General features: G+C 47.9%; 1 protein-coding gene across 3 annotated transcripts; it reads left to right on the forward strand.

Annotated features, from left to right (window-relative positions):
* Positions 1-1,733: 1,733 nt before the first annotated feature.
* On the forward strand, positions 1,734-44,942 carry nudcd3 (NudC domain containing 3). 3 transcript variants are annotated; one of them, XM_072485766.1, is made up of 7 exons: positions 1,734-2,126; positions 13,782-14,095; positions 22,840-22,963; positions 27,044-27,187; positions 35,669-35,857; positions 42,975-43,007; positions 44,790-44,942. In XM_072485766.1, the coding sequence occupies exons 1-6, from the start codon at positions 1,929-1,931 to the stop codon at positions 42,981-42,983; spliced, it is 978 nt and encodes a 325-aa protein (XP_072341867.1). In that variant the 5' UTR covers positions 1,734-1,928; the 3' UTR covers positions 42,984-43,007; positions 44,790-44,942. The 3 variants fall into 3 exon arrangements, with proteins under 3 accessions (XP_072341867.1, XP_072341866.1, XP_072341865.1); XM_072485765.1 differs by lacking the exon at positions 44,790-44,942 and having other exon boundaries at positions 42,975-44,730; XM_072485764.1 differs by lacking the exon at positions 44,790-44,942 and having other exon boundaries at positions 1,736-2,126; positions 41,643-44,730.
* The last annotated feature ends 13,563 nt before the right edge of the window (positions 44,943-58,505 follow it).

The following is a 58,505-nucleotide window of genomic DNA, read 5'->3' on the forward strand; positions in this document are numbered from 1 at the left end:
TGTGGGAGAAAACCGGAGCACCCGGAGGAAACCCACGCAGACATGGGGAGGATGTGCAGACTCCGCACAGACAGTGACCCAAGCCGGGAATCAAACCCGGGTCCCTGGCACTGTGAAGCCTCCGTGCTAACCACTGTGCTACTGTGCCGCCCATACAAAGCTTTATCAGCTGATTTTCACAAGAAAACCAAACACACGGTATTATTCCTTGTGGTTTCCTCAGCAGAAACAGAGGAGAAGCCTGAGAAAGTGTTATCATGACTTTGTCGGAGAAAACATCTGTCCATCGATGTGTTACTTGTTCCACATTTCAGTGCCATTCTCTGTCCAGGAGCCACAGCTGTGCAGGTCCTCCTACATGGCCCAATCTCATTGGAACCAAATCCTGACATCCACATATTCTACTGACGCTCAAGGTGCAGTTGAACATCCTTGACTTCCAGCGTGTTTAATGCGCAATTATGTGCCAGTTACATGCAGCACTCTGTGAGAGCATTTCTTTAACAGCATCATCAGGTGGCCCATTTAGAGCAAGATTACGCATCAAGTCCCAAATCGTCTTCTTGCTTGAAATGCTCCTGCTGGACTCGTACGTTCCCCTGAGCTCAATGTTACATGACCTAGGTCTTAGAAAGAACAGAGCTCTGTGCTGGAAGTGTTTGGCAGGACAGCAGGTGTAGTTGTCCATGTTATGGGTATCCATAATATTTAAAGATGGCTTGAAGGCCAAAGACAAAAAAAACCCTCACTTGCCCCCCCAAGCCAGGGACGACCCCCAACCTGGAACACTTCAACCTCCTGACCAAGCCCAAACCCTTTGAACTTGAGTGTCCTTGAGCTGCAGGCCGAAATGGAAATGGCTACTCACCTTCTCAGTTCCCCTCCGCAGCCATTGTGCCAGTTCTATGTTTTTAAAAAGCAGGACTAAATGAAGCCTGTGTGATTTCTCGCTGGGGAGCTGGTTCATTCTTAGGTGGCTGTTCCATTCAACTTCAATCTCGCTAATGAGATTGAAATGAATGCAAATTGTGTTGTGATATATATGTGCTCACCATATTTGGGCGAGATCTGGAACTTGCCAGTGGGAGGGGGCTTATATTGCCTTTCCTACTATTTAACCAGCACGCCGAGATCCACGCCAGATGCAACATGGTAGTTAAATCACACCCGAGTTTGACCATGTTCTTGTGTGTTTTACTGCCCCTTCCCCATTTATCCAGTATTAAGCCAGTATTTCCATTTCCATGTGAGAAGATATAAACAGGCTCATGCCATGATCTGAAGAAGAGAATATTCTTTCTCTGGTCAGCCAACAGCAACAATCGATTGTTTGGGTCTTTGATCTGAGTGTTGTTTATGGACATGCGTCTCGGATGTGTTTGAAGTGCCAACAAATTAACATTACGTGTGCTTCATTTTGAATTCTTCTTGGCATTGAAGATAACTTTTACTGCAAGGGAAGAGAATAAATGGGACATCGTTCTTGATCTTGCAGACTTCTCTTTTTTTTAAATTGACAAGTGCTTTTAATTTTAAAATATAGGTTGCTGAATCATGAATTTTGTGCCACTGAAAAAAATCGAACTGGTAAAGCTGAGGGAACTGCAACTTTCACTCGACAGCTTGCAATAGAAATGCAAATTTGAGGTGTTGCAAGATTGCAATCAGCAGGAGCTGGTCCTTCGTTCCCTTCTGACTGTTGTCTAGGAACCTTTATTTCGGGACGAGGTGACGGGGGGAATCTTTGTCGCGGTGGACGGAATCTGGCGGAAGTATTTTGGGGAAATCCGCCGAAAAAAAAACCCCGAAGAAAGTTAAAAAGGGAGAGAAGGAGAAGAGTGATACCGTCCTGCAGTCGGGTCAGGGTCCGAATCTGACAGGAGGAAAGGACTGCCCTGTTCGGCGGCAGTTTGTACCCAGCTCTGGAAATGGACGGGCCTCCTGAGAGGACCGAGATGTACGACCAGGCGCTGCTGGGCATCCTACAGCATGTCGGCAAGATCGAGAACTTTCTGGAAGTTTTTTTCGGGTTCCTGTACAGGAAGACCGACTTTTTTCGCCAGATGGTGTTGAGGGAGGACAAGCTGGGGTTCCCGCCTGGGGTGGCCGAGAAACTGGCCTTGAGGGTGAGTGCAGGCTGCGGGCACACACCCACCCACCGCATAGCTTTGTTCTCCAATCGCCTCCAGTTTTATGTCCTTGTCCTCTTCGACTCAGGTAAAGGTCTCATCTCCCCGCATCCCTTCCGCCCTTTCCATGCGTTACAGGGCAGTATCTCTGAAGTTGACAGCTCCAATCCTGCCGCAGCTGCAGCTGTTATCCTCCATTCATGCAGTTGTTGACTCTTTTGACTTGGCTATTCTAGCGCTATTGCTAGCCTCTCGTATTCTTTCCTCAAACTTGAACTCCTTCACATCTCTGCCATATCCTAAATCGTATCACGGTCCATTCACTTATCACTACTGTGCTTGCTGCCCTGTGTTGATCTCTGGTAGATCTATGTCTTATTTTTCACTTTCTTCCTGTCTCTAACAGTCTCTGGCTCCATGAGGTCTAAGTACTGCTCCAATTTTGGTTTCTGCACTTTCCATATTTTCATTGCTCTGCCGTTGAGGATGTGCCTTCAATGTCTGAAGTCGCGAGCACTGGAATTCCCAATCTAGTATCTCTGACTTCCTCCTTTTTATTTTCCTTCTGCACTGTGCTTAAAACCTGCCTCGCGGGACTTCCGGTTGCGGCTATGCCTAGGTAGGTCGCACGTTCGGCAGCTCACGCCGGGAACGGACTTTTGGGCTCTTCAGAGGGGCCACAATGGCAATTGTTTGACGGCTCCCACTGTGGGAAGGTGACAGCAAGGTTCCCCCGACACTATATGGATTTGACCAGAAGTGGAGCGGCTAAAAAAGTGATCCTGGTGCAGTGGAAAGTGCGAGGGAGGAAAAGCAAGATGGCGGCGGGTGGAGACCAAGCAGTGTGGTCGCAGGAGCAGCAGGAGTTCCTTAAACGCTGCTTTGCGGAGCTGAAGATGGAAATGCTGGCGCCAATTAAGGCGGCGATTGAGAAGCTTGTGGAGACCCAGAAGGCACAAGGGGCGGCGATCCGGGAGGTGCGGCAAACAGCCTCGAAGAACGAGGACGAGATCTTGGGCCTGGCGGTGAAGGTGGAGGCGCACGAGGCGGTGAAGGTGGAGGCGCACGAGGCGCTGCACAAGAGGTGGCAGGAAAAATTTGAGGACCTGGAGAATAGGTCGAGGAGGAAGGATCTTTGGATTCTGGGCCTCCCTGAAGGAGTGGAGCGACCCGATGCCGGAGCATATATGAGCACGTGCTCAATTCGCTGATGGGCGCGGGAGCTTTCCCGAGGCCCCTGGAGCTGGATGGGGCTCATAGGGTCCTGGCAAGGAGACCCGCCGCCAAGGGCTGTAGTGGTGAGATTCCACCGCTTTGTGGACAGAGAGTGTGTCCTGAGATGGGCTAAAAAAGAACGGAGCAGCAGGTGGGAGAACACGGAGATCCGAATTTACCAGGACTGGAGTGCGGAGGTGGCTAAGAAGAGGGCTGGTTTTAACCGGGCTAAGGCGGTTCTCCATTGGAAGGCGGTGAAGTTCGGGATGCTGCAGCCAGCGCGATTGCGGGTCACGTTCCAGGATCGGCACCACTATTTTGAAGTGCCTGATGAGGCATGGAACTTTATCCAGTCTGAAAAGTTGGCATCAAACTGAGGGTTTGTCGTTGGGGGGGGGGGGGGGGGGGGGGGGGGGGGTGTTTACTGCGTTTGGGGAATGTTCTTTTTGTTTTGTGCTGGGTGGGGATGGGTGAATGGATTTGATGTGGGAGAGTGTGGCCGTCGGTGTTGGAGGGGCAGGGCCCCGGGGAGGAAAAGGGGGGATGGAGGCCCGGGGATGGGGAGTTGCGGTAAGGCCACAAAAAGGAGCTGCGGCAGAGGGGGCGGGGGCGGCTCAGACGGAAAGCTTGGGCTTTTTCCCGCGTTAGGGAAGGATGGGGCGGGGCCGGGGGGGAGGGCGGTGCTGGAGAGGAGCGCACACTGACTGCCAAGGGAATTATCACACTGGGGGGTCGATGGAACGGCGAGAGAGGCCGAGGTCAGCAGGAGTCAGCTGACTTACGGGAGTGTTATGGGGGGAGCAAAATGGCTAGATGAGGATCTAGCGGGGGGAGGGGGGGGGAAACTGTGTTGCTGCTGCATTGGCCAAAGGGGAGCTGGAAGTAGGAAAGGTAGTCTGGGTGGGGTCCGCGACCTGCGCGACTGGAGGGTGCGGGAGGTGCGGGCACGTGGCTGCCCTAGAAAAGGAGATGGCTAGTGGGGGGGGGGGGGGAGGCGAGGCGAGGGTCGAGTAGCCCCCTGATCCGGCTGATAACTTGGAATATGAGGGGCCTGAACGGGCCAGTCAAGAGGCCCCGGGTGTTCGCGCACTTAAAGGGACTGAAGGCAGATGTGGTTATGCTCCAGGAGACACATCTGAAGGTGGCAGATCAGGTTAGGCTGAGAATTGGATGGGTCGGGCAGGTCTTTCATTCAGGGCTGGATGCGAAGAACAGAGGGGTTGCAATACTGGTGGGGAAGTGGGTGTCGTTCGTGGCACTGAATATTGTAGCGGATAATGGAGGTCGATCTGTGATGGTGAGCGGTAGGTTGCAGGGGGTGCGGGTGGTACTGGTGAGCGTATATGCCTCGAATTGGGATGATGCTGGTTTATGAAACACATGCTGGGTCGGATTCCGGATCTGGAGGTAGGAAGCTTGATAATGGGGGGGGGACTTCAACACGGTGCAGGACCCAGCACTGGACCGTTCTAGGTCCAGGACGGGCAAGAGGCCAGCTGTGGCCAAGGTGCTCAGGGGGTTTATGGACCAGATGGGGGGAGTGGATCCATGGTGGTTTGCCAGACCGCAGGCCAGGGAATTATCCTTCTTTTCCCATAGAGCCTACTCCCAGATAGTTTTTTTTTCATTTTGAGTAGGGCTCTAATCCCGAAAGTGGAGGGAATGGAATATTCGGCCGTAGCCATCTCGGACCACGCCCCGCATTGGGTGGAGCTGGAGTTGGGGGAGGAGAGGGACCAGCGCCCGCTGTGGCGCCTTGATGTGGGACTGTTGGCGAATGAGGGGGTGTGCGGGTAGGTGCGGGGGGGTGTATTGAAAGATACTTGGAGGCCTACGACAACGGGGAGGTGCAGGTGGGGGTAGTCTGGGAGGCGTTGAAGGCGGTGGTCAGGGGAGAGCTAATCTCCATTCGGGCCCACAGGGATAAGAGAGAGAGAGAGGAGGGAGGGGTTGGTGGGGGAGATTTTAAGGGGGGACGGGAGTTATGCAGAGGCCCCCCGAGGAGGGGCTACTTCCGGAGCGACAGAACCTCCAGACGGAATTCGACCTGATGACCACTGGGAAAGCAGAGGCACAGTGGAGGAAAGCGCAAGGGGCGGCGTATGAGTATGGGGAGAAGACGAGTCGGATGCTGGCTTCGTAAGAGCGAGGCAGCGAGGGAGATTTGTGGAATGAGGGATAGAGGGGGGAATACGGTGCGGAGTGCGGTGAGAATAAACAAGGTATTTAGGGACTTCTGTGGGGATCTGTTCAAGTCTGAGCCCCCAGTGGGGGAGGAGGGGATGCGACGATTCCTAGATCAGCTGAGGTTCCCGGTGGTGGAGGAGGAGCAGGTGGCTGTTTAGGGGCGCCGATTGGGCTGGAGGAGCTGGTTAAAGGATTGGGGAACATGCAGGCGAGGAAGGCCCCGGGGCCGGATGGGTTCCCGGTTGAATTTTACAGGAAATAGGTGGACCTGCTGGGCCCGTTGCTAGTGACAACTTTTAATAAGGCGAGGGAGATGGGGACCTTGCCCCCGACAATGTCCAGGGCGCTGATTTCTTTGAACTTGAAGCGGGACAAGGATCCATTGCAATGTGGGTCGTACAGACCGATCTCGCTCCTCAATGTTGACGCTACGTTGCTGTCGAAGGTGCTGCTTACGAGAATTGAGGACTGTGTCCCGGGGGTGATTCGTGAGGACCAGACGGGATTTGTGAAGGGTAGGCAGCTAAATACACATGTGCGGAGGCTCCTCAATGTGATTATCATGCCCTCGGTGGAGGGGGAAGCGGAGGTAGTGGCAGCTATGGACGCGGAGAAGGCCTTTGATCGGGTGGAGTGGGAGTATCTTTGGGAAGTGTTGTGGAGGTTTGGGTTCGGGGAGGGGTTCATCAGTTGGGTCAGGCTGCTATATAGAGCCCCGGTGGCGAGGGGTGGCTACAAACCGGCCGAGGCCGGGGTACTTATGGCTGTACCGGGGGGACGAGGCAGGGATGTCCCTTATCCCCCTTGTTTGCACTGACAATTGAGCCGCTGGCCGTGGCACTGAGGGAGTCCAGGAAATGGAGGGGACTGGTCCGGGGGTGGGGGGGGGGGGGAAGAGAGGAACACCGGGTGTTGTTGTATGCCGATGACCTGTTGTATGTTGCAGATCCAGTGGAGGGGATGGCAGAGGTCATGCGGATCCTTAGGGAGTTTGGGGACTTTTCGGGGTATAAACTCAACGTAGGGAAGAGTGAGCTCTTTGTGGTGCATTCAGGGGACCAGGGAAGGGGGATAGACGAGGGAGGAAAGGAGCTTTCGGTACCTAGGGATCCAAGTAGCTAGGAGTTGGAGGGCCCTGCACAAGCTCAATTTGACGCAGTTGATGGAGCAGATGGAGGAGGATTTTAAAAGATGGGCTATGCTGCCACTCTCACTAGCGGGTAGGGTGCAGCATAGGGACGTTTGCGAGCCTAGGGGCGCTGGAGGAAAAGTTTGGGCTATCCCCAAGAAACGCTTTCAGGTACATGTAAGTGAGGGCGTTTGTGAGGCGGCAGGTGAGGGAATTCCCGCTGCTTCCGGCACGTGGGATTCAGGACCGTGATTTCGGGTGTATGGGTTGGAGAAGGCAAGGTTTCGGCGATTTACCAGGAGCTGCAGGAAGAGGAGGTGGCCTCGGTGGAGGAGTTAAAGGGAAAGTGGGAGGAGGAGCTTGGAGGAGACAGATGAAGGTCTGTGGGCTGATGCCCTGAGTAGGGTTAATTCTTCCTCCTCTTGCGCCAGGCTCAGCCGAATACAGTTCAAAGTTAATCACAAAGGGGCGAGATTGAGTAGGTTCTTTGGGGTGGAGAACAGATGTGGGAGGTGCTCAGGGAGCCCAGCAAATCACGTCCATATGTTCTGGTCGTGCCCGGCGCTGAATGGGTTTTGGAGGGGTTTTGCGAGGACTATGTCCAAGGTGGTGAACGCCCGGGTCAAGCCGAGCTGGGGATTAGCATTATTTGGGGTATTGGACAAGCCGGGAGTGCAGGAGGCGAAAGAGACCGGTATTGTGGCCTTTGTGTCCCTGGTAGCCCGGCGGAGGATTTTGCTACTGTGGAAGGATGCGAAACCCCCTCATGTGGAAGCTTGGATCAATGACCTGGCAGGGTTCATCAAGCTGGAGAGGATAAAGTTTGCCTTGCGAGGGTCTGTGCAAGGGTTCCTCAGGCGGTGGCAACCGTTTCTAGATTGCTCCTTAATTGGCGAAGAAAAATAATTGACTACTCTGAATTATTTTAAAAAGTAATCAATTATATTTTACTGTACGGGCTTCCCAGGTGAGTAGCACAGGAATGTACACAGCCTAACATTGGAGTTGACTATTGAGTGTTCAAAAGCAGTAGAATTTATTTACTGAGCTGTCCAGGGCCCCATTGTGAAGAGAAAAAAAGTGACTGCACAGGAATAATACTGGCCTAAAACGGCAAACTTTGTGAATGGTCGATGGCTAGAATTAACCTTGTAAAACAGTGGAATCAAATCAGCCTTAAACTTGAGCTCCTTCAGATCTCGCTATATCCTTATTAAATTACTGAACCACAACGGGGATAAAACATCTATTATAATAATTAGATCTTTTTAAATGTCTGGACTGTTTTAATTGATCAATATAAGAGTTGTGTCCGTTTGTGGGTTGATTCAATGGGCGGTACCTTGTGCACGCGGAGACGCATGGAGCATTCTCAGGATTGGAATGGGTGAAGCACATGGAGCTGCAAACGACAGGCAGCACTGGGAGGGAGGGAGGTATTTGTGAAGCCCCACAACACACTTACCATGATTGTGGAGATTGTTTCGATGAGGGATGGGGATGGTAAGATATGGATGAGACATAAGATGATTAAAATGGATAAGGGTGGCAAAATGACCATGGCAATTATTTGAATTAACCCTACCTATTATTCAAAAGCTATACTTTGTATTAAAAAGGAAGATTCACTCGATTTGAATCAAAATATCTTAGAAAAGCTGTCGGGTGAATTAAAAGGCTACGTCAAGAGTTGATCCCATTGAGGAACATGATAATGTGCCTTGACCCTCCATAATTTTGATACAGTCAATCTCTGGCCATGCCTTCATACAACCTTAGACTTAAGGCAGGAGCAGTACGGACTTCATAGAGCCATAGATTTTTACAGAATGGAAACAGGCCTTTTGGCCCAGCTTGACCATGCCTCTCATTTTCTAACACTAAGCTAGTCCCACTTGCCCGCATTTGGTCCACCCTGCCCATGTAACTGTCTAACTTTTTTAAAGGAGAAAATTGTACCTGCCTCTACCACTGCCAGCTCGTTCCAGATGCTCACCACCCTTTGTGTGGAAAAAAGTTCCCCTCTGGTCTCTTTTGTATCTCTCCCCTCTCACCGTAAACTTATGCCCTCTATGTGGAGATGCCGGCATTGGACTGGGGTGAGCACAGTAAGAAGTCTTACAACACCAGGTTAAAGTCCAACAGGGTTGTTTCGAATCACTAGTTTTTGGAGCACGGCACCTGATTAAGGAGCAGTGCTCCGAAATCTAGTGATTCGAAACAAACCTGTTGGACTTTAACCTGGTGTTGTAAGACTTCTTACTGTGCTATGCCCTCTAGTTCTAGACTCCTTTACCTTTGGGAAAAGATGGTGACGATCTACCTTATCTATGCTCCTGATTATTTTATAGATCTCGTGAGGGATATGGGCTGGAAGAAGTTACCAAGATAGGAGGGATAAGGCAGTGGTTTTTTTTAAAAACTAGGATAATTTTATAATTGAGTTAGTGTTGCCAGCTTTGCAGTCTATGAAATCGGCATACTGGTGCAATGTGGGTACTTTTCTGGGCTTCTAGATTTAGCCCACACCCAGAAGGTGCTTGAGCAACTCCGGGGTGGATCTCTGATTTTCCCCATTGTTTAATGCCTACCTAAAGTACATCAGTGATGCACTTATTTTAGTGAAGCATTTTGAAGGATCCATTAAATTACAATTCATTCAGTTCCAATGTTGCTGTGAAGCTTGGGTCCGAAGTGAGGACTTGGTCATGAAACAAGATAGGCAGCTCGGAAGCTGTTTTCCTCGATTTATAGATATTGAAATTATGATTGGTAGATTTCAAAGAAGTAGTGTTTGTTTCTCAAATAATATGAAGCATTTTCGATATAAAACCAACTTTCAACTTGGGAGAAAACAATTCTGTGAGGAGGAACGAGTCGCAAGCCTACCTTCTTGAAAGTATTTCTATTTCTCAATCTATTTTAATGTATGGACAATTTTATGTAGCTTTTTCCAGAGGAGACATTTTGATTCTGTTTCAGTCTTTGGTGGAAAGATAACGAGAAATCCTCGGCTGGATTCTCCACTGTCGGGATTCTCCATTGCGCTGGCAACCCGCGGATTTCCCGATGGCGTGTCGCTACCCACAATGGGAAACCTCATTGGCCGGCTGGTGAGACGGAGAATCCCAGGGGCATGCCGCACCAGAAATGTGGTGCGGCGGGTCAGAGAATCCCACCACCTGTATTTTCAAATGTTCTGTAGCAGCAAAGGTACAAATGTGAATGCAAATGTTTTGTGGATCTGTGTGAGGTTGCAAGTATTTACTTTCCACATCCCTGAATCGAGAAGGTTGAGTTGACCGACTTGCCTTGTGTCCTTTGCCCAGGATACACTGTCGAAGTCAACCGGTATTTTTCAAACTTTTTTCCCCGGGACCCATTTTTGCCAACTGAGCGACCTTTGGGACTCACTTGATGGCTGGCACAGACACGATGGGCTGAAGGACCTAGTTCTGTGCTGTAAAACTCGATGAAATAGGGAGATATTCGAAGTGCAGAGGAGTACCTCAAGGTTGATATTAATGTTTGAATTATGGAAAGAACAAGATTTGCATTTAGCTAGCACCTTCACAATTATATGAGCACCAAGTAGTTTGCAGCCAATGAAGTACAGTCACTGTTGTAATACCAACATATGCACTGCAAGCTCATACAAACAGCAATGCGATAAAGACCAGATAATCTGTTTTTGTGATGTTGATTGTCGGACATCAGGAATAGCTCCCTGCTCTTATTGAATGTGTCCCATGGAATCTTTTACATCCACATGAGAGGCAGAGCCTCCATTTGCCATGGTATCTGGAAAAAAACATTTCTAACAACCTAGCATTCCTGCTGTACGACACAGGGGTGTGGCCTAGATGTGGAGGTGAACCCACAACCGTCTGCCTGATATCGATACCAGCACATTATCCACTGAGCCATGACTAACACTGAGGAAAGGCTACAGAAATGTAGGCTTAACAACCCATAATTCTTGAAGGCAATCTTGCAGGGGGAGATGAAGTATGATAATAAATGGTTGTGAAAGATGAATCCAGAACATTACAGAAAATTAAACTGAGAGTAAGACAAAGGGAAACCTATTTAAACTCGAGGGCAGCTTTTCGAATTGATGTCAAGAATTTTTTCACTTAACGATGCAAGATATTTTTGGAGGAGGGTGTGGGGATGACATTGCGCAGACAAAGGCAGCAAGTGTAATTGTTCTGTGTTAGGTTTAATCCAGTAAATGCAATGAGTTTTGCTGCGGGTGATGATCGACACCCAGACCCATAAAGAAAGAAGATGGTTTTCTACAAATCTTATTGTCCCACAACACATTTTGAATGGATGTGCAAGCCTTCAACCTGCCGTTTAGCTTTCCAAATGCTGCTTCCAATGTGCAGACTAAGAAAGAGCGAAAGGGTGTGTCTGTGTGGAGGGCTTGCACGGTGGGGGTCTGTTGTAGCTTCTCTGCAGAAATGGGGACTGAGTCTCTTGGTACATGATCCTGGAAAGCTACTTAGTTGATTGAAAGACTTGAGTTCAGTGAAGAATCTGATGATGATCAGACGTCCCTTACTTGGCTTCAGTCTTGTCTGTGAAGGTTCCAAATTACAGCTAACCATCTGGCTTGCTGTTGGGATGTCTTGTCAGCTGGCAAGTCCAATCTGCTTCTCACTCCTGGGCCATACATTCTCATGTATATCCCATCACAAAAGCCATTTTTGTGGCAGTCTTTCTGTTTGCAACCTCCTGATTTTACCCAGTAGTTGGGATATTTATGTTAATTCCAGGGTGCACGGCGACCCTTTTTACACCTGCCCGCGACCCACCCGTGAGCCCGACCCCCACTTTAAAAAAGCTTGAAATAAATAATAAAATTAACTTTTCTGGGGTCAGACCTGCTTCTCATCATGGCCCCTGAAAACAAGTCAAGTGGATTTAATTTGCCATTATTAATGGTCCTGGATTCTCCAAGATGAGGATGGTAACTTTTTACTTTTAAACCCAGTTCCTACAGTATTTTCTGTTTTTGTCCAACAAAGCACATGTTGACTTTGAGGAGAGTTTAGAAATAAGCACTAATCAGTATGATTAATTTGCTGGGACTGTGATATCAAAAATAATCCTTGAAAACAAAGTATTGCATTTATGTAACTTACACAACCAATGGATATGTATTGAATCACTTTTTATTTATTATTCTGTGACGTCACATTATTTTGGATCCTGTGATCTTGCTCTAGCACTTTGATTCAAAACCTTTGTAAAACACTGATCCCTAATGATTGTTCTGTCACTTTTTTGCCCTCTATACAATCAGCAGTTTCTTTGTCGACTTCAATTTAGTTCATTACTACTTTAACCCTGTTGAAAACCATTATGTTGATTGCAATTCAAATAAAGCATATCTATCATTAGGTTGCAAATGTTCCCACGCGCACTTTTAAAGGTGAGCAAAATCTTGCTAATAACACTTTAATAGCGCACCAAATCCTTGAAACGCCTAAGCACATGGTAGGTTTCTTGAGAGAGAAGCTGGCATGGTTCAAACTAATCATTGAACATGCTTTAATAAAATTTGTGAATGACTGATTCACCATGTACTTAGGTGATGGGGAAGATCAGAGGACCATTCCTGGCCAGCTCAAACAACCTTTGTAAGTGGACTAAAGCCATCAGCCGAGCAAAACACCCTCTGTTGTACCAGTATCGTAATTTCAGGGGGCATAATTTTCTGTTTTTTGACAGACTGACGCATCCATTCAAAATGACCGTTTCTTCCGCTGTATTGTTTGGCTGATGAAGGGGGTGGGGGATCGGGGCGCCGTTTTTAAAGGGTACCCTGATACATAAAATTGAAACCCTCCTGACCACAAGACGCCATTCCACCCTCAACCTTTCACAATGTCAATGCCATAGGAGAGCTCTCGCATGCTGATGTGAAGGGATTATGTAATGGGGTATTATCAGGTGGCGAGGCCTGATATTGATAATTTATTGTAACGGGCGGGGACAGTGGCAAAGGGATATCCCATTGGTGTAAATCGTGTTTTGGGCTCTGTGATATTTTGCGTCCTGGTCGCTATTCACACTTGCTGCAAAAACGGGTCAAAATCCTGGCCATAAACTTCTAGTCTGGCAACTTTCAAATTTTCTTCCTTGGTTTTTAAATACCTGCATGGCCTCATCGCTCCCATCTTTGTAACTTCTTCCGTCTGTATATCTGTGAGGTCTCTGCATTGCTCCACTTCTGGCCCTTTGCACATCCCTTTTTTATCGTTCCATCTGGTGAATGCTTTCAGCTGCCGAGACTCTTAGTTTCCAGTTTTGTCTGCCTGAACCTCTTCGCCTTTCTATTTTAAGACCCTCTTTAAAACTTAACTTTAAACCAAGCCGTTAATAATCTTTCCATTATCTCCTGAAAGAAAAACAAAATCCCAGAAATACTGATATCAATTCTGATAAAAGGTCATCCACCTGAAATGTTAACTCTACCTTTCTCTACACTTATGTTGGCAGAGCTACTGTGTATTTCCAACATTTTCTGTTGCCATTTCAGATTTCCAGCATCCATAAATTTTGCATCTCTAATATCTCCAGCAGATCAAAATGTGTTTGATTGTATAAGAGGTCCTGGGGATATTTTCCAATGGTGATACACAAATGCAAGGTTTTTTTTTTGGTTTCTGAACAATCCAGTCCTGTAAAATGGTATCCACAGCCATCTGGATTTGGAGTCCTTGAACTCATTTTGTTTTGGATTCTCATAACTGTTGAGGCTTTCATTGCTTCAATTTTCGCTGTGACTTCTGCAGAAATGGGCAGTGTTCTTGCTAATGATGTCAGCCAGTCCTGCTGCAATGAAAAGTTATTCAGTCATTTGATCTGTTAGTTGGGTGTGTACTGTTTCTGATAAATAGAGATAGGTGAAGGTCATTCAGCTCCTCCAGCATGCTCTGCCATTCAGTGAAATCATGACTGACCTGTACCTCGGTTCTAATCTCTCATTTTAGCACCTCTTATCATAGCTTGTTACCGTTACCTCATACAAAGTGTAGATTACATCCTTGAAAGCAAATGGGCCAAGTGCAGCCAGTGTTTTTATAACTTGGCTTCATTTTGTTTTCAAGGCTTTCAAGAAGTTTGAACGTTATTCTATTCAAGATAATGAGAGACGGGTGCAAGAGCTGGAGAAGAAACTGAAGGACAGGAAAATGGAAGAAGACAAGCTATGTGTCCCACTTCCTGGTCAGGAGGTGGAGATCGAATCAGCAGCAGAGGAGCAAGCTGAAGCAACCGTGACGGCTGAACAGAACACAGTGAGCACAGAGACAGATGAGCAAGTGATGTTGGCAGATTTGCAGCAGCCCACCGCGACTGATAAACAGCTAGAGGGCACTGCTGCTGCACCAGTTGTGAAACAGGAGCACTTTGAGCTTTCCAAGTATGTGTGTGTGTTTGTTCTTGGATAAAATAGGGAATAAGAATCAATATCCATCTGTGGTAGTTCTGAGGATGTGGGTAACAGCTGTAGTCTTTTTCAGGAGACCCGAGGGTTGTTATCTCTGCCTCTCCGCACATTCTCCCTGTGTCTGCGTGGGTTTCACCCCCACAACCCAAAGCTGTGCAGGGTAGGTGGATTGGCCACGCTAAATTGCCCCTTGATTGGAAAAATGAATTGGGTACTCTAAATTCATTTAAATTTTAAAAAAATCTCTGCCTCTCCCCTCAATTGAATTCCTGGTTCCACCTCACTGCGTCAAGCAAATGTAGCAGACTCTCTGCTGCATTGCAGATATTATTTGTCATGGGGTCTCAGTGCTCCTTTTATAGTGTTTATACTTTAGTAAATCTGTGTCCCTGCTTTGGCAGCTTGAATGACTGAAAGGAATTGGACGATAGATTTGTAAAATCGGGGTCAACTGGATCCATTTTGGACCTAATAATGAGGAGTAGCAATATAATTTAAGTGGGACAATTTTAAAAGGTGAGCACAGAATCACAATGATTCCAGCACACAAAGAGGTTATTTGATCTGCCTTTTCCTGTGCTGGCTCTCGGGAAGAACAACTCGCTTTGTCCCACTTGTCCACCTTTCCCTTCTAACCCTGCAATTGTTTTTATCATCATATAAATTTTGAAAGTTAGTTTGAAACCCTCAATTGAATCTGAATCCACCACATGCAGATCTGAATTATTCACTGTGTGTGTGTGTGTGTGGGGGTGTGGGGGTGTGTGGGGGTGTGTGGGTGTGTGGGTGTGTGGGGAGATATTTCCTCGTTGCTGTCACTTCTTTTGCCTGCCACCTAATATTGATGTCTTCTAATTCTGCATCCTTCTGCAAATGAGAACAGCTTCTCCCTATTTACCCTATCCAGACCCCGAGTGATATTGAACACATTTATAACATCTCCTCTTCATCTTCACTTCTCCAAGGAGAACAGCCTCAGCTTTTCCAACCAATCCACTTAAGTAAAGTCCTTCAACCCTGAAATGGTTTTCATGAATCTTTTCGACAACCTTTCTATTGCCTTCACATCCTTCCTGAACTGTGGTGCCCGGAACTGGAATGATACTCCAGTTGAGACTGAACCAGTGCTTTATTCAATTTTATCATCATGTCCTTATTTTTGTGCTGAAGGTCCCCTTGCTTATAACGTCCAGGATCCTGCATACTTTGTTCACTCCTTTCTCCATCTGCAATGCTGATTGGATTGGATTTGTTTATTGTCACGTGTACCGAGGTACAGTGGAAAGTATTTTTCTGCGAGCAGCTCAACAGATCATTAAGTACATGGGAAGAAAAGGGAATAAAAGAAAATACATAATAGGGCAACACAAGGTATACAATGTAACTACATAAGCACCGGCATCAGATGAAACATACAGAGTGAAGTGTTAATGAGGTCAGTCCATAAGAGGGTCATTTAGGAGTCTGGTAACAGCTTCATGTCCCCCTGATCCTGAGCCTCCTTGAGAATTGTCGCCTTGATTTTACATTGCCCCTCCTTATTCTTCCAACTGAAAAGAATCATTTCACAAATGAAGAGTGCTGGAATGTGGCGACTAGGGGCTTTTCACAGTAACTTCATTGAAGCCTACTTGTGACAATAAATTATTATTATAAATAGAGAGACCAAGAGATAGATACACACAAATCTTTGAACATGGCTATCGAGGTAATCAGACTATTTAAAAAAACAAATCCTGGGCTTTATAACTAGAGGGATACGAGTGCAAAAGCAATGAGTTTCTGCAATGCCAACAGAAATCAATGGTTAGGTCTCAGCTGAAGTATTCTTTTATAAAAAAAAAAAAAAATTTTATTAAAGGTTTTCATAAAATATCAATAACAAAATGAAAAAGAAACCCAACAGGGTTAAGTACAAAACACAGTCCAGAAAAACAACCCTCCATACCCCCCTCCCCCCTGTACATAAATAATAAATTAACATTAACACCACAACTTAATACAACAAGTATATACAACCCCACAGACTCGCCAGTGTAAATAACAAAAAGAAAAAGGTTGCTGCTGCCATTGACCAATGTCAACCGCTCTGCCAGAAAGTCTAAGAACGGTTGCCCCGCCTAAAGAACCCTTGTACCAACCCTCTCAAGGCGAATTTCACCCTCTCCAACTTAATAAACCCGGCCATATCGTTGATCCAGGTTTCCACGCTTGGGGGCCTCACATCCTTCCACTGAAGAAGAATCCTTCGCTGGGCTACCAGGGACGCAAAGGCTAGAATTCCGGCCTCTTTCGCCTCCTGCACTCCCGGCTCCTCTGCCACCCCAAATATTGCGAGCCCCCAGCCCGGCTTGAGCCTGGATCCTACCACCCTCGACACCGTCCTCGCTATGCCCTTGCAAAATTCCTCCAGCGCTGGGCATGCCCAGAACATATGGGTGTGGTTTGCTGGGCTCCCTGAGCACCTAACACACCTGTCCTCACCCCCAAAAAACCGACTCATCCTTGTCCCGGTCATGTGTGCCCTGTGCAGTACTTTAAACTGTATGAGGCTGAGCCTTGCGCACGATGAGGAAGAGTTCACTCTCCCCAGGGTGTCTGCCCACGTCCCTTCCTCAATTTCCTCTCCCAACTCCTCCTCCCACTTACCTTTCAACTCCACCACCGAGGCCTCCTCCTCCTGCATCACCTGGTAAGTTTCCGAGATCTTACCCACCCCCCCGAGAGCACCCTGTCCTGTACTGTGTGTGGCCGTAGCCGCGGGAATTCCACCACCTGCCGTTGGGCAAACGCCCTTACCTGTAAGTACCTGAAGGTATTCCCCAGGGGGAGCCTGTATTTCTCCTCCAGCTCACGCAGGCTCGCGAACTTCCCATCCACAAACAGGTCCCCCAACTTTCGTATCCCTGCCCTGTGCCACCCTGCAAACCCTCCACCTGCCCCCGTGCCGCCTGCACTGCCCCCCAAATTTTGAGGGCAGCCACCACCATCGGGCTCGTGGTATACCTCCTTGGAGGGAGCGGCAGCGGTGCCATTGCCAGCGCCCCCAGACTCGTACCCACACAAGATGCCGTCTCCAGCCTCTTCTATGCGGCCCCCTCCCCCTCCATCACCCACTTGCGCACCATCGTCGCATTGGTGGCCCAGTAGTATCCACAGAAGTTGGGCAGCGCCAGTCTCTACTCCGCTCCAGGAACACCCTTCTCACCCTCGGAGTCCCTCGCGCCCACACAAACCCCATTATACTCCTGTTAACCCGCCTGAAAAAAGCCTTCGGGATGAACACTGGGAGGCACTGGAACAGGAACAAAAACCTTGGGACCACCGTCATTTTTATTGACTGCGCCATACCCGCCAAGGACAGCGGCAACATCCCACCTCTTGAACTCCTCCTCCATTTGCTCCACCAGCCTTGTAAAATTAAGCTTATGCAGGGCCCCCCAGCTCCTGGACTCCCAGATACCCGAAGCTCCTCTCCGCCTCTTTTAGTGGGAGCTCGCCAATCCCCCTCTCCTGGTCCCCTGGATGAACTACGAACAGCTCGCTCTTCCCCATGTTGAGCTTGTACCCCGAAAAATCCTCATTACCTCCGGCATTCCTCCCACCAGGTCCGCCACATACAGCAGCAGGTCGTCCGCATAAAGTGACACCCTATGCTCCTCCCCACCACGCACTAACCCCCTCCAGTTTCTTAACTCCCTCAGTGCCATAGCCAGGGGTTCAATCGCCAGTGCGAAGAGCGGGGGGGATAGGGGACACCCCTGTCTCGTCCCTCGGTGCAACCGAAAGTACTCTGACCTCCTGTTTGTGGCCACACTTGCCATCGGGTCCTCATACAACAGCCTAACCCACCTGACAAACCCGTCCCCAAACCCGAACCTCTGTAGCACCTCCCACAGGTACCCCCACTCTACCCTATCAAAGGCTTTCTCAACGTCCATCGCCACCACTATCTCCGCCTCCCCCTCCCTTGCCGGCATCATGATAACGTTCAGAAGCCTCCGCACATTCGCGTTCAAGTGCCTCCCCTTCACAAACCCCGTCTGGTCTTCATGGATGATCTGCGGCACACAATCCTCGTGGCTAAGACCTTCGCCAGCACTTTGGCATCTACATTTAGCAAGGAAATCGGTCTGTAAGACCCACACTGCAGGGGATCTTTGTCCCGCTTCAGGATCAAGGAGATCAGTGCCCGGGACATCGTCGGGGGCAAGGCCCCCCCCCCCCCCCCCTCCCTTGCCTCATTGAAGGTCCTAACTAACAGTTGGCCCAACAGGTCCATATATTTTTTATAGAATTCGACCGTGAAACCGTCCGGCCCCAGTGCCTTCCCCGCCTGCATGCTTCCTATCCCTTTGATCGGCTCCTCCAGCCCAATCGGGGCCCCCAATCCCGCCACCAGTCCCTCTTCCACCTTTGGAAACCTCAATTGGTCCAAGAAGTGGCCCATCCCTCCCTCCACCTGTGGGGGCTCGGATCGGTACAATTCCTCGTAGAAGTCCCTGAAGACCCCATTTATGCCAGCTCCACTCCGCACCACACTCCCCCGATCTCCCCAGCCGTGCCCCGGTTCCGAAGCCGATGCGCCAGCATCTGGCTTGCCTTTTCCCCACACTCGTAAATCGCCCCCTGGGCCTTTCTCCACCGCACCTCCGCCTTCCCGGCGGTCAAACTCGGCCCGGAGGCCACGCCCCCCCCCCCCCCCCCAAACAATCCCTCCTCGGGGCCCCAATGGAGATCAGCTCTCCTTTCACCAGTGCCCCCATACCATCCCCACTCGGACCTCCCCGTTGTCGTTGGTCTGCAGGTACCTCTCCATACTTCCTCGGACCCGCTCGCTCACCAACTCATCCGCCAACAGCCCCACCTCCAAGCGTCACAGCGGGCGCTGGTCCCTCTCCTCCCCCATCTCCAAGTCCAGCCAATGCGGGGCGTGGTCCGAAACGACCACCGCCGAATACTCCGTATCCTCCACTCTCGCCACCAACGCCCCACTCAAGATGAAAAAGTCGATTCGGGAAATAAGCCTTATAAACCTGCGAGAAGAATGAAAATTCCCTAGCCCCCGGCCCTGCAAATCCCCAAGGGTCCACCCCTCCCATCCGGCCCACAAACCCCCCCCCCCCCTCCCCAGCACTCCAGCCGCCGCCAGCTTCCCACCCGTCCCAGACGCGGAGCGATCCAGCGCCGGGTCCAGCACCGTATTAAAGTCTCCCCCCATTACCAGGCCTACCACTTCCAAGTCTGGGATCCGACCCAACCTACGCTGCATAAAACCCGCATCGTCCCAGCTCGGGGCATACACATCGACCAGCACCACCCCCCCTCCCCACAACTCACCACCCACCATTATGTACCTGCCGCCATTATCTGCCACAATGCTCGACGCCCCAAACGACACCCTCTTTCCCACCAAGACCGCCACCCCCCGACTCCTGGCATCCAGCCCCGAGTGAAACACCTGACCTACCCACCCTTTCCTCAACCCCACCTGGTCTGCCACCTTCATCCGCCTTGAGCCCCTTCAGGTGTGCGAACACGCGGGCCCGCTTAACTGGCCCAGTCAGTCCCCTTACATTCCAGGTCATGAGCCGGATCAGGGGGCCACCCGCCCCCCTCCCCCGCCGACTAGCCATGACCCCTCCTCGGCCAGCCACACGCCCGCATCCCACACCCGGCCCGTTCCCCACAGCGGCATACCCCCGTCTCGACCCCCCCCCCAACTCGCTCCAGCTCCTCCTTGACCATAGCAGCAGCAACTCGATCTCTCTCTTCTCTCTTTCCCCGGCCCGGGCTAGGACCCATCCTAGCTGATTTACTCCCCCCATTGCACTTCCGCAAGTCAGCTGACCCCGGCCACTCCCGCCTCTCCTTCGACTCCTCCCATTGTGTGGCACACAGTCCTCTCCCGTCCCCATCCATAGGCTCTCCCCCTCCCCCTTCTGTTCTAAGTGTGGAAAACAACCCTCGCTTCCCCGCCCTGGCCCCGCCCCCTCCAGTCTTCAATGCGAGAAAAAGCCCGCGCTTTCCACCTACAAGGCCCCGCCACCTCTGACGCAGCTCCTTTTACAGGCCCGGTCCCCTCACCCCTGACTCGGGCCTCCCCCTCCCCCGCAGGGCCCCATCTCACCTCCAAGAACCCCCCCGACCAACCCAACCAAAACAGTGCCCAACCTGCCCCAGCCACCCTCACCGACCCAAAAGAGAAAAAACACAAAGAAAAAGAAACCCGGAGCAATATAAAGGCCCCCCCCTCGAAACAAAAATAAACATAGCATATCAACCGTAGTCCCCAATTGCCCGTCCCGACCCTCAATCTGTGTCCAACTTCTCGGCCTTAACAAAGGACCACACCTCCTCCGGAGACTCAAAATAATGGTGCCGGTCCTTGTAGGTGACCCACAGTCGCGCCGGCTGCAACATGCCAAACTTCACCCCCTTCCTGTGCAGCACCGCCTTCGCTCGATTGCACCCGGCCCTCCTCTTCGCCACCTCCACACTCCAGTCCTGATATATCCGAACCTCCGCGTTCTCCCACCTGCTGCCGCTCTCCTTCTTGGCCCACCTGAGCACACACTCCCGAACGACGAACCGATGGAACCTCACCAGCACCACTCGCGGAGGCTTGTTAGCCTTGGGCCTCCTCGCCAGCACTCTAAGGGCCCCTTCCAGCTCCAGGGGCCCCTGGAAGGACCCCGCTCCCATCAGCGAGTTCAACATGGTGACCACATAGGCCCCCACGTCTGGCCCCTCCGGGAGGCCCAGAATCCGCAGATTCTTCCGCCTCGACCGATTCTCCATCTCCTCGAACCGCTCCTGCCATTTCTTGTGGAGCGCCTCTTGCGCCTCCACCTTTACCGCCAGGCCTAAGATCACGTCCTCATTGTCAGAGATCTTTTGTCGAGCCTCGCGGATCGCCACTCCCTGGGCCGTCTGTGTCTCCAACAGCTTATCAATAGAAGCCTTCATCGGCTCTGGCAGGTCCGTTTTAATCTCTCTGAAGCAGCGCTGGATACCCTCCTGCTGCTCTTCCGCCCACTGCATCCACGCTGCCTGGTCTCCGCCCGCCGCCATTTTGTCCTTCCCTTGCACCTTCTTCGGGTCCACCACCACCTTTTTTGTCGCCCCGCTCCTAGTTGAAGCCATATACTGATGGGGAGCTGTTGTAGACTCCTTCCCACACCGGGAAACGTTGGGGCCTTGAAAAGAGCCCAAAAGTCAGTTTTTGCAGGAGCCGCCGAATGTGCAACTTAGCTCCGCATAGTCCCAACCGGAAGTCCAGCTGAAGTAATCTAACAATCATGGGAACCACACTTTAGCCAGCTTGTCAAGATCTTGGAGAGGATGGGAATGATACTTCCTGGAATACCAGCAATGAGATAATTCATATTTTTAGTTTGTGAATAGAGAAGGTGAACTGGAGATGTAATGAAGGCGTTGAAAATTATTGAGGGTTTTGATACAGAGGGTGAGATATGCTTAAAAGATTATCTGATAAAATGTTGGTCGGAGTGTGGATAATACATGGAGGTAATACATGGGTGAAAATTGAGAAAGATGAAGTAATGAAATGTCTAACTTTGTCAACGAATAAATGGCCTAGACTGGATGTCTTGTGTCCAAGGTTGCTGGAGAAAGTGTAGGTGGAGCTGATGGAAGGATTTACCATAATGTCTCTATTGTTCCTCGATCCAGGGGACCACATGGTGCAGAAGTGTCGAGCCTGGGCTATTATAAATCAAGGTTTTTTTTTTTTTTAAATGGCTCAAAGCTGCCTTGCCACTCATCTCCAGAACCCTCATTCACGACAAGGGTTGAGGCGAGGGAAGCAGGAGTATTTGAATGGATGTGGGAGGAGATGGCAGGAATTAGAGAATTCCTATTTCAAGGCCAAACAAAAAAGTTTCCGATCTCTTTACATTTATAGTATGAAACCCCAACACAATAAAACATTTCTGCATAGGTTGGATAATTGTGCACTTATTGACATCAAACAAAAATATACCATTGGAACAGGAAAAACAATTAAATTGAGATAAATGTTTTATTGTACAAAACTGCTAAATATATATAATTCATAAAATTTAGGGTAATGTTTCCAGAGTGTTCCTAAAATTTTGAGCCAGCCAGATAAACAATAGTAAAATTTCTGTTTGTGTTTATTCATTATAGACCCAGCCTCATTCATGTAAATAAGTGTACATCATATCACAGTAATTAAACTTGTGGAAAGGTTGAAGCATCCATTGCCCTCCTTTCCCCAGGACCCAGACTGGGCTCGTTATGTGTGCACATCCTATGTTCAAACTGTTGAGAGAGGTTAAGGTCCCTTGACTGGTACTGGGGTAGTCTACTTGGCTTTTCTTTTAAGAACACGCTGGGGAATTGCCGTGAGTTAGCAAACTGTTCTCGGATGTTTTTAATTTGAATCCTGCCCAGATGGTGAGTTGAAGCTGTCATTTGCTGGATGTTAGTGCGGATATAACATTTGGTTGCTGTGTATCCACGTCACAAAATTATTTTGAATTTGGCCAAATCTTGGGAATCGAACCTTGAGGAAATGAAACAGCCATACTGATGCAGTAGGGTTCTTCATGCAGATGGTGCGAGCTGTGTTTTATGAAGAATGCTTATTGACACTGGCTACTTGGAAGTGAGTAAGTCACAGCTGTAAGTTTTAGGACTGCCATGTTATCTGTTTGTTGGTTTGTTTGCAGGAAATGTGAAGAAAATTCTGACAGCTACAATGGGGCTGTGAGGGACAACTACACTTGGTCACAGGATTACACTGACCTGGAAGTTAAGGTGCCAGTGTCCAAGGCGATTGTGAAAGGAAGACAGGTAATAGCCTATCTCATGCATTCTGCACCAGATTCTACCTTGTTTGAATGAGTTAACCTATTCATGTTACAGGCGTGACTAGTTCAGAATTCATTGCTCGAGAATCTAAAATCGAACTCGCCAAACTTTATGATGACTGAATAGGCTCAGGTTTTGTCCAATGCTCCACAAAGCCATCCTGCTGAAGGTCCAGATTTGATTTGTGATCTGCACTGATCTAGGCAGTGACAGCAGTTTGGGTGTAGAAAACAACTTCTGCTGCTATCTCTGTCTGTTGGAAAGCATGTGAACGCATGTTGGTTGGAAGCAGATTCAAATTCTGGTAGAATAAATTGCTTGATCAGCTTTTCGGCAGACACCAGTACGGGTAATCTACCAATGTCGAAGAAATTAAACTCCGGAGAAATGGATGCCTTCAGAAAAAGTAAGTGGAAAATTGTGCTGGTGAAGTAAGACTGGGCAGGTCAGGTGCTGAATTCTAAAACCTGATCAGGACACTCCGAATCAGATTCCAAATGACCTGAGTTGAAAAAGGTCTAGGCACTGTCTGCTCAAAACATGATGATTTTGGGCAAACCAGTTCATTGGGATTAGATTGTATTTCTGACCTGAATAAGTTTAATTCAGATGGACCCTCGTGGTTCAGCATTGAGAGTTATCTGGATCAAATGGAGTTAGGCTACAAGCTCACAGCCTGTAACTCGTTGTGGTGCAAGAAGCTTAATGTTTAACAAGATAGATAAACTGAGATCTAGATTGATCCTTCCACAAAGGGCCTTATGCTTCATAAATTCCTTGCTACTGTTTTAGTTTGAGGAGATGGTGATGATTTGTGTATTTAAATACGATGTGTTCCAGCAGACATTGTAAATAAAGGCAATGTGACAATTTTTTGGTCTTGCTCGTTCATTATATTGTGGTCTTCAGAAAGTTGGATGTGTCAAAATTTCATGCAATAGAAGCTTGAACCACCCATGAACCACCCATCTTGCCTCAGTTGGAAGCACAACGACAGTTGGAGTTGGAGCTCAGGCAGGTAAGGTGAGAGTGACTGCACTTGACACCAAGGATATATTTGCCAGTTTGGCATTAAGGAGTGAGGAAAAATTGAAGTCAATGGGAATTAGCAGATTATACTAACTGAAGTCATACTGAGCAAAAAGGAAGATGACTGTGGTTGTTGAGAGGCCAATCGTCTCAGTCGCTGGACATGATTGGCAAAGTTACTCAGCAGGAGTGCTCTTGGCCCAAGCTTCTTCTGCTGCTTCATCAATAAACTCCCACCAACACACAGTGGGCGTGTTGACAAATGATTGCACAGTGTTTCGTGCCATTCATGACTCCTCAGACACTAAAACAGTTGGTTGCAACATTCAGACATGAGTTAAGTGGCAAGTACCTTTCATGCCACACAAGAGCCAGGCAATAACCATGTCCAATAAGAGAGACTCTCCCCATGGAAATTCAGTGACAATGTGGTTGATTCTTAACTGCTCACTAAAATGGTTTCACAATTGGGAGTGGGCAACAAATGCTGACCTTGCCATGCATCCCATCAACAAATTTAATAAATGATTACCGTCACTGAAACCCCACCATCAAATGCTGAGGGCTGACATTGACCAAAAAGTTACTTGTCAGCCCATGTCTGAATGTTGCCGACAAATCATTTCAGTGTCTGAGGAGTCGTGAATGGCACTAAACTCTGTGCAATCATCAACCAACACCCATACTCTGACCTTGTGTTGAAGGGGAGATGCTTGGACCAAGAACACTCCTGCTGAGCAACTACTGTAGTCATGTCCAGGGGCTGAAATGATAGGCCTCTCAACAACCACAACCATCTTCCTCACTGCTCTATATGACTTCAATCAGCATAGAGTTTTCTCCCAATTCCCATTGCCAACCACATGAATACTGTGGCTAAGAAAGCAGCTCAAAGGCTGGGAATTCTGCAGTGAGAATCTCACCTCTGATTCCCCAAAGCCACTCCATCATCTACAAGGCACAAGTCGGGAGTGTAATGGAATACTCTACACTTAGCTGGATGACTGCAGCTACAACAACACTCGAGACGCTTAACACCATCCAGGACAAAGCCCATGTGATTGGCATCCCAGCTACCACTGGTGCACAGTGGCAGCAATGTGTACCATCTATTGTGGCAAGTTTTCAAGTTTCCTTTAACAGTACTTGCTAAACCGGCGACATCTACCACCTAGAAGGACATAGGAAGATGATGCATGGGAGCAGCACCTACAAGTTCTCTCCAAGCCAGACACCGCCTGACTTGGAACTATGTTACAGGTCCTTCACTGTTGCTGGTCAAAAACTTTGATATTTGCTTCCTAACAGCACTGAAGGTGTACATTGTAAGGGCTCTTCCTGCTGATTGCCTCAGTTCCTATTTCTTTTATTTTGGCATTATCGTTTTTAGTCTATGGATCGTTAATGGAGACAGAGCGAGTAAGGAACTCAGAAAGTGTGAAAATAGCATGTTGGCAGAAGAACCCAGACTTTAATGAACACAAGAGATCGGAGGGGTTTATTGGTTAGTGGTCAATGGATTGGCCAGGGACAGTATTCTACCAAGCAACTGACAATGATTGATTCCTGTGAGGTGGGGTTTTTAGGAGAGAAGCCACTGGATCCTCAAGGTGGAAGCAGCTCTGTCTCTTTTTCTGTTGCCTACTGTCTGAAGGCAGATGCTTCAAACCCTGAAAGAAAAAGCTGTCTCTCTCAAATGCCTGTTATTTCTGTGAGTGTACAGTGAAAACCATTACAAGCTGAAAGAAAGTATAACATCCATCTGATAGCCTAGACTGAAGAACAAACTGGAAGGCATGCATCTGAGACAAAGTTTCTTATCTTTTTTACTTTTGTCATTATTTTACTCCCCACTTTTCCCTCTGTGTTTGTCAGTGTGTGAGGTGAGTTAAAAGATGCGGGGGTGAGAAATTAGATTGTAATTAACCAGTTGTATTTGTTGCCTATTTAATTATAGTTACTGTTAATATAATGTCAGTTGTGTTTCAAATTTACAAACTTGGTGACTGAAGTTGTTGGGCAGCCGAAGAAGGCCTCTGGTAGTTCAGCCGTGTTGCATATCCGGGTCAAGTGGGGCAGCAATTGACCGTTCACTGGCCCACGGTGTCGACAACATATACCAAATGTGCTGCAATGGTTCAAGAAGGCACCACCATTACAAAAGAGATATGCAAGGACTGCTGATGTTGCCAGTAATGCTTGATGCTCAAAAGATTATTCTGTACTGTTGAAGGTACTGCTTTTTTGGTGGCACTCAGATTTGATGATTCAGATGAACGGTCACAATCCCGTGGGAAGTTTTGGAGGAAAAAAGAGGTGTTCTCTCTTCTGGCCAAATAACTGCCTTAAATGCTGTTTTCAAAATGGTGTAGTTTTTCCACTCCCAAATCTTGTGCTGCACACTAGTTCCCAGTACAGGATTGGGAAAAAGGCACATTCTGGCACATACATAGGACAGAACCAAAGGAGCTATTTGCCGCATCGTGTCTGTGCTGGCTCCCTCAAAGTGGGACATGAGGAATGTGGCAACTGCAGTGTTCCGTCTTGGCAGGGTCCACTCTTTTCTCATTTTTGTGCAACTATTTTCTCCTTCAAATGTTGATCCAGTTCCCTTTTGAAGGCCAAGGTTGAACCTGTTTCTATCTACCAATTAGGCAGTGCATTCCAAATCTTAACTACTCATTGCTTAACATTTAGTAACTTTTTTTTGTCACTATCTGGCAGAGACTGATTTTAATTTTTCAAATGAAATTAGACTTCATTCTACTTGAATTGAAGGAGGAAGTGTTCCACTTTATCTCACTTACTTAGTTTTATGATCTCCGATGTCGAGAAGAATGTTAACCTTGGTTTGAAAACCTGGCAAAGGCTTGGAAATTATCAGACCTATGGTAACTTCAGATAAATATGAAATTGTATTACTGTATTTCAGGACAATCTGAATCTTTTTGAGAAAGGTAAAATGCAATTGAGAAGTGGAACTTATGTGTAAAAATGAAATCATTTGATTTTATTCCTTGTGCTTGCACACAGGTTTCTGTAGACATACAGAGCAACTGTCTCCGTGTGGTTGTATTTGAAGGAGGGAGTGAGCGAGTCATTATAGATGGAAGGCTGACACATAAAATCAACACTGAAAACTCCATGTGGAGCTTAGAACCAGGGTGCTGTATCTTGGTAAGACTGCTAACATATTATGTGGAATGCACAACACAGACATTTTGGTCCAAGAAGTTCATTCTCCACACAAACTCACGGAATGGCAACAGGGCATTAGCTCAAGCAGAGGTTGCACAACGGTTGGCCTGGGTTTGATATCCATGTGCGTACAATTTGATTGGGAGTGTTGACTCAGGCTAGCTATGTTCCTGTTGGTAACACAGATGGTTTGATGGATTTCTGTTTCACAAACTGGAAATCGAGCCAATTACTTCCTCTTTATGGATCACCAGTATTGACTGTGTGTAACCACTGGAGCAGCACGACATGTTTGTGTGTCATAAATTTCTTATTTATACAATGCCTTGCAACATTTTGAAACTGTAAAATATGGCTTTGTCTTAATCGATTAATGTGATGTTTCTGTTGTTCATGGTGAGGTAGGTGCTGGACAGATGTCATGAATTGAATCTCTGCTTTTCTGTGCTTTGTGGTTTACTGTGAAGTGGGGTAAAGGGTGTAACTTTTTTGGTTAAGGACACTGGAATTTCTTATTGGGCTAATTTTTAAAAAAAAGTTGATTTGATGTTGGGCTGTGTGCATCACTGGCATGCTTTTGCTGCCCATCCCTCGTTGCCCTTCAGAAGGTGGTGGAGCTCCTTCTTGAAGCCCTGCATTCCTGTTCTGTAGTTACACCCACAGTGCTGTTAGGAAATGAGTTCTAGGATTTTGATCCAGCATCACTGAAGGAATGGTGCTATAGTTCCAAGTCAGGATTGGTGAGAGATGCGGAGGGGAGCTTTCAGTGGGTGGCTATTCCATGCGTTTGCTGCCCTTGTCCTTCCAGGCAGTCGAGGTAATGGATTTAGAATGTGGTGCTGTCAAAGGAGCTTGTTGAGTTGCTGCAGTACATCTTGTGGATGACACACACTGTTGTCACTGTGCCTTGGTGCAAGGAGTGAATATTGGAGTTTCTTTCTCTGGGACTGGGTGGAAGCGGGCAAGAGGTCTTGGCGGGGGGAGCCACCCGTGCTAGCTAACTAAAGTCAGTTAATGATCGGGAATGAGGTGAGAGGACGGCTGCAGACGTTGGAGCCTGGATAGCATGCTTCAATGGGCCTACGACGCGAGCAAGAGGGGGTGGAGGGATGGATGGATGTTGGGGGATGTTTTTGTAGGGGGGGTTCTTGGGAGGGGGGGGGAAGAGGTTCGATGTTAACAATGGACAGGGGCGGGTCAGGCTTATGGGGCAGGGCCCGGTGGTATGGTGATGGTGGATAAGAAAGATGGGGGGGGGGGGAGAGACCCCCAGTAAGGATAGTCACGTGGAACGTGAGGGTTATGAGGTCCGGTCAAGAGGTCAAGGGTGCTTGCACATCTTAAAAGTTTGAAAGCCGATGTAGCAATGCTGCAGGAGATTCACTTGAGGGTGAAGGACCAGGTGAGACTTAAAAAGGGCTGGCTTAGCCAAGTGTTTCACTCCGGATTTGATGGAAGGGATCGAGGGGTAGCGGTGTTGGTCAGCAAAAGGGTACGCTTCCAGATGGAGAAGGTGGTGGCAGATCAGGGGGGTAGATATGTGATTGTGGCATGGGCGCTGGAGGGGAGATAAGTGGCGCGGTCCCAATTGGGATGATGTGGATTCGCGAGGAAGGTGTTTGGGCTATTCCCGACTTGGACACGCATGAGCTGATTGTAGAGTGGGGGGGGACTGGAACTTGGTGCAGGAGCCAAGGTTGGTCAGATCACGGCCGTGCCCGCTGGTCCCATCAGGGGGGGGGGAAATGGGAGGGGGGACCCTTGGAGGTTCCTGCACCCAAGGGAACGGGCGTACTCTTTTTTTTCTCAGTGGTCCATAAGGTATACTCGCGGATCAACTTTTTCGTGGTGGGGAAGGCTTTGCTGGCTGGAGTCAAGAGGTCGGAATACTCTGCAATTGCAGTGTCAGATCACGCTCCACATTGGGTGGATATGGTGTTGGAGAAGGGGGCAGCGCAGAGACCCGGGTGGAAACTGGATGTGGGGCTTTTGGGGAACCAAGTGTTCTGTGAGAATATTGAAAAGGTAATTAAGGAATATGTAGGTTTCAACTGTACACGTGAGGTGTCGAAGGCAGTTGTCTGGGAGGCTCTAAAGATGGTGGTGAGAGGTGAGGTAATTTTGTTTAAGGCCAGGGTGGACAAAGAGGAGAGGTTGGAGCGGCAGAGGGTAATAGATGAGATGTTGGAGGTAAATAGGAGGTATGCAGAGGATGGGGACCAGGCGAAGCTGGAAAATAGGAAGGAACTACAGGCGAGCTTCGACCAACTGTACACCAGGAAGGCGATGCGCCAACTGAGACAAGCAAGGGGTGCAGTTTATGAACATGGAGATAAGGCGGGCGGGGCTATGGTAGCAGGTCAGCTCCGGAGGGAGGCAGCGGCAAGGGAAATTCTTAAGGTGAAGGATAGGCAGGGAAGTTGGTGGTGGATCCAGTGCTGATTAACAAGGTTTTTGAGGAGTTTATGAGAGGTTGTACAAGTCAGAGCCGCCCGGGGGAGACCGTGAGATGCAGGAATTTCTAGATGGGTTGGAGTACCCGAGGCTAGGGGAGGGGGACAGGGCTACATTAGAAGGAGCAACAGTGGAGCAGGAGATAAAGGATGCGATTGGGAGGATGCAGTCGGGGAAGGTGGCAGGGCCGGATGGGTGTCCGGTGGAATATTATAAAAAATTTAAGGATAGGTTGGCGCCCCTGATGGTGGGGATGTTTGAGGAGGTGATAGGGAAGGGGGTGTTGCCGCAAACCTTGGGACAGGCATCGATTCCACTGTTGCTAAAAAAAGATAAGGATCTGACGGAGTATGGGTCGTATCGGCCCATATCACTTCTGAATGTGGACGCAAAAGTGTTGGCGAAGGTACTGGCGGGTAGGCTGGAGGAGCGCCTCCCGAAGGTGATAGGGGAGGATCAGACAGGGTTCGTGAAAGGGAGTCAGCTGTTTTCTAACATTAGGAGGGTTTTAAACGTTGTTATGGCATCGGCGGAAGGGAAGGAAACCGAGATAGTTGTGGCATTGGATGCCGAGAAGGCGTTTGATCGGGTAGAATGGGGGTACCTGATGGCAGTGCTGGAGCGGTTTGGGATTGGACCAAGGTTTGTGAACTGGGTAAAGCTATTATATAAGGAGCCGAAGGTGAGTGTCCGCACAAATAATATCAGTTCGAGATACTTTTCTCTCCACCGTGGGACGAGACAGGGATGTCCTATGTCCCCCCCCTGCTGTTTGCACTTGCGATTGAGCCGTTGGCCATCGCATTGAGAAGTTCGGGAGCATAGAAAGGAATAGTGCGCGGGGATAGAGCATAGGGTGTCCTTGTATGCCGACGACTTGCTGCTGTATGTCGGAACCGAGTGCATCGATAGGAGGAATATTGGAGCTACTGCGGGTATTTGGGTCTTTCTCGGGGTACAAGCTGAACCTGGACAAGAGTGAGTATTTTGTGGTGTCTCGGCCAGGGGTGGGGGCAGGGGAGGGGGGGCTGCCATTCCGTAGAGCAGGGACTCATTTTAGGTATCTGGGGGTGCAGGTTGCCCGGGAGTGGGGAGAGTGAAAGCCGATCTGGCAAGGTGGGACGGCCTTCCTCTGTCACTGGCGGGTCGGGTACAGGCGGATAAAATGAATGTGTTGCCGCGATTCCTGTTTATTTTTCAATGCCTCCCAATTTTCCTGCTAAAGTCTTTTTTCAGGGAGATTGAGGGAAGGATTACCTCATTCATATGGGGAGGGAAGGTGGCCAGAGTGAGAAAGGTGCTGCTACAGAGGGGAAGGCAGGCAGGGGGTTTGGGTCTTCCGAACCTGTTGTACTAGTACTGGGCGGCGAATGTGGAGAAGGTGCGGAGCTGGGTCAGAGGGGTTGATTCTCAGTGGGTCAGAATGGAGGAGAGTTTGTGCAGGGGGTCGGGGCTGAAGGCACTTGCAACAGCGCCGCTCCCGATAGCTCCGGGGAAATATTCAGCGAGTCCGGTAATAATAGCTTCATTGAAAATTTGGAGGCAGTATCGCCAACACTTCAGGTTGGGTTTAGGGTCAAGGGAAATGCGGATTCGGGGGAACCACAGATTTGAGCCAGGGAGGTGGGATGGAAGTTTTCGGAAATGGGAAGAGAAGGGGATTAAGACGCTCAAGGATTTGTTTCTTTGGGGTCGGGGGGGGGGGGGGGGGGGGGTGCACGTTCGCGCTAACCACGTTCATATGTTTTGGTCCTGTCCAAAGCTAGGGGAGTACTGGAAGGAGGCGTTTAGGGTAATTTCCAAGGTGGTGCGTGTGAAACTGGACCCGGGTCCCCAGGAGGCCATATTCAGGTGTCGGACCAGCCAGGGTTGGAAACGGGTGCGGAGGCGGATATCATAGCCTTCGCCTCGTTGATCGCCCGAAGGCGGATCCTGCTGGGATGGAGAGCTGCCTCTCCACCCAGTGCCCTGGCATGGCGGGGCGACCTGTTGGAATACTTGACCCTTGAGAAGGTGAAGTTCGAACTGAGGGGAAGCTCGGAGGGGTTCTACAAGTTATGGGCACTATTTATTATGCACTTTCAAGAACTGGATAATATCGAACATTAGTTGGGGGGGGGGGGTGGCTGTGTATGTTAAGGGTGACTCTGGGTAATCTCTGATTCCTTTTTGTCATTTGTTTATGTAAACATGCGGGCTGATGTTTGGGGGGTTGGTGAGCGGATGGGATCGTTGTTATTATGCGGATTGACATATTTTGCTGATTATTGTTTATTGTTGGGTGTAAATGCGGGAGAAAATGTGAAAAAGGAGGAGAATAAAATACATCTTTAAAAAAAAAAAAATACAGTGCTGGTGGGGGCGTGTGGGGGGGGATGGAAATATCGAAGGATTGGGCATCCGTAGTGAAGAGGAGGGCGGTTCGGGCCAGGGAACTGGAAATTTTTTATATGTTGTAGGGTATCAGATGAATCACGAATATAGGTTGGGAGAGAGGATGGAGTCATCTTGGAATTAGTTCTGTGAAGCTGGCTGATACAATGGGTCTAACAGGGCAGCCCTGTTTGTGGATTTTGGGAAGGCGGTAGAAGGGGGCTGTGTCGGGTTTAAGACGATGAGGTTGGAGGCATTGGAGGAGGGGGGGTGGCAGAGGCAGATCATCAAAGGTGATGAGGTCAGTGATGGTCTTCTAAAGTATGCCTTGGATGTGGTGGGGTTGTGGTCTTAGGTGAGGTACGAGGAAGTGTCGGAGAGTTGGCGCGCCGCCTCAGCGAGATAGATGTCAGTGTGCCAGATAACAATGGAAGCACCTTTGTGAGCTGGTTTGGTCACAGTTTGATCACAATTTCAGGGTTGGATGAGAGAACAGAATGCAGCATGATCAGAAGGAGACAGGTTGGAGTGGGTGAAGGGCAGAGAAATTGAGACGGTCGATGTGACACCAACAGTTTTCAATGAAAAGATCAAGAGTCGATGGGGTCCAGATAGAGAGTGAATACCGAAAGCAGATAAAGGATCCATTGAATGGAAGAAAGACTCCTGCCTGAGGAAGTGAACATGGAGATGGAGATGATGAAGAAGAGATCGGCATCGTGCTGAGCCAGAAATGCATTGAGGTAAGGATGCGAGGGGATGAAACTGAGACCGTTGCTGAGTACAGATCGTTCTGCATCAGAGAGGGGTAGGTTGAAGGGTATGGTGAATACATGGCGAGGGCTGGGATTGGAATGAATGGTTCAGAGTGAAGCCATGTGTGCAAGGTCCAGGATGGGCATTGGCATCAATCAGTAAGTTGTTGAAATATATGTTACTTAACACATGAAAGTAACAGAAAAAGCTTCTTGTTAAGAAGTCAGATGAGACAAAGAATGAAATGGAACTGGGGACAATGTCAGCTTTGAGCGGGACTGATGATCGACAGTCGACTGATGAGACTATAATTGACTAGGTTGGAGTTGTCTTGATTCTTCTGGACAGGTACATGAGTAATTTTCCACATCGTTGGGTTGATACCTGCATTTTAGCTGCACTGAAACAGTTTGACTGGAGATGTAGCTATTTCTGGAGCACAAGTATTGAGTACTGCAGCTGGGATGTTGTCAGGACCCATAGCCTTAAGTACTTTCAGTTGTTTCTTGTTCTAAAGTGGAGTGAATCAAACTGGCTGAAGACTCGCATCTCTGATGCCGGGGATCTTGGGAGAAGGCCAACATGGATTATCCACATGACACTGCTGGCTAAAGATGCATTTTGTTGCAAATGTTTCAGCTTTATCTTTTCCTCTACCATAGTAAATGGGATGGTCTGCCTAAAGGTCAGTTTTTCATCAAATATTGTGCCTGATGATGAATTGAGATTTGTGAGTGGCTACGAGGTATTATTAGTACACATAACAGTCTGTTCCACAAGCCACCCGGATTGAAAATTATGAAAGCCACAAAAGCCCCAAAAGAGGAATTTTCTCTAACTTACAGTTAGTAACACCAAGGTGTGCATGCCTGCTGCAAACATCAGTTGCCTGAAGAAACCTTCATATTAGTTCCTTGAAATCGGTTGCAGAAAATTACCTTTTAATTGTGATGCTCTTTTTTTTTTTTCCCCACTCAATTTCCTTCTCCGTAACTGAGAGCTTAAATTCCGACGGCAATCTTGTTTAATGACAGATTTTGATGGTGATGAAAGGCTGAACTAAATGCGCAGTTGATGCTGCACCATCCCAGTTTAATGATTTTTTACAATTGCAATTATTTCAACTTTTTTTTTAGAATTCTGATTGTTAATGTAACCCACACATTTTCGAAGTGAAAGTTGCCTTGCAAAATATTGTTCTTCGGCCAGGGATGTTGAAGCAGCAGGAGTGAGGTTTGGGTGCTAAGGAGATGCTCCACAATGACTATGTAAACCACGCGTCAAGACTTATGCAAGTGGGATTTTGAGTGCTGATCATTAATAACACATGTTCAATACATGTGTGTACATCCAGAGATGGGTTTGCATTTTCACAATTCAGGATAATTTTACAATTATGGGGCAGCACTGAGGATTCTGAGCACTGGGATATAATGGGGGATGCAATCTGAAATCATTTTGCCTGACTTGGTGGCCCAGTGCAAATGCATAAGGAGAGATGCATAGATCAAAACTTAATTTCATGTTACATGTTAAATGTATTGATGAACAGAATGGCCTAGCTTGCCTGCAAGCAGCCTTCGGAGTTTGGAATAGTTCTGTTCAAATGCAACTTAATGATGTGAAGCTGAAGTCTCCCATCAATTGTTCCAGTCTTTCCACTTTATTTTCCAAACCCATGCACTGACTTGCTCAGAGAGGACTGAATAACCGGCAACCATGTCTCTAGCTGGTTGATCAATTTCGTTTTTTTGTGCGTTTGTGATATATTTTGTGTTTCCTGAGAAAATAAATTATTCATTTTGTGCTTTCCTCTGAGTATCCTTATCTCAAGGTAAATTGCATGAATTTTGATCACAGAAAGAAGTTTTAAGATGCACGACTCTACGAAACGTTAATGCCCATGTACTCTGGGGAAAACAGTTGGCACATTTCTTCCCAAAAGTCTTGGGCTGGCAGCAAGTAGCTTCAGAAAGACTGGGCAGAGAAGTTGTGAGTGAAGAAAATTATTTCTGGGTCTGTTTTACGCTGAGAGGCTGACTGGCCTTTTGTTCTTATTTTCTGTTGCATGTGGCTGTTTAAGACCGAAAACAGTCTTTATTTGGCAGAGTTCAAAGGGTACAGGGGGAGGAGTCTGATCCCCATAATTTAACCCTTTGGAATCACTTGACTCTTAAATGATGTTAGATTTCTTCATGATAGACTTTGCGTGTGACATTTATTTTGTTAATTACATGAAATTTCATCACATTCCCTTGCAGTCGAACAAGTACTTGCTGAGCAACGTGAGTCCATCACTAACAATGTGCTGTATTCATTTTCTCAATTATTTTAAGCATGTAGGAAAGAGAAAATATTGGCTCAAGAGAATCCTTGTCAATGTCCAACCTGAGTTTAACGACATTGTCTGTGGAGAACTCAAGTTTGTCAATGGCATAATTGTTGCAGCAGGGAAGGAGGACCTGAAGCCAACAATGCCCATTTTATGGATTTCTCAGTTGTGCAAACTTTTTAAATATATACATTCCAAGCTGTTGTTACTTCTGCCTGATGGAGAATATATACACCTTTAAGATAAATGATCGAAGTATGCTTTGAGCTGTATCTTTCTCTTTGAGCACAGCCTGTGTTTTCATATGGATATTGAATTCCAAGAGATGCTATGATTTAGTTTTCATGAACAATTAAATACACTCCAAGTATCAGATGCTGCCCAATGTAAATTGTACTTGAATGTTGTCTGTCTTGTTTGTCTCTTCCCAAGCAGGTGTATCATTCCATCCATATCAGACGTGTGCATCCCTTGGCCCTAGATGCTTTTAACTGTTCAGTTTTATGAAGGAAATTACATCTTTTAAAATATTTTTTTCTTAACAGATTAACCTAAATAAAAATGGAGAATACTGGTGGAATGCAATTCTAGAAGGTGAAGAGACTATAGACATAGACAAGATAAACAAAGAAAGGTCAATGGCAACAGTGGATGAGGAGGAGCATGCAGTGCTGGACAGACTAACCTTTGATTATCACCAGAAAATGCAGGGCAAACCACAGAGTCATGAAACGGTAAGAAAGTGATCAGAAATGGACAGATAGTTGGTTATCCTTGAGCATCTATCTATTTGTACATTACTGATCAAATATTTTCATAACTCTTCTCGCTGGTAACCCCTTGATAGCTAAAATCTGTACACCGAAACACTTCTGTCATGGTTTCCTCAGCAATTGCAACTTGCCCAAAATAAGTTTAAAATAACTTGATTATGAATTTCATTGTGTCTTTTCACATCTTCATTATATTTTTCTCTTTGAAGTTGTCACTTGGGCTTTTTATTTTTGCTTTGAACTGTGACATTTCTACCTGAGGGCAGGTCTTCCAGCCTCAGCATCTGCTGTGTGCATCATTAACAATTAAGCAATTGAAATGCTGGAATGCTTGTACCTTGGTCTGTGGCAAAAGCTGTGTTCTTTAATTGCCCGAAGCAAACGTGGGTAACAAATTTCAAAAGTTTTATTCAGTTAAAATTTATTGTTTCCCAGGACAATTGGTGTTGAGATTCTGAAGTTCCAATTCGCAAAACTTGAAGGTTTCTTTCTTCTGCCAAAAAGCTGGTGTTCCCCAGCAAGGGGACAATAGGACAGCCTATTTTGACACACCTTTGCTAACACCTTCCCAGTTTGAGGTGAGTAGAAGTCTTTCTGAAGTGGACTTCTCCCTCAGGGATTCTGCTGACCAAGAACACATCTATCTCAAGACAGATGTGCAGTGACCTTTGTGCATCTGTCACCAGTAGATTCGTGGCTAGGGACTTCCAGTTTAACAATCCTATCCCCATCTCTATTCCTCCTATCGCCACAGGACTGGACAATAAATATCTTGGTGCACAGAGCAGTTGCTCGTGGCCATACTGCTATGCTGAGGAGACCTGGACTGTGACTGAGCAACACATAGAACATCAGAGAAAAGCCATCAAATGTATTTGCAGACTGTCTTCCTGATTCAGTGGAAAGACGATTGAACAAATGCTGGTGTCTTGTTGAAGACAGGTACAGAAGCTTTTGAGCAAAACTTCTGCATAATCACCTTTGATGAACTGGCCACTGTGTCTGCATGATTGAAAATTATCTTCCCACCATTGTTGAATGGCCAATGTCCCAAAGGAGGACAAAGAAAGAGGTCTGAAGGTCTCTTTGATGTCTATTGATTGAGAGGAGTTTGCTACAAATTGCTCAGAATGACAACAACTTGTCCATCAAGCTGCGTCACTGAAGCAAATGGGCAGGAGAGAAAGGAAGAAAAGGAAGCAACTCTTGACCTCTGGATGACACAACCTCATGGGATACTCTGCCATGTGTGCCCAAAGATCTGCAGATTGAAAATCAACATTCTCAGTCAAAATCAACCTGAAGAACTCCGCAAGCACTCGTGACCATGAGTAAACGTCATCCTTGAACCAAGGAACAGCTAACGTTGGCAATTATGGTATCTTTTATGCACATGCTGAAATGGTGAAGCCATTCTGCAAAACTGTTGGCCAGCACAAAATGATTGAGATCCAGAAACACGAAATAAATGGGAGCGAGAGGGCATAAAAAGGTGAGATATAGTCAGGATGTGATTTGTGAAAACCTCACTGTTGGGTTCAAAACCAAGCTTTAGGCTGACATAAAAGAACAATTCTGCAGATGCTGGAAATTTCAAAGCAAAATGCTGAAAATACTCAGCCAAGTTTGATGACCTTTTTAAAAAAAAAAAAAGAAATTTAAGAGTACCCAATTATTTTTTTTTTTAAATTGAGGGGTAATTTAGTGTGGCCAATCCACCTACTTGCACATTTTTTGGTTTGTGAGAGTGAGACCCACGCAGACATTGGGATAATGTGCAAACACCACATAGACAGTGACCTCGGCGCTGTGAGGCAGCAGTGCTAACCATTGTGCCACCTTGCTGCCCAAGTTTGACAACTTCTGTGGAGAGAGAAACTGAGTTAATGTTTCCAGACTTGCTGGAGTTTGTATTCCTTAAAGCTTAAAAGGAAGAGAAAAAGTTTAGAAGTGCTGCTGAAATGAAACAACAGAGCAGGGCAGTTTTGAGAGGGCATGGGTTGGTGGCTCTGGAGAGAGATTAAGAATATACATGTGGCAGAGCATGACAGTAAGTGTTGATCTTGATGCAGTGAGAACATCAGTTTACAGAATGTTGAATATCTTCGTGACACCTGCAATTGTGACTGGAATCAAAGCTTGAAGGATGAAATTTCAGTTCAAAACCACTTGAAAACAGTTGGTGCTGTGGGCAGCACGGCGGTACAGTGTTTAGCGTTGCTGCATCCCGGTACCGAGAGGTTCGATTCCGGCCCTGGGTCATTGTCCGCATGGAGTTTGCAAATTCTCACCTTGCCAGCGTGGGTCTCACTCCCAAAACCCAAAGATGTGCAGAGTAGGTGGATTGACCACACAAAATCGCCCCTGAATTGAAAAATATAGAAGTTGGTGCTGGAGACAGTTGGTGAGGAAGAAGAAAGTGAGCTACGGTAGACACCAGATCAAATACAAGGAGGGAAATGGAAAGCAATAAAGATAAAAGAGACCAATAGAAATCCTGTCAGAGAGAAGAGCAAAACTTATTCATTGTAGTCTTTCCTGGAAAAGAAGTGGCAGTGAAGAAAAGACTAAAGAGAAGCAAAATACTGTAGGTGCTGGAAATCTGAAATCAAAAGAGAAAATACTGAAAATACTCAGCAGGTCTGGCAGCATCTGTAGAGCGAGAAATGTCTTTTACCTGAAACATGAATTCTGTGCTTCAGGTTAAAAATGTTTCTCTTTCGTCAGATGTTGCCAGATCTGCTGAGTATTTCCAGCATTTTCTGTTTTTATTTTCGACTGACGTTCCAGTGCAGTAATAAGGAAATGCTGCAACGTCAGGGACATTGAGTCAGGCCCATTTGCTGCTTTCTGTGCTTCAGATGCATGTTACATCTTCCATGATACTATTTAAAGACGAATCACATATTCTCCTCTTGTCTTGACCAATGTCACTGATGTTTTAGAGAAACTGCCAAACCTGGTTGTGAAGAAGACACAGACTGGAATTCTTTTTGTGGAGGCTGTTCATCTCAGAACTTAATTCTCCACTCTAACAAGCTCGCATCTGTGGGTGCTAGATGACTCTTTATATGCACACTGAGTATAATTAACTCATGATACATAACACCCATTAACCTTATTACCTAAAACAACTCGGCATTTAACTTCCATCAACAGAATCTATTGGTACGAACATGATGACTTCCGATAAACCTACTGCTTGTGGTGATTTTGCCTGAGTATAATTAATGGTGTGCGTGACTACCTAACAGTAGTTAATGCAGTTAAAAATAATTTCATGTGAAGTACTATAAATGATTTGAGAGGTGATGAGGCTTTCCTTTCTCAAACAGTGATTCCGAATTTTGCTTCCATTTAAGAGTTTTGCTTATCAACCTAGGTTCCTGCTGTGCATATTGTAGCCACCTGGGTTGGCCACCTCTCGACTAATGGAGAACCACAAAGACCGAAGGGAAATTCAGCCAACACAGGCAAAGACTAGCAAGTGCAGAAATCATGTGTATTGAAACTTGCAAAAACCAGACAGCACTGAAACCAGCAGCCATCTGCATAGTAATGAGCAATTCCAAGGCACAATTGCAACACTCAAGGTGAATAAAGCCAAACCAGACTCCTCGGCGCTAGCAGGAGCCAAGACAAAGGAAGGCCAACAGACATTTAGGGACAGCCCAGCGATCAGGGAACAACTCCAGTATTAGAGAAATCGATCCAAATGATCGGAACGCAGTCCAATCATTTAGAACCAGGTACGGGGTCCGCCCCGAAGGGCGGGAAGCCCCTGGGGACGAGAAAGTAAAGCCCCCAAGTTCAAATCGTCCTTTTTTGGCGGGGTCACTCAGCAACTTGAATCAACCCGTGAGCGTGACCTATCTAAGCTGCCGCATCAACCAAGTAAGTCTCCAGTCAACGCTCGCTACGAGATAGGCACTCCTAGCTACAAGTCCATACCAGCTTTTGAATCCTGCAGACTCAGGACCTGAACGAAAGGCCATTTGTTCCCCTGACCTGGTGGGCCAATTCCAAAGCTAAGTATAGGCCTTTTAGTGATAGGAATAGTCTAGAAAGTAGAGTTTTATGCATGAGTAGTGATTTACTGTGTATAATAAATGTGTTTTGATTTGAATCTTACTAATTGGTGTGTTGAGTTATTGATCATTACTTGAACTTGAACCTCGTGGCGGTATCATAAAGATACCTGGCGACTCTAGAGCAAAGGTTAAACAAACAGAGCAAATTACAAATTAAGAACCAATCAAAAGTTAGCAACAGTATCATTCAATTCATAGTAGTGTAAGACTGTTGAAGGTCAGTTGGACCAATTAGTCTGTCTTTGCATCTTTCAGCCACTTTACATATTCTATTTCTGTAATTATTCATAATTATGTGATTGGCAGGCAGCACGGTGGCGCAGTGATTAGCACTGCTGCCTCACAGCGCCGAGGACCCAGTTTCGATCCCGGCCCTGGGTCACTGTCCGTGTTGAGTTTGCACATTCTCCCCGTGTCTGTGTGGGTGTCACCCCCCACAACACAAAAAGATGTGCAGGGTAGGTGGACTGGCCACACTAAATTTCTCCTTAATTGGAAAAAATAATTGGGTACTCTAAATTTATAATTTAAAAAAATTATGTGATTGGTATTGCTAATGTTTTTGCCGTACAATAAGTAACCAGAATCCTTTAGAGAAGTGTGTTGCTCCCACACAAATGATCGTATTGGCAAAACACTTAACAGTAGATGAATGTTCTGCAGGAGACATGTTTTAATTACATCTAAATATAGATTTGTGCTGATGGCTGAATGAAATGGCAGCCAAAGCAGTTGGATCATTAGAGACTATTTTAAGGAATGCTGATGTGACTTTTTTTTTCTGCAGGCAAGACAAAATGACTTTGGTCTCTTTGGTTCTGCATTTAAAAAGTGGGTCAAAGATTTTTCTTTCATCACACTTTCCTTTTCCCTCCATCAATCCAGTACACCTTTAATAAAATTGGTCTCAATTAACTTTTACGTTCAAGAGTTGGTGACAAAAGATAAGTATTGGTGGATAAAGTCTGAAAATGAATGGACAAAGCACTAATTCACCAAAGAGTAGGGGCCTTTGATTGATGAAGTATTTCTGTGTGATAGTAAATGGCACAGTCATTATCTTACTACATTGTTTGTATCTGGTATGATTAGCATAATATTTTAGGGGGAACGAGTGCAATTCTCTGCAGAACTTTATTTAATGTTTTGCACTCTCAAGGTAAGACCCAGTGCAGAATACATGAATTACAACTTCTTGCTGCAATAATTTGATTTTATTTAAACTTCAAAATTCTTTCCTGGGAGTTTAAGTTGCCATACTACCTGAAATTAAGGCCTCAAAATGAGATTACCAATTTAGCAACAGATGATACTGGAAATATGGGTGGTTTGATATTGCGAACTTTCAACGACAAGGAACTTTGAAACTGACTCATACTCAGTGGATCCTGATAGAAGTCCTGAAGCTGTTGTTCGACTCTGCTGGTGAAAAGATAATTTTTCAATCTACTGTTCTTGTTATCTATGGCTCTTCATTTGACTACTTAAATGTCAATGTATGGATAGTGGTTTCATCTGGCAATTGTTAAGTGACATCCGTGAACATGCAACTATGCAGGAACTCGTGCATGTGGTATATGTTGTTGCAAACTGGGACAAATGGCATATTTTCCCTACTTGTCTCAAACCTTTTGTTATTTGTTGACGGTTTCTAGAAAGTGCACGAGATGTTGAAGAAGGGCTGGGACGCTGAAGGTTCACCATTTAAAGGGCAGACGTTTGACCCATCTCTGTTTAACATTTCTCCTGGAGCAGTGCAGTTCTAATTTCTCAACCACAGAAGGCACACATCTGAGCCCGAACACCACCGAAGATGAGCATAAATCATGGATTGTACTTTGCTCTCGAGTAATGAGAGACTTTCTCTGAGTTTCAAATGAAGTCATTGCAAAGCATTGGTTGCCAAGTCTCTGTAGCAGACTATTTATTTCTCGTCATTTTTGTTTCTGTTAATCTTTGCCTCTTTTGAATTTTTCTAAGACTTGATTTGTTGTCTCCAGTTATTTTGAGCAATTTCTCCAAGTTTGATTTGGAGTGCTTTTTGGTGAGCAGTAAAAATAGTGTTTAATACTGTGTCTATCCTTTGCCTGAAAGAACTGATATTTATATTCTACTCATGGTTTTGAACTTAACCAATAAAAACATATGTGGGCGAACATTACAGCTATGTAGTCGATCTTAATTTGACCTGAGAGAGTTGGAAGTTTTTTCTTTGGAATGGTTTGTGACAGAAATGGAGCATTTTTGTCTAGTTTTGGTTTGTGGAAGTAGGTCTAATTAATCTACCTGTGATACATTAAAGAGTTTAAACCCATCTGCAATTGAAACCATTCCCCAGTCAAACTCGATAGACAGTGTTACAAAGTTTTGATCTGTCGTTTCTGAGCCAGTTTGTTTGAGGGAAGGAGTAGCCGCATATAAGTATGTTGTGTGATTGTTTCTATGTATGATTAGCTGCACCTTTCAAAATATCTTAAGTCAACAAACCCAAGCAACAAGTGAGTTATTTAAGAACAATTTTTATGAATATATCAGTTTGGAATAGATCACGTATTGCATCAGGAAAGATTAAATGTATTCAAATTATTATTGAATGTTGGAGCAGGTTTAGGGAGCAGGTTTGTTGTCTGCTGCTGCTATTTCTTCTATTCATAAGCCATACATCTCTACAGTTGGAAAGTATAAAATAGTATAATGGTTTCCAAGAAAATAATTCAGTATAGATGTTACTTTCACCTTTTTTAAGGGGTTGTCCATAATATCTATACAGATGTATATGTGTTCCAGTTATACACTGACTTGTTCACTCTTCCTTAAATTCTACTGCGAGTTAAAGTGCAAAGGAGATCTAAAGTTGCAATTCTTTGGTGCTTTTCAAAAACAGAAGTAAATTCCATTGCAGGATCAATCCAAAACTAATGCAATTTACACAAAGTTTTCCTACTTATTATCCGAAGCTTGTAATCAGAAAATTCATTTTGTTTCAGGACCAGTGAAAACACCCTGGACACTGTGGTAAGGTAGGACTTACTTAAAAGAGTTTAACTTGAATTAATACCAGCTAAATTATCCAAACTTTAAGAGGGGTAGAAAGGAAACAAAAAGTATTCAACACAAAGGTGGTTGTGTCAACATGATGGAGGAGGGTGATATGTTATGTAGGAGAGTTTGCAGTAACCCAAGTGCCAGAAGTGTCTGAAAAGCCCGTTAATAAGATCATATTTATTGCCTAACTCGCTGATAGAATGGCCTTTCTTCAGATTGAAACAGGTACTGCTAGAGACCTCTACAAGAAATAACCAAGGCTCAGTTGAATTGGCTGGACAGACACATTGCCTAGTGACAAATGTATCTTTATGGTGCATTCACATATGGTTTAGCTAAGTATGAGATAGAGAGAGACCTTGGACCCTGTTTTTCATCCACACCAAATGCTTTGTGATGAGGCGCCTTTGTAGAACTCCTGCTTTTAAACTGACATTGGAAGTAGTTATGATATTGTCCATGTGTGACTGACTTCACATAACCCTATAAAAGTGGGTGGCATGGTACAAAGCGCCAGAGACCCATTTTCAATTCTGCCCTTGGGTGACTGTGTGGAGTTTGCATGTTCTCCTTGTATCCGCGTGAGTTTCCACCACGTGCTTCGGCCTCTTCCCACAGTTGAAAGATGTGCAGGTTAGGTGGATTGGCGGTGTTACGGGCACAGGGCAGTTGAGTAGGCCTAGGTAGAGTGCTCGGATGGTCAGTGTAGAGTCAATGGGCTGAATGGCTTCCTTCTGCACTGTAAGGCGATTTCGAGGGATTCTATTTAATTTGGTGTGATCATTTTATTGAAAGCTTCTCGAAATAGCAATAATCAAATTCATTCAATTGACAAATGTATTGTAACCCACATTAAGTTTGAAGACACACTCCCTCTCTGGGTGCACAGGTGATGACACCCCTTTGGAACTTTACTCAACTGGCATTTCCTACATATGTGAACTCACACATGTCATGGCTAATTGACAAAAGAAGACACCATAACCAAACCTAATGCTATCATCACTTGATGTTTCCACCAGAGCTCAGTGGGTGATGATGAGAAATCTTGGCTGAATTGATTTTTCTCACAGTTTGTCCCTCTCTATACAAGGTATTTCTGAGGCTGCGTGTAGCACCCTGTCTTCCTCCCGGACTGAGATTAACTAAATTAACATAAACTGAGAGTTCAGACTTCTGAATTAAATTGCTTGCAAGTCCATCCAGTCAGAAGTTGAAAGATTGTAGTTTTAGCTTTACCCTGATCAAATAAGATATCTATGGAGTATATGACTAGAGCAGAGCTGCATTGTATCAACAAAGGATGTCTTGATATCTAATGGACTTTTACAATGTTCTTATTTAGTTATTGAATGGTTAGAACACAAACTGACATAATTTCCAGGTTATGTAAATGTGATTACAGCTTAAGAACAATTGATTTTAACAGATATAGTCTTGTGAGAGAGATGTGATTGGGAAAGAGGATCTTTTAATAGGATGTTTAGTTGCTGTATGCTTCGGTTTACCCAATGATCTGGGAAGCTGCTCGCATTCTTCAATACAATCTTTTATGTGTGTCATGGAAAGTTATGGATCAACGATTAATAAATGTGAGTTCAGTTGTCGACCCTGATGTAGAGTCAATGAAGCATGAAACATTGTGACTGGTAATTACATGGTGAAAACCCAATTAAACTCTCTCAAGGTGTAATGCAATTTGTATTGACTTTCTTCTGAATTATTTTCTTTTTCTTCCCATGAATCAAATTGTTAAGAACCCCACTGATGATGTTATCTGCGAGAGTCTCTGAAAGCCCCTGAAGGATAACTTGAAACACTGGTTCTTATTGGTGTATATTTATTTGGCATAATGTGAGAAACAATGTACAACACGGTGTGAAACCAGACCCGTCATTGTGCAAACGATTTAATAAAGAATATTTATGAAAGGAAAATGAAAAACACTGCACTCGAGCATATTGATAATTAAACACTCCGTTTTATCTGAAGTTCCCTTTTGTTCCCAAAACCTACTCATATTCCCTGAACTCAGAGACACCCCTTTTCACAATCAACGTCCAATTTCACAATCAACGTCCAATTTCAGGAACTGTATATGTGTCAATTCTAGCTAATAGTTACCACACAATCCTGTTTAGTTGCCCAAGTCTTGGAAGACATCTCTTCCTGGTTCAGCGAAGGCACCAAGCAGCGTCTTTTGGAGGAGAATATCTGCAATTTCTCGTGATTGTAAATGTTAGATGGAACAGGCCTCGATGGCTCGGATCATCGTTGGAAAAGCTGTTGGATGGCGAACTAGCCTCCTTCCCCAATGAGGGTGTTGGCAGTTTTACTGTTAAGTCTCTTTGATACCCCACCCTGTAGATTCGGCTGTCTACATCTCTCAAATTCCTTGCCTTGAGAAGTTATCATTTGCGTACCTCCAACGATCTCTGGCAAACGGTGTTTGCCATTCGCACCATGACTGTCTCGAGACGCCCACTAATCTTATTCCTGGGCATATCACACCTCATTATTCCTCTCGATGCCTGTTAGTCTTGTTACTTGCCTGTTACTTTGTTTTCATCTCAAGTTCACTAACCTACTTAATTTCCTAAATTCCTAATGCAAATATTCAGCAGGTTCTGAATTATTGCGAAGACGTTAAATGAACGGCTGACTCTTGCATGTTTGCAAGTGAGGAATCGTTTTATCCGCTGTGAGAAGGTGCCAATGCTCTGATCATGCTCCTACCTGATGGAGATTTCTGACACATGGCTTTGAATGCATGATTCTCTTACTTTACCACCTCCGGGGTTGACCTAATGCAATGTGATTTCTTTTTTTCCCACAGACGTTGGCAGGGGAGTCATCGCCAAGGTGCCTTTTGTGAATGTTTCACTATTTTGATTGCCATTTATACACTGGTAACCCATCAGTGGCTATTGACTTGTGTTTCAGCAACAACAATAATCTTTATTTATAAAGCGCCTTTAATGTAATGAAACATTGAAGGGGACTTCACAGACGTATTACAAAATAAAGCACGACAGCAAGCCACTTCAGGGGATATTAGGTAAGCTGGTCAGGAGTTGGTGAAAGAGGTGGGTTTAAGAAATGTCTTCAAGAAGGAAAATTTAATTTAGAGCCAGAGGTATGGTAAAGATATTCCAGAACTGGAGCCGAGGCAACTGATGGCACACCACCAAAGAAAATCCCACAGCCTTTTATACAGCAATGGAAGCATTGGAAAGGGTGCAGAGGAGATTTACCAGAATGTTGCCTGGTATAGAGGGAAGATCTTATGAGGAAAGGCTGAGGGACTTGAGGCTGTTTTTGTTAGAGAGAAGAAGGTTAAGAGGTGACTTAATTGAGGCATACAAGATGATCAGAGTATTGGATAGGGTGGACAGTGAGAGCCTTTTCCTCGGATGGTGATGTCTAGCACGAGGGGACATAGAATATCATAGAATTTACAGTGCAGAAGGAGGCCATTCGGCCCATCGAGTCTGCACCGGCTCTTGGAAAGAGCACCCTACCCAATCCCACACCGCCACCCTATCCCCATAACCCAGTAACCCCACTCAACCAACACGAAGAGCAATTTTGGACACCCAAGGGCAATTCAGCATGGCCAATCCACCTAACCTGCACATCTTTGCACTGTGGGAGGAAAGCGGAGCACCCGGAGGAAACCCACGCACACGGGGAGAACATGCAGACTCTGTTCTCCGTGCAGACACAAGTAGGCTTACATTGCATTGAAGTTACTGTTAAAAGCTCCTTGCCGCCATGTACCAGCGCCTGTTCGGGTGCACGGAGGGAGAATTCAAAATATCCAAATTACCGAACAGCACATCTTTCGGGACGAGTGGGAGGAAACCGAAGCATCCGGAGGAAACCCACGCAGACACGGGGAGAACATGCAGACTCCACACAGACCGTGACCCAGCCAGAAATAGCTTTAAATTGAGGGGAGATAGATTTAAGACCGATGTCAGACGTAGGCTCTTTACTCAGAGAGTAGTAAGGGCGTGGAATGCCCTGCCTGCAACAGTAGTGGACTCGCCAACACTAGTGCATTCAAATGGTCATTGGATAGACATATGGACGATAAGGGAATAGTGCAGATGGGCTTGCACAGGTCGGCGCAACATCGAGGGCCGAAGGGCCTATACTGCGCTGTAATGTTCTATGTTCTAAGAGGGTAGTGAGGGAAAGAGTAGGCCCACTAGGGGAGAAGTTATGCGTGGAGTCAGATGAAGTGGGTGAGATCCTTAATGAGCACTTTGCATCAGGATTCACCAAGGGGAGGGACATGACGGATGGTGTTTTTAAAAATTTAGAGTACCCGATTATATTTTTTCCAATTAAGGGGCAATTTATCATGGCCAAGCCACCTACCCAGCACATCGTTTTGTGTTGTGGGGGTGAGACGATAAGCAGACACTGGGAGAATATGCAACATGACGGATATTGAGGTTAGGGATGAGTGTGTGAATACTCTAGGACATCTCAGCATAATGAAGGAGGAAGTGTTGGATGTCTTAAAATGCATTAAGGTAGACGAGCCCCCTGGGCTGGATGGGGGTCGATTCTAGGTTACTGTGGGAGGCAAGAGAGGAAATAGCTAGGGCCTTAACAGATATCTTTGCATCACCTTTGACCACAGATGAGGTTCGAGAGGACTGGACAATAGCCAATGTTGTCCCGTTGTTTCAGAAGGGATGATCCAGGTAATTATCGGCAGGTGAGCCTGACATCAGTGGTGGGGAAGCTGTTGGAGAAGATGCTGAGGGACATGATTTGTTCACATTTGGAACCGAATAGACTTGTTAGTGATAGGCAACGTGGTTTTGTGCGGGAAAGGTCATGTCTTACCAACTTGATGGAGCTTTTTTGAGGAGGTGACAAAATTACTTGATGAGGGAAAGGCTGTGGATGTTCTCCACACAGACTTTAGTAAGGAGTTTGACAAGGTCCATCATGGCAGACTGGTACAAAAGATAAAGTTGCATTGGATTCTGGGTGTGCTAGCTTGATGGATAAAGAACTGACTTGGCAACAGCAGATGGAGTTTTTCAGAATGGAGATCTTTAATCAGTGGGGTTCCACCGGGATCAGTGCTGGGACCACTGTTGTTTGCAATATATATATATAAATGAAAGATTTTTTAAAATAAAAAGCAATTTCTTTTTTAAAGCAAGTTTTTTTTTTTAAAAAAGTTTTAAAATTTTTCAGGAGAGGAACAAAAGGGGTTGAATAAAAAGATTATTAATTTGTTCTCTTATCCTCTCCGAGCTCTGACTTTCAGGCAGTTTCTTGTTGCGATCCCCACTCCTCCTCCACGTGCAGCACACCGGGACCAGTCGCTCCTCTTTTTTCCCCCCCCCCCCTCTTCAGCTCTGTGGAAAGAAGCTTTGGCGCCTGGGCATGGCGAGGGAGGCAGGGCCAATTTCACGGGACTTTAATTTTTTAAAAGAAAAACCCACCGGGAAACCCCCCCCCCCCCCGAAAAAAGCCACGGTTTTGTGGATCTGCATGAGCCTCTTTGCTGCGGCCGCTCCGTTCGCGATCTCCACCGGAAGTCTGCAATATATATATAAATGATCTGGAGGAAAATGTAGATGGTCAGATTAGCAAGTTTGCAGATGGCACTAAGGTGGAGTTTCAGATAGTGAGGGGGACTGTCAGAGAATACAACAGAATATCGATAAATCGGAGGGTTGGGCAGAGAAATGGCAGATGGAGTTCAATCCCAACAAATGTGAGGTGATGCATTTTGGAAGATCAAATTCAGGTGTGACTTTTACAGTAAATGGCAGAACCCTTTGGAGCATTGATATACAGAGGGCATTCGGGTCCATAGTTCTTTGAAAATGGCAATGCAGGAGGATATGGTGGTCAGGAAGGCATATGGCATGCTTGCCTTCATCAGCCGAGGCACTGAGAACAAGAGTTGGCAGGTCATGTTACAGTTGCATAAAACTAGTTCGCCCACACTTGGAATATTGCGTGCAGTTATGGTCGCCACACTACCAGAACAATGTGGATGCTTTATAGAGAGTGTAAAGAAGGTTTACCAGGATGTAGCATGGGCTGGAAGGTGTTAGCTATGAGGAGAGGTTGAATAAACTCGGATTGTTTTCGTGGAAAGTCGGAGGCTGAGGGGAGACCTGATTGAAGTTACAAAATTACGAGATCGAGAGACAGGGTGAATATTCAGAAGCTATTTCACAGGATGGAAGACTCCATTACAAGGGGGCACAGGTTCAAGGTGAGAGCGGGAAAGTTCAGGGGAAATGTGCGGGAAATTTTTTCACGCAGAAGATGGTGGGTGCCTGGAATGCATTGCCAATGGAGGTATTGGAGGGAGGCATGATAGCAACATTTTTTGAAAAATAATTTTTATTAAAGGTTTTCATAAAATATCAATAACAAAATGAGAAAGAAAAAAGAACCCAACAGGGTTAAGTACAAAACACAATCTAAAAAAGCAATCCCCCAAACACCTCCCCCCTGTACCCAAATAATAAATTAACATTAACACCCCGACTTAAGACAACAGGTGTATACACCCCCTCAGACCCTTCCAGTGTAAATAACATAAACAAAAATAAAGTAAACCAACCCCCCCCCCCCCGCTGCTGCCATTGACCAATGTCTATCGTTCTGCCAGAAAGTCTAAGAACGGTTGCCACCGCCGAAAGAACCCTTGTACCGACCCTCTCAAGGTGAATTTCACCCTCTCCAATTTAATGAACCCTGCCATATCGCTGATCCAGGATTCCACGCTTGGGGGCCTCGTATCTTTCCACTGAAGGAGAATCATTTGCCGGGCTACCAGGGACGCAAAGGCCAGAATTCCGGCCTCTTTCGCCTCCTGCACTCCCGGCTCCTCTGCCACCCCAAATATTCCGAACCCCCAGCCCGGTTTGACCCTGGATCCTACCACCCTCGACACCGTCCTTGCTACACCCTTCCAAAATTCCTCCAGCGCTGGGCATGCCCAGAACATATGGGTGTGATTTGCTGGGCTCCCTGAGCACCTAACACACCTGTCCTCACCCCCAAAGAACCTGCTCATCCTTGTCCTGGTCATGTGTGCCCTGTGCAGCACCTTAAACTGTATGAGGCTGAGCCTCGTGCATGAAGAGGAAGAGTTCACCCTCCCTAGGGCATCTGCCCACGTCCCCCCTTCGATCTCCTCTCCCAACTCCTCCTCCCACTTACCTTTCAACTCCACCACCGAGGGCTCCTCCTCCTCCTGCATCACCTGGTAAGTTTCCGAGATCTTCCCCACTCCCACCCACCCCCCCCCGAGAGCACCCTGTCCTGTACTGTGTGTGGCAGTAGCCGTGGGAATTCCACCACCTGCCGTCTGGCAAACGCCCTTACCTGTAAGTACCTGAAGGTGTTCCCCGGGGGGAGCCTGTACTTCTCCAGCTCACCCAAGCTCGCGAACTTCCCGTCCACAAACAGGTCCCCCAACTTTTGTATCCCTGCCCTGTGCCACCCCGAAAACCCTCCACCTGTTCTTCCTGGAGCGAACCGCTGGTTCCCCCGTAATGGGGTCCACGCCGAGGCCCTAACTTCCCCCCTATGCCGCTTCCACTGCCCCCAAATTTTGAGGGCCGCCACCACCACTGGGCTCGTGGTATACCTCCTTGGAGGGAGCGGCAGCGGCGCCTTTGCCAGCGCCCCCAGACTCGTACCCACACAGGACGCCGTCTCCAGCCTCTTCCATGCAGCCCCCTCCCCCTCCATCACCCACTTGCGCACCATTGTCGCATTGGCGGCCCAGTAGTACCCACAGAGGTTGGGCAGCGCCAGCCCCCCCCTATCTCTACTCCGCTCCAGGAACACCCTTCTCACCCTCGGAGTCCCTCGCGCCCACACAAACCCCATTATACTCCTGTTAACCCGCCTGCAAAAAGCCTTCGGGATAAACGCGGCGAGGCACTGGAACAGGAACAAATACCTTGGGAGCACCGTCATTTTGATTGACTCAACCCTACCCGCCAGGGACAGCGGCAGCGCGTCCCACGTCTTGAACTCCTCCATTTGCTCCACCAGCCTTGTAAAGTTAAGCCTATGCAGGGCCCCCAGCTCCTGGCCACCTGGACCCCCAAATATCTGAAGCCCCTCTCCGCCCTTTTTAGTGGGAGCTCGCCAATCCCCCTCTCCTGGTCACCTAGCTGAACTACGAACAGCTCGCACTTCCCCATATTGAGCTTGTACCCCGAAAAGTCCCCGAATTCCCTCAGGATCCTCATTACCTCTGGCATTCCTCCCACCGGGTCCGCCACATACAGCAGCACGTATCTGCATAAAGCGACACCCTATGCTCCTCCCTACCCCGCACCAACCCCCTCCAGTTCCTCGACTCAGTGCCATAGCCAGGGGTTCAATCGCCAGTGCGAAGAGCAGGGGGGACAGGGGACACCCCTGTCTCGTCCCTCGGTGCAACCAAATGTACTCGGACCTCCTCCTATTTGTGGCCACACTCGCCATCAGGACCTCATACAACAGCCTAACCCACCTGACAAACCCCTCCCCAAACCCGAACCTCTTCAGCACCTCCCACAGGTACCCCCACTCTACCCGATGGAAGGCTTTCTCAGCGTTCATCGCCACCACTATCTCCGCCTCCCCCTCCCTCGCCGGCATGATAGCAACTTAAGGTGTATCTTTTTTTAAAAATAATTTTTATTAAAGGTTTTCATAAAATATCAATAACAAGATGAGAAAGAAAAAAACCCAACAGGGTCAAGTACAAAACACAATCTAAAAAAGCACACCCTGACTTAACACAACAGGCGTATACACCCCCTCAAACCCTCCAGTGTAAATAACATAAACAAAAATAAAGTAAACCCCCCCCCCCCCCCCCCGTCCCCCCCCCGAGCTGCTGCTGCCATTGACCAATGTCTATCGTTCTGCCAGAAAGTCTAAGAACGGTTGCCACCGCCTAAAGAACCCTTGTACCGACCCTCTCAAGGTGAATTTCACCCTCTCCAATTTAATGAACACTGCCATATCGCTGATCCAGGATTCCACGCTTGGGGGCCTCGCATCTTTCCACTGAAGGAGAATCCATCACCGGGCTACCAGGGACGCAAAGGCCAGAATTCCGGCCTCTTTCGCCTCCTGCACTCCCGGCTCCTCTGCCACCCCAAATATTGCGAGCCCCCAGCCCCGTCTGACCCTGGATCCTACCACCCTCGACACCGTCCTCGCTACGCCCTTCCAAAATTCCTCCAGCGCTGGGCATGCCCAGAACATATGGGTGTGATTTGCTGGGCTCCCTGAGCACCTAACACACCTGTCCTCACCCCCAAAGAACCGGCTCATCCTTGTCCCAGTCATGTGTGCCCTGTGCAGCACCTTAAACTGTATGAGGCTGAGCCTCGCTCACGAAGAGGAAGAATTCACCCTCCCTAGGCCATCTGCTCACGTCCCCTCTTTGATCTCCTCTCCCAACTCCTCCTCCCACTTACCTTTCAACTCCACCACCGAGGCCTCCTCCTCCTCCTGCATCACCTGGTAAGTTTCCGAGTACTTCCCCACTCCCGCCCACCCCCCTGAGAGCACCCTGTCCTGTACTGTGTGTGGCAGTAGCCGTGGGAATTCCACCACCTGCCGTCTGGCAAACGCCCTTACCTGTAAGTACCTGAAGGTGTTCCCTGGGGGGAGCCCGTACTTCTCCAGCTCACCCAAGCTCACAAACTTCCCGTCCACAAACAAGTCCCCCAACTTTCGTATCCCTGCCCTGTGCCACCCCGCAAACCCACCACCTGTTCTTCCTGGGGCGAACCGGTGGTTCCTCCGTAATGGGGTCCACGACGAGGCCCCAACTCCCCCCCCCCCCCCCCCCCCCCCCATGCCGCCTCCACTGCCCCCAGATTTTGAGGGCCGCCACCACCACCGGGCTCGAGGTATACCTCCTTGGACGGAGCGGCATCGGCGCCCTTGCCAGCGCACCAAGATGTGTACCCACACAGGACGCCGTCTCCAGCCTCTTCCATGCAGCCCCCTCCCCCTCCATCACCCACTTATGCACCATCATCGCATTGGTAGCCCAGTAATACCCACAGAGGTTGGGCAGCATCAGCCCCCCCCTATCTCTACTCCGCTCCAGGAACACCCTTCTCACCCTCAGAGTGCCTCGCAGCCACACAAACCCCATTATACTCCTGTTAACCCGCCTGAAAAAAGCCTTTGGAATAAACACGGGGAGGCACTGGAACAGGAACAAAAACCTTGGGAGCACCGTCATTTTGATTGACTGCACCCTACCCGCCAAGGACAGCGGCAACGCGTCCCACCTCTTGAACTCCTCCTCCATTTGCTCCACCAGCCTTGTAAAGTTAAGCCAGCTCATGGCCACCTGGACCCCAAATATCTGAAGCTCCTCTTCGCCCTTTTTAGTGGGAGCTCGCCAATCCCCCTCTCCTGGTCCCCCAGCTGAACTGCAAACAGCTCGCTCTTCCCCATATTGAGCTTGTACCCCGAAAAGTCCCCGAATTCCCTAAGAATCCTCATTACCTAGGCATTCCTCCCACCGGGTCCGCCACATACAGCAGCACGTATCCGCATAAAGCGACACCCTATGCTCCTCCCTACCCCGCACCAACCCCCTCCAGTTCCTCGACTCAGTGCCATAGCCAGGGGTTCAATCGCCAGTGCGAAGAGCAGGGGGGACAGGGGACACCCCTGTCTCGTCCCTCGGTGCAACCAAATGTACTCGGACCTCCTCCTATTTGTGGCCACACTCGCCATCAGGACCTCATACAACAGCCTAACCCACCTGACAAACCCCTCCCCAAACCCGAACCTCTTCAGCACCTCCCACAGGTACCCCCACTCTACCCGATGGAAGGCTTTCTCAGCGTTCATCGCCACCACTATCTCCGCCTCCCCCTCCCTCGCCGGCATGATAGCAACTTAAGGTGTATCTTTTTTTAAAAATAATTTTTATTAAAGGTTTTCATAAAATATCAATAACAAGATGAGAAAGAAAAAAACCCAACAGGGTCAAGTACAAAACACAATCTAAAAAAGCACACCCTGACTTAACACAACAGGCGTATACACCCCCTCAAACCCTCCAGTGTAAATAACATAAACAAAAATAAAGTAACCCCCCCCCCCCCCCGTCCCCCCCCCGAGCTGCTGCTGCCATTGACCAATGTCTATCGTTCTGCCAGAAAGTCTAAGAACGGTTGCCACCGCCTAAAGAACCCTTGTACCGACCCTCTCAAGGTGAATTTCACCCTCTCCAATTTAATGAACACTGCCATATCGCTGATCCAGGATTCCACGCTTGGGGGCCTCGCATCTTTCCACTGAAGGAGAATCCATCACCGGGCTACCAGGGACGCAAAGGCCAGAATTCCGGCCTCTTTCGCCTCCTGCACTCCCGGCTCCTCTGCCACCCCAAATATTGCGAGCCCCCAGCCCCGTCTGACCCTGGATCCTACCACCCTCGACACCGTCCTCGCTACGCCCTTCCAAAATTCCTCCAGCGCTGGGCATGCCCAGAACATATGGGTGTGATTTGCTGGGCTCCCTGAGCACCTAACACACCTGTCCTCACCCCCAAAGAACCGGCTCATCCTTGTCCCAGTCATGTGTGCCCTGTGCAGCACCTTAAACTGTATGAGGCTGAGCCTCGCTCACGAAGAGGAAGAATTCACCCTCCCTAGGCCATCTGCTCACGTCCCCTCTTTGATCTCCTCTCCCAACTCCTCCTCCCACTTACCTTTCAACTCCACCACCGAGGCCTCCTCCTCCTCCTGCATCACCTGGTAAGTTTCCGAGTACTTCCCCACTCCCGCCCACCCCCCTGAGAGCACCCTGTCCTGTACTGTGTGTGGCAGTAGCCGTGGGAATTCCACCACCTGCCGTCTGGCAAACGCCCTTACCTGTAAGTACCTGAAGGTGTTCCCTGGGGGGAGCCCGTACTTCTCCAGCTCACCCAAGCTCACAAACTTCCCGTCCACAAACAAGTCCCCCAACTTTCGTATCCCTGCCCTGTGCCACCCCGCAAACCCACCACCTGTTCTTCCTGGGGCGAACCGGTGGTTCCTCCGTAATGGGGTCCACGACGAGGCCCCAACCCCCCCCCCCCCCCCCCCCCCATGCCGCCTCCACTGCCCCCAGATTTTGAGGGCCGCCACCACCACCGGGCTCGAGGTATACCTCCTTGGACGGAGCGGCATCGGCGCCCTTGCCAGCGCACCAAGATGTGTACCCACACAGGACGCCGTCTCCAGCCTCTTCCATGCAGCCCCCTCCCCCTCCATCACCCACTTATGCACCATCATCGCATTGGTAGCCCAGTAATACCCACAGAGGTTGGGCAGCATCAGCCCCCCCCTATCTCTACTCCGCTCCAGGAACACCCTTCTCACCCTCAGAGTGCCTCGCAGCCACACAAACCCCATTATACTCCTGTTAACCCGCCTGAAAAAAGCCTTTGGAATAAACACGGGGAGGCACTGGAACAGGAACAAAAACCTTGGGAGCACCGTCATTTTGATTGACTGCACCCTACCCGCCAAGGACAGCGGCAACGCGTCCCACCTCTTGAACTCCTCCTCCATTTGCTCCACCAGCCTTGTAAAGTTAAGCCAGCTCATGGCCACCTGGACCCCAAATATCTGAAGCTCCTCTTCGCCCTTTTTAGTGGGAGCTCGCCAATCCCCCTCTCCTGGTCCCCCAGCTGAACTGCAAACAGCTCGCTCTTCCCCATATTGAGCTTGTACCCCGAAAAGTCCCCGAATTCCCTAAGAATCCTCATTACCTAGGCATTCCTCCCACCGGGTCCGCCACATACAGCAGCACGTATCCGCATAAAGCGACACCCTATGCTCCTCCCTACCCCGCACCAACCCCCTCCAGTTCCTCGACTCAGTGCCATAGCCAGGGGTTCAATCGCCAGTGCGAAGAGCAGGGGGGACAGGGGACACCCCTGTCTCGTCCCTCGGTGCAACCAAATGTACTCGGACCTCCTCCTATTTGTGGCCACACTCGCCATCAGGACCTCATACAACAGCCTAACCCACCTGACAAACCCCTCCCCAAACCCGAACCTCTTCAGCACCTCCCACAGGTACCCCCACTCTACCCGATGGAAGGCTTTCTCAGCGTTCATCGCCACCACTATCTCCGCCTCCCCCTCCCTCGCCGGCATGATAGCAACTTAAGGTGTATCTTTTTTTAAAAATAATTTTTATTAAAGGTTTTCATAAAATATCAATAACAAGATGAGAAAGAAAAAAACCCAACAGGGTCAAGTACAAAACACAATCTAAAAAAGCACACCCTGACTTAACACAACAGGCGTATACACCCCCTCAAACCCTCCAGTGTAAATAACATAAACAAAAATAAAGTAAACCCCCCCCCCCCCCGTCCCCCCCCCGAGCTGCTGCTGCCATTGACCAATGTCTATCGTTCTGCCAGAAAGTCTAAGAACGGTTGCCACCGCCTAAAGAACCCTTGTACCGACCCTCTCAAGGTGAATTTCACCCTCTCCAATTTAATGAACACTGCCATATCGCTGATCCAGGATTCCACGCTTGGGGGCCTCGCATCTTTCCACTGAAGGAGAATCCATCACCGGGCTACCAGGGACGCAAAGGCCAGAATTCCGGCCTCTTTCGCCTCCTGCACTCCCGGCTCCTCTGCCACCCCAAATATTGCGAGCCCCCAGCCCCGTCTGACCCTGGATCCTACCACCCTCGACACCGTCCTCGCTACGCCCTTCCAAAATTCCTCCAGCGCTGGGCATGCCCAGAACATATGGGTGTGATTTGCTGGGCTCCCTGAGCACCTAACACACCTGTCCTCACCCCCAAAGAACCGGCTCATCCTTGTCCCAGTCATGTGTGCCCTGTGCAGCACCTTAAACTGTATGAGGCTGAGCCTCGCTCACGAAGAGGAAGAATTCACCCTCCCTAGGCCATCTGCTCACGTCCCCTCTTTGATCTCCTCTCCCAACTCCTCCTCCCACTTACCTTTCAACTCCACCACTGAGGCCTCCTCCTCCTCCTGCATCACCTGGTAAGTTTCCGAGTACTTCCCCACTCCCGCCCACCCCCCTGAGAGCACCCTGTCCTGTACTGTGTGTGGCAGTAGCCGTGGGAATTCCACCACCTGCCGTCTGGCAAACGCCCTTACCTGTAAGTACCTGAAGGTGTTCCCTGGGGGGAGCCCGTACTTCTCCAGCTCACCCAAGCTCACAAACTTCCCGTCCACAAACAAGTCCCCCAACTTTCGTATCCCTGCCCTGTGCCACCCCGCAAACCCACCACCTGTTCTTCCTGGGGCGAACCGGTGGTTCCTCCGTAATGGGGTCCACGACGAGGCCCCAACTCCCCCCCCCCCCCCCCCCCCCCCCCATGCCGCCTCCACTGCCCCCAGATTTTGAGGGCCGCCACCACCACCGGGCTCGAGGTATACCTCCTTGGACGGAGCGGCATCGGCGCCCTTGCCAGCGCACCAAGATGTGTACCCACACAGGACGCCGTCTCCAGCCTCTTCCATGCAGCCCCCTCCCCCTCCATCACCCACTTATGCACCATCATCGCATTGGTAGCCCAGTAATACCCACAGAGGTTGGGCAGCATCAGCCCCCCCCTATCTCTACTCCGCTCCAGGAACACCCTTCTCACCCTCAGAGTGCCTCGCAGCCACACAAACCCCATTATACTCCTGTTAACCCGCCTGAAAAAAGCCTTTGGAATAAACACGGGGAGGCACTGGAACAGGAACAAAAACCTTGGGAGCACCGTCATTTTGATTGACTGCACCCTACCCGCCAAGGACAGCGGCAACGCGTCCCACCTCTTGAACTCCTCCTCCATTTGCTCCACCAGCCTTGTAAAGTTAAGCCAGCTCATGGCCACCTGGACCCCAAATATCTGAAGCTCCTCTTCGCCCTTTTTAGTGGGAGCTCGCCAATCCCCCTCTCCTGGTCCCCCAGCTGAACTGCAAACAGCTCGCTCTTCCCCATATTGAGCTTGTACCCCGAAAAGTCCCCGAATTCCCTAAGAATCCTCATTACCTAGGCATTCCTCCCACCAGGTCCGCCACATACAGCAGCAGGTCGTCCGCATAAAGCGACGCCCTATGCTCCTCCCCACCCCTCACCAACCCCCTCCAGTTCCTCGATCTCTCAGTGCCATAGCCAGGGGTTCAATCGCCAGTGCGAAGAGCAGGGGGGGGGACAGGGGACACCCCTGTCTCGTCCCTCAGTGCAACCGAAAGTACCCGGACCTCCTATTTGTGGCCACACTCGCCATCGGGACCTCATACAACAGCCTAACCCACCTGACAAACCCCTCCCCAAACCCGAACCTCTTCAGCACCTCCCACAGGTACCCCCACTCTACCCTATGGAAGGTTTTCTCAGCGTCCATCGCCACCACTATCTCCGCCTCCCCCTCCCTCGCCAGCATCATGGTAACGTTCAAAAGCCTCCG

Source organism: Scyliorhinus torazame, chromosome 20 (assembly GCF_047496885.1).
Source record: "Scyliorhinus torazame isolate Kashiwa2021f chromosome 20, sScyTor2.1, whole genome shotgun sequence".
Lineage (NCBI taxonomy): Eukaryota > Metazoa > Chordata > Chondrichthyes > Carcharhiniformes > Scyliorhinidae > Scyliorhinus > Scyliorhinus torazame.

What these genes read in the sequence shown, in the direction of transcription:
- nudcd3 (XM_072485764.1), top strand. Translation starts at nt 1,929, where the DNA reads ATGGACGGGCCTCCTGAGAGGACCGAGATGTACGACCAGGCGCTGCTG. An exon ending in CCGAGAAACTGGCCTTGAGG is followed by an intron (nt 2,127 to 13,781) that starts GTGAGTGCAGGC and finishes TTTGTTTTCAAG; the next exon opens with GCTTTCAAGAAGTTTGAACG. An exon ending in AACCACAGAGTCATGAAACG is followed by an intron (nt 35,858 to 41,642) that starts GTAAGAAAGTGA and finishes GACGGTTTCTAG; the next exon opens with AAAGTGCACGAGATGTTGAA.